The sequence below is a fragment of the Panthera tigris genome, chromosome B4 (genome assembly GCF_018350195.1).
Source record: "Panthera tigris isolate Pti1 chromosome B4, P.tigris_Pti1_mat1.1, whole genome shotgun sequence".
NCBI lineage: Eukaryota > Metazoa > Chordata > Mammalia > Carnivora > Felidae > Panthera > Panthera tigris.
Window position 1 is genome coordinate 21,665,655 of NC_056666.1, and position 72,089 is coordinate 21,737,743.

At 42.3% G+C, this 72,089-nt stretch overlaps 2 long non-coding RNA genes across 2 annotated transcripts; one reads left to right on the plus strand and one right to left on the minus strand.

Annotated features, from left to right (window-relative positions):
* Positions 1 to 2,285: 2,285 nt before the first annotated feature.
* Positions 2,286 to 5,982, minus strand: LOC122240573. The gene is made up of 4 exons (XR_006220355.1): positions 5,901 to 5,982; positions 3,794 to 3,840; positions 2,788 to 2,949; positions 2,286 to 2,490 (listed from the first exon to the last, which is right to left on the minus strand). It is a non-coding gene; the product is annotated as an uncharacterized LOC122240573 (long non-coding RNA).
* Positions 5,983 to 17,960: 11,978 nt separating this feature from the next.
* On the plus strand, positions 17,961 to 54,746 carry LOC107179557. The gene is made up of 4 exons (XR_006220356.1): positions 17,961 to 18,269; positions 18,618 to 18,713; positions 20,619 to 20,707; positions 53,850 to 54,746. It is a non-coding gene; the product is annotated as an uncharacterized LOC107179557 (long non-coding RNA).
* The last annotated feature ends 17,343 nt before the right edge of the window (positions 54,747 to 72,089 follow it).

Consider the following 72,089-nt stretch of genomic DNA (forward strand, 5'->3'; position numbering starts at 1 on the left):
TGTGCATTGGAAACATGACAATCAACGCAGCGCAGATCTTCTATGTGGAAAAGGTCTCAAAAAAAAAAAATTTAAAAAAAAAAAAAAAAAAAGGGGGCGCCTGGGTGGCGCAGTCGGTTAAGCGTCCGACTCCAGCCAGGTCACGATCTCCCGGTCCGTGAGTTCGAGCCCCGCGTCAGGCTCTGGGCTGATGGCTCGGAGCCTGGAGCCTGTTTCCGATTCTGTGTCTCCCTCTCTCTCTGCCCCTCCCCCGTTCATGCTCTGTCTCTCTCTGTCCCAAAAATAAATAAAAAACGTTGAAAAAAAAATTAAAAAAAAAAAAAGGTCTCCTTAGAACAAAACAGAAGCGAGATTAAGTGGTGCTGGAATTTTGACAATGTTGTCATGAACCGCTGCCAATTAAAAGCAATTAGCTCATTGTTCTTTATTAACTGGACATGCCGATTAATGGGGCTCCAAGGGTTCATGGTCTGAATCTGATTTGATCTCTTTTTACGAGTAATTATGACTCAAGGGAAGACTCAATAGATGTATCTACAAGTATATGTATGTGTATGTCCATATTTTTCCCTGAGAAACAGTATCCTGTAATTTGTACGAATTTTCTCAAAAATGAACTTTTCCAGTTGGGCAAGCTTGGTTTAGTTGGCAAGAGAATGCATAAAAGCGCCCACGTACCTCTACCGATTTGGTGGACACATAAAGAGTACGGTTATGCGGTTCATTTACGTATGCCTCTCCTGAAAGGTTGCTGCAGGGGATCTTGAAACAAAGTGTTCTTTTGAGAAGAAAAGAATCAAAATTAAAAACTAATTTTACTATTTTTATTACCTTATTAAGAAAAATTTTTAAATTATTATTTTATCTTACGGCTACTCCAGAAAGTTTCTCCACCTTGCCACGGCCGAGGGTATAAGGATCAAGTAACAATAACTACCTCTAGGGCAAAAGAGATCCTAGGAAGTCTGTTCCAAGGTCACTGTGACCTTAAAGCAAGCCGGAGCACAAGCAATCTCCACATTGCTCTTTCCATGACCCTAAGCTCAGAAACCACAAATGACATCCCTTGAGTACGAAGCCAGAAGGAAACAATATCCATTACTGCATCGTTATGACTTCTTTGACATTTCTCTCATCGATGCCTGAGAGGTCCACGGGATCCCAATCCACGGGATCCCAACAGCTAAGGGTGATAGAAAAGTCTGTGGGGCTACTTTGTTTCTCTCAGAGTTGATGTGACTAGCAGGACTCCAAAGCTGCCTAAAATTGAATTTGCGATTTCTTTGACTCCATAAATCATCAATGAATGAATGAGTGATTTAAAACACACTTAGTGAGAGTCTACCAAGTGTTTGGGTGGAAGCGACAGAGGCAGTTAAGAACGCGTTCTTGCCCGGAAGGAATTCACAGGGTGGTGCAGGAGGTCAATGCAATAGATGGCTGTCATGTGGATGAAGCAGGGGCACAGGTCCAGTTGTGGGAATGTGGAGGAGAGGCTCAGGGAGGACCTTGGGTGAGGGACCTCTGACTTGAATCAAAAGGAAATTGCAATGTGCAGCTAAGGCTACGATGGTAATGATGTTGCAATATTTAAGTGTATCACATCAACACATTATATACCTTAAACTGACACAACGTTACATGTCATTTTTCTCTCAATTAAAAAAAGAAGGGAATTGCCCATGTGTTAGTCAAGTGAAGTATTCTCAATCATCAGAGAAAAGCAAAACTTAGGAATACAGCAGGCATGGCTGTTTTTTGTAGTGAATTGTTCCATTTGATTATCCTAGCTTTTGTTTCATTTTTGTTAAGATTTCATTTTTCCAGTAGTGTCTACACTCAGTGTGGGGCACGAACCCACAACCCCAAGATCAAGAGTCTCACCCTCCATGGACTGAGCCAGCCAGGTGCCCCTGTTTAATTTTTCTTACCTTGACAACATAGCCTCTACTATTATGTACAGTGTTGTTTTTAGAAGCAAAAGCATCTCACCATGTGAATAGCTTAGATGTTGTAGGTCATAATGTACACCTAGTAAGTGCTTGCTCCGTCATCCACTCCTGGACTGGGCCTGACTTGCCAGGAAGAGATGCCATGGGGGGGGGGGGGGGTTATGAGAAATAAGCCCACTGACCCAATCAAAGGAAGAATGCAGAGACTTGGAGCACAGCGAGGCGAGGCTTTAATCAACGTTCTTGCAAGAGTGGGTGTCTGATGGACAGGCACACTGGGGGCAGTTACAGCAGACCATTTATCTCCTAGTGTGCAAGTCCCTCCCCTGGTCCCTCATTGGCTGGGCACTACAGAGGTAAGTCCCTCCCCTGGTCCCTCATTGGCTGAACGCTACAGAGGTTACATACAGCCTTACTTGGATGTCGCCTGCCCCCATGTAAGGCAAAAAGTAGTCTGATTGGAACAAGTGTACATTTCCGGAGGTGAGGCAGAGACTTGCAGTGTTCTGTGTTCTTTGGTGCCTGCTTATTGCAAAGCCTGCAAAAATAAGGCCACAAATCTGAGAGGGGAAGAAGAAATAGGAAGCGAAGTGTCTAAGGGTTTGGGACTTCATTGTGGTGGGGGGGGGGGAAGGGGGTTCTCACAGCTTTTATTCGGTATTTCTGAAAAAGAATCATCTCCCTTACTTCTCACAGGGTGACAATGGACACTTCCTGTGCTCAGGAAGCACATCAGCTGGGAGACTCGGAGTGGCCATAGCCCTGAATTTCAGCGTGGAGTCAGCATGAAACCAAATGTACATTACGGCTGCGGTGATGAGAGCGAAGCTTTTACCATTTGTTTTGGACTCCCGCGCTGGTAAGTAGTAGACGGCCGACAGTCGATTGACAGGAAGGAGGGTGGCTTTAGGATGAAGACATGGAAAATGGTGGCAAACTCTCAGAGATTCCCAGGACAAAGCATTCTCCCTCCCCATTCCAATGAACTGACAATTTCCTATAAAAAAAATTAGGAAATTTTTAAAATGTTTATTGATTTTTTATTTATTTGGAGAGAAAGAGAGAGCGTGCACGCACAGGTGAGCAGGGGAGGGGCAGAGAGGGAGGGAGAGAGAATCCCAAGCAGGCTCCGTGCTCTCATTGCAGAGCCCCACACGGGGCTCAATCGCACCAATGGTGAGATCACGACCTGAGCTGAAATCAAGAATCGGACGCTTTACTGACCGGGCCGTCCAGGTGCCCCGGAAATTCTTTATTATCGAAAGGAAATAATGTAATTCAACACAAATCCATTGAGTGCTAGCTTGTGGAAAGCTACTGCAATGAGTGGTGGGTTTACAATGGTGGAAAAAGACTTGTTTCTACCTCAGGTTGCTCACAATGTAGACAGACTCTTAGACAGTTGACCATGATGCGATGATGGCATGGATTTGGCTAACTTATGAGAAGATTATATGCCCATGATCTTATTCCCACTGATTCCCCGACCAGACTTATAAAGTGCAGGCTCTGATTTTCCATCCCAGATCTACCCGGAGCTATCTGTCATGCCATCATTTTCCTTGCATTTCCTACCCCCAGATCCCAGTCGTAATTAATATTTTATCAATTTACCTTGCCACGTTTGTGGAATTGCCCAGCTACATGCAACCCCAGTTCTTTAATTTGTAGAATCAGGCTCAGTCTCTAAACTACCTCCGTCCCTGAACCCTCACTTCTGCTCAGTATCTCTCCCCCTCCCCATGTTAACCTTGGCCCCTATTTATCCTCAGTCTTTGGTCTTGTCCTCATCCCCTACCACACCCTGCCCATCCAAAATCTCATTTACTCAAATGACTTACATATATCCTGCCATTTTTGAACCCCTGTGGACTTCAGCAAGATGGAGCTAAAATTAAAAAAAAATGGAAAATCACTCATAAGAGTTGCATCCTGGGGGGGGTGTAACCCATTAAATTCTTTTTTTTTTTTTTTGGATGTTTATTTATTTTTGAGAGAGACAGAGACAGAATGCGAGTGGGTTAGGGGCAGAGAGAGGGGGAGGCACAGAATCCAAAGCAGGCTCCAGGCTCCAAGCCGTCAGCACAGAGCCCGACGCGGGGCTGGAACTCACAAGCTGTGAGATCATGACCTGAGCCAAAGTCGGATGCTCAACCCACTGAGCCACCCAGGCGCCCCACGGCGTAACCCATTAGTGGCCAATTGCAAAAAATCAAGCGAGGACCCTGGAAGAACTGAAGGGGGCAGTAGAGGAACAAGCATGCTTTCTGGTTCTGGTGCTGGAAGAAAAACCAATACAGGAATCCCAGCTTCATCCAATTTTCTCTCACCTTTGTGCTATTTTTCTTCATGTTTTCATTTCTCCCCCTTTTATCCCTAATTCATCTGTTTCTCTCTCCTTCTCATTTCCTTTTTGAGCCTTCCCAATTGCTTCTGAAGGCTTTGTGCAAGCAGAGAGATAATTTCTAGTTGGGTTTTTTTTTCCCCTATCCATCCCGAAATATTACATTTGCCATCCTTTGCCTTTTTTTTTATCCATTTTAAATCTTACGAAATAAATGGGCTCTAGGGAGTGTTAAAAAGCATAAACAAAGGGCCCCAAATGGCATCACTCAGGTTAAGGCTTAAGTCAGTAACCCAGGGCTTAAGGCTTAACCTAATTGCAGTTTCAACCCATCCCAGAAATGTAAGTCTTAACAGGTCAGGCAGGAATTTTCTGATACTCACCAGAGAGGTTTCTGTCTGTAGGCCTTCTCTGTCCCCCAGAGGAAGAGGAGATTATTTGCATACTAAGACCCTCTGCCCTTCCTCCTAAGGGAAGTGATCTTGCCGGAAACAATTCTTTCTTGTCTTTAGCTAATAACTCTCTTGCCTGACCCTCTTTCCTATAAAAACCTTCCATTTTTTTAAAAGTTTATTTATTTAGTTTTGAGAGCAGAGAGAGAGAGAGCACAAGCATGTGTGTTTAAGGGGAAGAGAGAGAGGGAGAGAGAGAGAATCCCAAGCAGGCTCTGCACTGTCAGCATGGAACCCAATATGGGGCTTGAACTCACGAACTGTGAGATCATGACCTGAGCTGAAATCAAGAGTCGGTCACTTAACTGATGAGCCACCCAAACCTTCCATGTTGTACAGCTTCTCGGGGCTCCCCTCTGATTTGATATAAGGGATGCTGCCCTATTCATGAATTATTTAATGGAACCAATTAGGTCTTCAGATTTACGCAGTTGAATTTTGTTTTTCAACAGACCTATTGCAATAAAGTATGTTCTGTTTCGTCTTTAATACAAAACTTACAAAACTAATACTGGCTGTGTAAAATTAACAAATGTGATTTTAAGCAATTGCCTATAGAACTTCTAGCCATTGGTTAAATTACTTAAAGCGCGTTCTCAGGAGTATCCATCCACCTGTCCCTGAGGGTAAAACCTATTTTGCTACTTGTTTTTGTAAAGAAAGTTTTATTGGAACATTGCCATGCTCATTTGTTTACCTAGAATCTATGAACGCTTTTGCACGGCAACAGCAAAGTTTAGTGGCCCTGACAGACTGTAGGTCCTGCAGAACCTAAAATATGTACTTTCTGGTTTTTACAGTTTGTAGACTCCGCTCTAGGTGTCTGTATTAATTCACTGAGGCTAAATTATGCAGCAGTGGCAGATGGTTGGAAACCTCTATGGCTTACAGGGGCACCTGGGTGGTTCAGCTGGTTAAGCCTCCGATTTCGGCTCAGGTCACGATCTCGCAGTCTGTGAGTTCGAGTCCCACATCCGGCTCTGTGCTGACAGCTCAAAGCCTGGAGCCTGCTTCAGGTTCTGTGTCTCCCTCTCTGCCCCTCCCTCATTCTCTTTCTCTCTCTCTCTCTCAAGTAAAATAAACATTGAAAAAAACTTAAAAAAAAAAACACAAATTTCAGTGGTTTACAACAAAGGGCTAGTTTTTACTCACATGATGCAATCTTTGAAGGTGAGCTTTGATGTTTCACTCCAGGATTTGGGCTGAAGGAGCTCCCGTATGGAATAGTCTTGACTTAGGAAAAAGGGAACAGAAAGAAGGTGTGGAATCATGATAGCTCCTAAAACTGATGCCGTAGCCTGGGTCTGAGGACCCAGAGAGGATCCTATGGGACCCACCAAGAAGGTCCTTGGCTCTACACAGGATAGAGATCAAATGTGAGCCAGCGGGAGGTGAGAGCAGAGTTTATTGCGGATGTATAGAGAGTACAGATTCAGATGGACCATCCAGGAGACTCAGAAAGGAAAAGGAGCATGAATCTCATCTTTGCTTGGGGTCTCGGGTTTTTATTGGTGACTGTGGTCTGGTGCGCCTGTCCACTCAGGCATCCAAGAACTGATCCGAACATGGACAGGGGCCAGGTGTCCTTCAGAGCTCACTCAACACCTGAAGCCGGGGGGAGGTTTTGATGTCAAGGTGTTTGCGGTCAGTGGTCTTGGAGAACGTTTATGGAGACCCTGCATAATCACTACCTAGATGTTATCTATCCTGCTGGAAGACTCCAAAGAAATCATTAACTCCTTGGCCTTTTTTTTTTTTTACAAGGAGGACGTACATTAAGGCCCAAATGCACAAGCAGGGAAGGGACAGAGAGAGAGGGAGAGAGAGAATCCCAAACAGGCTCCATGCTGTCTGTGCAGAGCCAGACTCGGGGCTGGAACTCATGAACTCATGAGATCGTGACCTGAGCTGAAATCGAGAGTTGGAGGCTTAACCGACTGAGCCACCCAGGCGCTCCTACTTCAAGCACCCTCAAAAGGGACATGACTCAGGGTGTCCAGGCTTTCCTCGACCCCTGGGTTCTCTTCTCCATTCAGTTCTGAACATGCCCTCTTTTGTCCCAGCTCTAACGGAACTAAACATGAGTTCACTCCCTGGTGAGTTACGGACAGAGACTGCACCAGGTGGGGTTGTCACACAAAGGAAACTTTATCTATAGAAGATAAGGAGGTCACGGGGAATAACTTCCAAAGCCATGACTCCTAGAGTGGGTGTGACTGGGTTTCTTTCATTTTGGGTTAGGAGGAATAATCAGGAAGGGAAGTTTTGACATCACATATGAAGGTGGGCATAAGGTTGCACAGGTGTACTTAAAAAACATGCCTCTACTCATATCATATGTTATGTCAGAGAAGCTTGTGCTCCTGCGTGGGCGGAGATTGTAACACTATAATGAGGTAGAGGTCGCTGTCCGACAACCTGTGGTCCATGTGGCAGGTATGAGTCAGTGGTTGAGCTCAACCTGGTGTAGCAACTCCAGAGCTCTTCCTGTTCGCATCTAAAAGATAAGGTTCAGGGTACCCGGGTGGCTCAGTCGGTTAAGCGTCCAACTTGGGCTCAGGTCACGATCTTGTAGGTTGTGAGTTCAAGCCCCGCATGGGGCTCTCTACTGTCCTTGCAGGCCTGCTTGGAATTCTCCATCTCCCTCGCTCTCTGCCCCTCCCCCACTCGCTCGCTCACTCTCCCTCAAAAATAAGTAAACATAAAAAAATTTTTTTAAAAGTTAAGGTTAACATTCCCGTGAAGAAGGCAGGTCAGTGATGGTCTTGCTGGTGGACAGCTTTAACCTCATCAACCCTGTGGGGCACGATTTCACAATCACCTACCTCTCCCCAATCCCTGACACTCCAGCTGTGCTCTTCGAAACGCACTCTGTTCACTTCTCTATCTCTGCAAATTCTTCTCTAAACCATCCCGTTCATCTTCTTGCTCTGAATGAAACCTAGCTCTTCCCTGAGGCCACTGCTGTCTCAGCAGATCTTTCAAAGGACGTGCTTTTCTTGCCTACACCCTGGCTCCCCTTGGACACAGCGGGTGGAAGGATATCCTCCTTTTCCCCACACTGCTACTTCCAGGCCTTTCTCTTCCCCTCCGCCTTAATACTTTCAGCCCCGAATCTCCTATCAAGAGACATTGCCAGGGGGGTTGGGTGGGTCTGTTGGTTAACCATCTGACTTCGGCTCGGGTCATGATCTCGCGGTTGTTGAGTTTGAGCCCCACACAGGGCTCTGTACTGTCAGCACAGAGCCGGCTTCAGATCCTCTATCCCCCTCTCTCTGCCCTTCCCTCACTCTCTCTCTCTCTCTCTCTCTCTCAAAAATAAACAAACTTAAAAAAAATTATCAAAAAAAAAAAAAAGACAGACATTGCCACCTACTGCCACTCCTTGTTGCAGACCATGGGTCATTCCTGCTCATTCCTTGAGGACATTAGCTCCTGACACACTAACTCCTTTAAGGACAGTCCTGTCATCATTCTTGTGACATAAATATCTGTGCTTTTAACTCCTCGATCTCCCAGTTTGTTACCTCCCCTCATGGAATGGCCTTGGGTCCTACCCTTCCTCATCACGTTCCCCTTGTTCATTGTCTTGATCTTCTTGTTACCAGTGATAACATTCCAAAGTTCCCATTGTAAGAAGCCCCACTCTCTAACCATCATCTTGTATCTGTCTAACTCATTTCCTCTGGGATTCTTTTTTTTTTTTTTAATGTTTATTTTTGAGAGACAGAACGTGAGCAGGGGAGGGGCAGAGAGAGAGAGAGAGAATCCAAAATAGGGCTCCAGTCCTGAGCTGTCAGTCCAGAGCCTGACGTGGGACTCTTGAACCCACAAACCTCAAGGTGATGACCTGAGCTGAAGTCAGACGCTTAACTGAATGAGCCACCCAGGCGCCCCAAGATTTTGGGATTCTAACTCCAATAATGGTTGGACCCCGTTGGGACCTCCAATACCACTTTTGTTCTGTCCCACTCTGCCCGGCTGAGGATCCGTGGCCCATCATGCACACAACATCCATTGCATTGTTCCCCCTGGTGAAAAGTTCAACTCTTCACCCGTTGCAGCTGGACAGGGCTTGAGAAAAACATGCTTGTTAAATTCATGGACTGTTTTAGTCCATTCTAGCTGCTAAAACAAAATACCACAGATGGGGTGGCATATAAACAACAGAAATTTATTTTTTACAGTTCTAGAGGCTGGAGGGTCTGAGATCAAGGCACCGACATGGTCATTCTGGTAAGAGCCCTCTCCCTGGCTCTTACCTGGTACCTTCTGGCTGTATCCTCACATGGTAGAAGGAGACCAGGAGCTCTCTGGGGTCTCTTTTATAAGACTGCTAAGCCCGTGAGGGCTCCGCCCCCATTACCTAAGCACTTCTCCAAAGCCCCACATCCTAATACTATCACATCAGACACTGGGATTTCAACCTATGAATTTTGGGGACATTTATACATGGCATGAATCTTAAGTGAGGTCCTAGAGCTATAGGTCATGACTACCATAATTATGTAGTCTGTTTCCTTTCCAGCTGTTCTAGATAAATCTTCCACACTTCCTCCTTTCCCTTCAAACTCTCAACATCTTCTCCCTCTCAGCTGGATGACATAGCATTTTACTGAGGAAATGGAAGCAAAGAGAAGATTCTTTCCACACGTTCCCCCTTCCACCTGATCCCTTGTAGTCCTCTTGGTCCTGGGGAAGAACTGACGTTGTTTCTACCTCAAGTCATATCTCACGCCCCCCTCTGGTGTAGTAGATCCTTTCCTTCCTACCTAATCAAGGGCTCTCTTCCAATATCTGTCTGGATTCTTGTTTAATATATTAATACTATCAGCAAACAAACATGCTGTCGTTTTTTTCCATCTTAAAGTGCCTCTCTTGACCCCACGTATCCTTCCGGGTACTGCCACATTCCTCTGCACCTCTCAGAAGAGTTGTCTCTAGTCATTCCCTCCTTTTCCTGTCCTTCACCCCTCTGCAATTTGGCTTCCATGCCTCTCCCCCACCAACTCACTAACAAGGCTTTCACATTGTATTCCAATGGCCTGTTGTGTGTCTTCATCTGACTTTACCTCCCAGCAGCATTCGATAAGCCGATCTCTTTCTCCTTAAAGTATATTATTTCACCTTCCAAGACACTGCAGGTTCCTTGTTTTCTTTCTACCTTGCTGGCTGGTGCTTCTCAGTCTCCTTCGCTTGTCCCTCCCCTTCCTCCGGGTTGCTATTACAGTACTTCCGCGATTCTCCATCATTCGTTTTCTCTTCTCTAACTAACTATGCTTCTTCCTGAGGGAGACTATTCAGTCCCATGAGTTTAAATGCCCCAATTATGTCCACACCCTGGACCTCTGCCTTGTTTTCCAGAGTTATAATCCAGTTGTCCACTTGAGGTTTCCATTTGGATGTCTCACAGGCAGCTCAAACTTAGTACCTCCGACATCAGACTCTTGATAATAGCTGGCATGTGGCTGTTTTGAAAATCAAGTGAAACAATACATATGCTGCATTTGGATTTTTACCTATTATTATAATTACATGGAATAGGTATTCAGTAAATATTTGTTAAATAAATAAATATTACAGTAAATCACCAGGGTAATAATATGCTGTCTTAAGGAGTCAGCAATAATAAGTATATGTTGATGATAAAGAGAATGAGTAATACGGTTTATTTTAGTGTCTACTATGTACCAGGCACAGTTATAGGCACTGAGACTATAACAGGGAAAAATACAGACAAAATTCTTTTTCTTTTGAAGTTTACAATCTAGAGGGTGAAAGGGGAAGGAGACAAATAGACGAATAAACATACATACTATGTCAGACGGTGATAAATGCAATGGAAAAAAATAAGGTAGAGGAGAGAGATTAAGAGTGCTCGGGTTTGGTAGGGGAGGCTCTTTCAGACAGCACTGTGTATTAGTAAATTATTGCTATTTCCATGCAACAAACCTCTCCTAGACTTGAAACAGTAATATACTCTTTTCTCACACGGTTTCTGTGGGTAAGGAATTTCAGAGCACTGGTGGTTCTGAGCCTGGTGGTTCTGGCTCAGAGACTCTTATAAGTGGGCAGTCAAGATGTCGGCTGAGGCTTCAGCCATCTGAAGGTGTGAGTAGGTCCGGAGTTGGTTCCATCACAGGCTGGTAAGCTGGTTCTGGCCTTTGGCAGGAGGCCTCAGTTCCTCGCCGTGCGGACCTTTCCATTGGGGTGCTTCATGGCCTCAGTGCATGGCAGTTTGCTTCCCTTGGAGATGATCCCAAACACATCAAAGCATCAGCTCAATGTTTTTTATAAGCTGGTGTCCAAATCATGCACTGTAGTTTCCACAATATTCTGTTGGTCACACAGGTCAGTCAGGTTCAGTGTGGGAGGGGACCACACAAGGGTATTAGTACTAGGAGGCGAGGCTCATGGACAGCCATCACAGAGGCTGGCTACCACAGGGCTGCATGGTCTCTCACCCTCCTTCATGCTCATTTCATCTCCAGAATTATAAGGGATAATAGTAATGTGTGTAAATCACCAATTTGGGGACAGTTCCCATAGCAGATGATGGGAAGTCAGGGGCAGATACTCTGAAAAGATAACATTCCACCAGGGGGTTGGCCATGTGAGGGAAGGGGTGTCCAGGCAACAGAAAAGAAATAATTGAGAGGCCCCGAATTAGGAGCATGCTTGGCGAACTGGAAGTATAGCAAGGTGGGTGGTGATGAATCGAAGGAAGAGAGCCAGGGCAATGTCGGTGATGAAGGCAGAGAGGTGGGGCCAGATAATGTTGGGGTTTAGAAATAATCATAACAACTTCCAATTTGGGGCACCTGGGTGGCTTAGTCGGTCAGGCATCTGACTCTTGATCTCAACTCAGGTCTTGCTCTCAAGGTTGTGAGTTCAAGCCCCATGTTGGGCTCCATGCTGGGCATGAGGCCTACTTCAAACAAACAAACAAACAAACCCAAGAAAGTTTCCACTTTTCTTTGAGACTTACTTTGAGAAGTCATTGAAAGGACTTATCTAACCATTGGAATGACATAATTTATTAGACTTATATTTGAAATGTCTCAGTCTGGTTGTTCTGTGGAGAAAAAAAAAAAAAAAACAACCGTAGGGAGGCAAGAGTGGAAGAAAAAGAGCAGTGAAGAGATTGCTTTTATATAGTCCAGGGGATAAACTGGGGGTGATAGAGACTGATAGAATTCTAGAAATGGATTGAAACTACAGTCACCAAGATCTACTTATAGATTGGATGTGAGCTGCAATGACAGAAAAAAATACACTGAGAACGATTTGTAAGGCTTGGCCCAAACAACGAAATGAGCCAAGTTGGTATTTACTAAGATGGGGAGGAGAAGGAGGAGGATTCGTGGCTTGTTTGGGGGGGAGGGCTAATGTTCTGTTTGGAAAGCTTAAGTTAATTTCCAAAGGGAAATATAGGTTAGATAGTATGTCTGGGGTTCAGAGTTTGACTAGATGTATAAATCGATGAGCCATGAACATTTAGATGGTATTTAGAGCCAGCAGGCTGAGATCATCGCAGGAGTGATAGGTAGAGGGGTATCTGGGTGGGTCAGTCAGCTAAACGTGAGACTCTTAATTTCAGCTCAGGTCATGATCTCACCATTTGTGAGACGGAGCCCTGTGTTGGGCTCTGTGCTGACAGCATGAAGCCTGCTTGGGATTTTCTCTCTCCCTCTCTCTCTGCCCCTCCCCTGCCCATGCTCTCTTTCTCTCAAAATAAATAAATAAACATTAAAAAAAGAAAAAGGGGTGGGACACCTGGGTGGCTCAGTCATTTGGGCATCCAACTTCGGCTCAGGTCATGATCTCACGGCTCATGGGTTCGAGTCCCGCATCAGGCTCTGTGCTGATGGCTCAGAGCCTGAACCCTGCTTCAGATTATGTGTCTCCTCTCTCTGCCCCTCCCTTTCTCTCTCTTTGCTCTCTCTCTCTCTCTCTCTCAAGAATAAATAAACATTAAAAAAAAGTGGTAGGTAGAGAAGAGGTTCAAGAAGAAAGCCCTAGGACATTGTAGCATTTGTAAGTTGGCAAGAAGAAGATCCCTCAAAGAGGCTGAGACTAAGGGGCCGAGGATGAAGAAGGAGAGCAAGGGTGTGTTGTCCAGAAACCGAGAGAAGAAATATTTCAAGGAGGAAATGAGGTTATATGTGTCAAATCCTGCTGATAATGAAAAGAAAGAATAAAAACTGATGACTGGATTTGATCATTTAGAGGTCATGGGTGACTTTGATGAAAGCAGAGAAGTGGTATAGTACCTAGACAGAAATGTGGGGACCACAGAGACATTTTAAGATGGAAGCATGTGCAAATGCTGATGGAGAAGATTCTGTAGAGAAAGAAAAGTTGACAATGCTGGAGAAAGGAGATATTTGCAGAACTGAAATTGTTGAGTAGGAAAGAGGGGGTGAGATCTAATGCACAAGGACCAAGTTCATTGTTTCAAAAGCGAAGACAAGGAATATGGCTACAGCTACAAAAAGTTAGTAGATTTGTGGACAGGGATCGTATTTTGTCTCATTGAAATAAGAAGCACTCAGCTGATCTTGCAGAGGGTAAGGGGTTTGGGAGGTTTGAGAAGACAGAAGGTGTGGAATATTTGTTTAGGACAGCACGCTTGCTAAAGCGCACAACTGGCAGGCAGTGTTGAGGGTCAGCCTGTCGCTTGTGGTCGTGATTTTGCAGAAAGAGCAGTCGGCATGACTGTGTCTTCCTTAGTTGCACAGGTGCAGGTGAGGAGTGGAGAGAGAGAGAGTCAGATGTGGTCAAGGATGGAGTTTTTCAGGTAGTCATGAGTGAAGGAGTAATGAATATGGCGTTGGGGGTGTTTGGCAAGGGGCGCTTACCATGTCGATCACGGAATTTGAGCCGAGTGTGAAGAAAAGTGAGGCTGTGAGAGGGGGAACGAACAATGGAAATGATGTGCCAATATCGTCAAACACTGCTGGAGTTGGGGTGTGGGAGAGCGAGCCGGTGGGAGGTAGGTGGGGTGTCTGAAAGTGGGGTTTTAGATGAGATGCCCTTGTTGGTAGTGATTGGGACTAGGGGCCGAGCACGGAGAAGGTTGTGGCCGAGGTGAGCTGGAACCAGATCCTTGCTGGTGACGAGTCAAAGCTTGGTAGGCTGACGAGTTAAATGTAACTTCCATATGGAGTATCCCCAAGAATCCCCAAGAATCCCCAAGAATGCTCTTGTTGACGGCTCTAAAACCTTGAGTAAATGGAAGGCAGTGACTGTGAGTTCTGTGACAACAATAATGAAAGGTTGCCAGGTACCTTCTAATGCTAATTTTATGAGCTTGGCTATTTCATTCAATCAGTATAGGTCTCAGTATACTTGTGCAAAAATAGGAAAGTCGGTCTATGTCATCTCCAAATTCCCCCTGTTCTAGGATTCAACAACAGATTTTAAAAATGTATGTAACCATCTTGGAAGACTCTTCTGTTAACTGGAGAACAGCTGACCTGTATTGCCAGCTTTCCGACCATATAAGGAAATCTATTTACTTCAGGTTGTAATGTATGATCTTGCTAATTTGCAAGGGCATTTTCTTATAGCTAGCAAGTTAAACAAGGGTCTTGTTAGGTTGAAAGAGGTAGAAGGTCAGGGAGGGAGGGAGAGACAAAATTCAATTCTACGAGTGTTTATTAAGTACCAACCCGGCGAATTTGGAATTAACGTTGTTGGAGGTTTTACCATTAGAGAGAAAATTGCATGACTGTTAGTTTATGAAATGAGTCAACAGGGAGTCTTCGGCCCCAGAAATCTAATTGAGTGAACATCCCCACGTATTATCAGAGAGGATTCCCTCACTCCTCTGTCCTCCCTTGACCTTGCCATCATCCTGCTGTTAAAGCACTTTCTCATCGCAAAGTCATAATTTGGTTTCTTCTCTATCACCCTGTCTGGAATTGGAAGTCCGGGAGGGAAGGATTGTTTGTTATCTTAAAAGCTTAGAATCGCAGTGCCTGATACACTGACCACTTGATAAATGGCTCATCAATTCAGGATTGAATGATAGATTGAGTGTATGAATGGAAGCAGGAGCCATGCATTTATTTGCTTCAGTGTCTGTTAAAAAATGACCATCTGACAGGTTGTTGTTCATCGTACAGCTTAGGAGTTTGTTGTAGATATTTAACGTATACATCGGGGGGCACCTGGGTGGCTCAGTTGGTTGAGTGTCCAACTCTGGATTGTGGCTCAGGTCATGGTCTCACAGTTTGTGAGTTCAAGCCCCACGTCAGGCTCTGTGCTGACAGCATGGAGCCTGCTTGAGATTCTCTCTCTCTCTCTCTCTCTCTCTCTCTGCCCCTCCCCTGCTCCTATTCTCTCTCTCTCAATAAATAAATAAATAAGCATTTACAAAAAAGTATACATTGGAACGAGAATGTGAGGAATCACATGACGAGGCTGAGAGGGTGGTTGGCTTTTGCTAAATGGCATCCCTTTTTCACTCTGGGATTTTGATGAATCTCACTCTGGGATTTGATGAACCTGGCAATATCTTCCTTGCTCGTTCACACGCCTTCTGATTTCAACTTGCGTTACCCCATCAAAGCATTTCTAATAATCTAGGTCTTTTAGAAACTCTGGAGCCCAGAATCCTCAAAAGACCTAAAGGAAGAGTTTTGAGAAACTAGGCTCTCTCTTGGCCTTTTCTTTCTCTGTAGGGGGCTCTGGCCATGGTCTCCTGCAATGGACTTTGGTGAGTCAGGGCACAAGGGGAATGGGGGGAGACTCACTGTTTCCTTATTTCTAACGGATAAAGTGTTATTTTTTTTTTATTGTATCGTATTTCTTTTTTTTTTTTTAATGTTTATTTTTGAGAGACAGAGGGGGAGATTGAGAGTGCATGAGTGGGGGAAATGGAGAGAGAGAGTGGGACAGAGGATCCAAATCGGGGTGCATGCTGACAGCAGTGAGCCCGATTCGGGGCTGGAGCGCACGAGCCCTGAGATCACACCCTGAGCTGAATGCAGTTGGACGGTCAACCGACGGAGCCACCCAGGGGCCCCAATTTTGTTGCATTTCTAACTGGACGCTGAGCCATTTGCCCTAGCCCGGGAAATGGTCAGTGAAACTCCGACGCTGAGCTGGCGCTTGGTTTTTCAAGAAGCCTCTCTGCTGACAAGCCAGGCCTGTCCTCCATGCCCTGGATGGGTGAGGTGGCCTCTGTTACATGGAGTGGGAATTCACCCCGGGATGAAATCGTTCATGGTCTCGCCTTTGCCTGTAGTCAGCTAAGAGACTCTGGCAAGTGGCTTCCCTCTGGGGACCTCGTTCTCTCTTCTCACCTGTAAGATCAAGGGTTGACTCAAGAGGACCGGGATGGTCTTTTGCAGTTCTCACTTCTGGAATGCTGTGGACTTTTTCTTTTCCCCCCACACCGGTCGTGGTTGTTGGCTCTTGAGGGAGCTCTGCCTAGACACTCCCTTCTCGAGATAACGTTTCACTTGTAAATCTTCTCCAGGCTCCACTTCAGTCCTACCGTTTGTATCTCTCACGTCATTGTTTTCTCGGTCACATCTACTCTGGGTTGGTTTGCAAACCTTCTGGCAAAATTGAACTCCACTCGGCATACGCTTATTGAGGTATTAATCCGAGCCACGCACCGGGGACCCAGAACAGGAAAAGCTCTGTCCCCCCCGGGCTCTCACAGCTTGGCAGAAATAATGCCAGTTAGCTTCTGTGCTGTGGGTTCCATTTTAAAGATCTTAGGTGCTCACGAACATTACCTGTCTCCCCCGCCCTGCAACTTTTATTCATGAATTGCCAAAAGGCTATCAAGAAGTTACCGGAAGTATCAGTGAATGCAAATGGCGGTGAACGTTTTTCTCTGCTTTTTTGGAGCAAAGACAATATGCACCTTCCACCTGGTGTTAATTTAGCTGGACTATTCCGCTCCGCAGGACTGTCACCTTACTATGACTCTAGTTTTTAGCAAAGGGAAAACATTCAGGAGAGAGGACAGTGTTTACAATTCTGAGGACTTGGGGTCGAAAGGAAAGCAGTGGCTGCGAGCTGTGTGGAGCCCTGGGGCCCACCCGGTCGTGAGGGAGGGAGGTCACCCCCGCGAGCGAGAGGCGCAGTAGCTCCCCCTAAGAGTGATGTTACTGAGTTGCTTTGCTGACATACTGTTTGCCCATTAAGGGTGTTTAAAAAGCAAACTCTTAGCTCCAGTTTTGCTCCAAGAGAATAAACTCTTTAGGACCAAGGGAATCTGTCCATTCCCACCCTCGGCAAGAGCTGGGCCAGACTCGGGGCCCGGAAATGGCAACTTCCTAAGTTTCCACGGTGAGGGTCGTTTTGTGACGTCACAGTCACAGAGTCTCCAATTGTCACATACTTCCTGTAAGCACGATTATACTTCCAAGGAAAAAGTCCAGTGAGTTTTGAACGGTCCTCACCTCTGCTCCTCTCCATTTTCTTTAATATTAGGGAATGGAGAACATTACATTTTATACTTTTTATAGCTGAAATTTGGTTACTCCTTGTTGATTTTTCGTAGGTTTATTGTCTGATTATTAATTATTGTTGACATTTCTCATTAATGAATGGCTATCCAGAAAAAAATTATACCAGTTTCGTATAGGATTTGTAAAACACTAAAAAACATGCTTGTTCTTAAAGACTATTTAATTAGAAAAGACAATGCATTATGGGGTGCCTGGGTGGCTCAGTTGGTTAAGCCTCTGACTCTTGATTTCGGCTCAGGTCGTGATCTTAGGGATTTGTGGGTTCAAGCCCCGAATCTGGCTCTGTGCTGACAGTATGGAGCCTGCTTAGGATTCTCTCCTCTCTCTCTCTCTCTCTCTCTCTCTCTGTTCCTTTCCTGCTTGTGCTCTCTCTCTCTCAAAGCAAATAAATAAACTTTAAAAAAATTAAAAAAGAAGAGAAGAATGCATTTTAGGAAACACATCTTTTTAGTGTAATTTATCCCTTCTTTTACTACCATTTCTAACCTCTTATTTCCTCTCCTGAGTTGTTAGCTCTTTGAAGTAGAACATCATTTGGTTCACTTTTGTGAATGCCTATCTAAATGCCTATCACAAAGGAAGAATATGATGAATCTTGGTGAAATGTCATGGATTTTATTATTTATTTACTTCTTTTAAAGAGAGAGAGAGAGGGCACAAGTGAGTGAGGGGCAGACAGAGGGAGGGAGAGGGAGAGAGAAAAACAGAGAGAGAGAAGCGGGGCTCACCCAGGGCTCGTGTTTTTACCCAAAGCTGGGCTGGTGCTCACCCGATGTGGGACTTGAACTCACCACTGTGAGATCATAACTTGAGCCGAAGTCAGATGCTTATCGACTGAGCCACCCGGGCTCCCTAATGTCGTGGATTTTAGAAAAACGCCGATATGAGCAATGAATCACATCACTGACCCATTTGTTACCTGACAAGAGAGGACAAGTGACTTGCCCACGGTCATGAAGCTAACAAGCAGGAGGGCCTGGATTCAAACTTAAGCAATTTGGTTCCAGAGTTCCCCATATACAGTCAGGTATATGAAATAGTGTATATCCCTTCTGCCCTCCTGCTGCAGCTGATACTGTCTTCCTTTCCTTCAAGAGCCCTGGGTTTTACACGGGTGTCCATACCTCCTGCATGCAGCTCATTTACTAGGGGGCAGTTGATTTCACTTCCGGTTACTGAGATGGGGCATGTAGCTTGGGCCTAAAGTGACAATTGGGGTCCCCTTCTGTGGCCTGACTTACTGCATCAGGGGGTGGGCAGTAAGCCTGCAGACCATGTCTGCTGAGGCCTTTCTGGGAGGGAAGTGTCCTCTGTCTTCTGGAAGAATTTTGGATGGCCATTTTCTTTCTCTTTCCTTAGATATGAATGGGAGCAGGCAGCTGTGGATGGCCAAAGCAGGGCCACTGGAAGTAAAGCTGGCATTGACAAGGGCAGACAGGTGCAGAAGGAAACCTGGGTTTGGATGACATTGGTGAGTAACTGAGTCAAACCACCCTCGAAGCCAACCCTACCTCTAAGCAGTCAGTCATGTTAGCCATTCAGTCTCTTACTGTTTCAGCTACTTTGAGTTTTTTGTTTGTTTGTTCTGTTTTTTGTTTGCTTGTTTTTGTTTTTGTTTTTTTGACAGAGAGAGAAAGAGAGAGAGAGAGAGCAAGCATGGGGGGGTGGCAGAGAGAGAGGGAGAGAGAAAGAATCCCAAGCTGACAGCATGGAGCCAGATGTGGGGCTCGAACCCACGAACCGTGAGATCATGACCTGAGCCGAAGTCAAGGGTCCGATGCTCCACTGACTGAGCCACCCAGGCATCCAAACACAAATTTTTTTTTTAATCACTCAGTGGAAACTATTCATGGCCATAATTTGGGAAGGTAAGATTTTGTGCCTTTCTCGAGAAGCTAACTGGTTAGAACCTTGACCAAGTAGAGTTGTTAAACTTGGAAAGAAGTAATTAGATCTCAGTATTTAAGAGCTGTGTGATAACTAGTTCATGTTATATTTACAACTCTATATTCGAATAAAACCTAAATGTCAGGTGCCTGAGTACGAATATAAAAATATCAGAACCTGCTGTTACTGCAGCTGAACCTAAATTATCTCCCTTAGGGAAAATCAATACTTCTCTTTTAAGCCAAGCTCAGATTCCCACATGTACTTCCCAATGACAAGTAATAAATGGCCAAGGAAAATATTTTTTAAAAATACCTCTACAGGGGCGCCTGGGTGGCGCAGTCGGTTAAGCGTCCGACTTCAGCCAGGTCACGATCTCGCGGTCCGTGAGTTCGAGCCCCGCGTCAGGCTCTGGGCTGATGGCTCGGAGCCTGGAGCCTGTTTCCGATTCTGTGTCTCCCTCTCTCTCTGCCCCTCCCCCGTTCATGCTCTGTCTCTCTCTGTCCCAAAAATAAATAAAAAACGTTGAAAAAAAAATTAAAAAAAAATAAAAATAAAAATACCTCTACAGAGGTTAAAAATTATGAAAAAATGCTACTTGCCTCTTATGAGAATTAGGAAAATCCTCCCTCAACTCCTCTCATACAGAGGATTTTACTTCTCCCCTAAAGTAGAGTCCACTAAATAACTTCTGGAATGGAAGTTTTGGTTGTTGGTGAATATAAGGACGAGTAATTCAAGGAAAAAGACAAATAATCTAAAGATAAAACCAGTATCATGAAAGAACGTTTCTTTAACATTTCAGTGGTTCTAAATTTTAAAATATTTTTTAATGTTTATTTATTTGTGTGTGTGTGTGTATGTGTGAGAGAGAGAGAGAGAGAGAGAGAGAGAGAGAGAGAGGCAGACCATGAGTGGGGTAAGGGCAGAGAGAGAGGGAGACACAGAATCCGAAGCAGGCTCCAGGCTCTGAGCTGTCAGCACGGAGCCTGATGTGACGCTTGACCTCACGAACCGCGAGATCATGACCTGAGCTGAAGTCAGACACTTAACCGACTGAGCCACCCAGGCACCTCTCAGTGGTTCTAAATTTTAAAGTAGAAGGGAAGGGCTTCTGTTGGTACTAAGCTAGCCTGGAGAACTATCTTTAAGAATAAATACCGGTTCTTCTTGGTTAAGAAATTTATAAGGGCCTCCTATTCTAAGGTCCCTGTTCTGTTTTCCCTTCTTTGGCAGAATCTACAGGCTTACTACTTTCTTTTCCAGCTTGCTAGACCACCTCCTCTTTCTTGACCTCCTGGCACTGTATCTTGAACAAACAGAATTATAAGATGTTTATTAAAGTTGGGGAAAAAGTAACCGTTTTCTGCTCTTTTTTGTGTATCAGAAAGAGCAGGGGGTCCCAAGGTATCTGATTATAATGGATGCAGTATTTGGAGCCCTGCATTTTAATAACTAATTATTAAGGAAAAATGGTTTGATTTTCAAGGTCCCTGGACTGGAGAGAGCTCAAGCCCTGGCTGCAAATCGTTTGCCTTGAAGAGACATAAATGAGAACCACAACTGCCAGAAAATAAGGTAATCTCTAGAAATGCCTTGATAAATTAAAATGAAAGATAGCCCAAGACGTCAGCCCTTCATACCCATTGAATGCTGTGCTCTCAGTCAGCTGGTAAGATTTTAATTTATTTTATTATTACATTTTTTGTGACAAAATGTAGCATAACTCATTCATTTTGTCCGCTAATCCTCTCTCTCCTTCATAAAAATGGCATACATGATGATGACCTATGTTAAAGTTATTGCCCACTGTGTGCAGTGTTACAGAGATCATCTGCAAGTAGTATGAAAATTGGTAGAAAATTAAACTATAAAGCATATAACTGCAGAAAGAGATATAAATCTTTAAATATTTGGGTTTCTTTCCCCTGCACATCTGTTATTTTAGCCACTTGAGCCACCTAGTGGTAATATCTGTGAAATATGATTTCTTATACTGAAAAGGAATATAAAAGCTTTTAACTTGTTGGGATGAGCACTGGGTGTTATATGTAAGTAATGAATCACCAGATTCTACTCCTTTAACCAATACTACACTGTATGTTAACTAACTTGAATTTTAAAAAATTAATTAAAAAAAGAAATAAAAGTGGTCGTATGGACTGAAAAAAAAACCTTTTAGCTGTTTCCAACTTAACAGGACTGAAGTAAGGAAAATGAGTTGTAACCATTGTACACATTCAGATTTCCAAATTAGTGTTTATTAATAAATAAATTACAATTAATTAACAAAGTAAGCAAAGCATTATGTTTTTATAATTTGTTTTATAATATTCGATCTTCTACCAATTTAACATTAATATTTATTCATGAATTCATTTATTATTAATTTATAAATAAAAACAAAGTATAAAAACATAACTCTTTGCTTATCTTGTTTCCTCTCGTAAAGTCCACATAGCCAAGAAAATAAAAATTATAGGAAATAGTAATTGATGGAAGGGAAATTTTCAATATGTATAACAAAGAAATAGCTATCAAATATTTAGTGAACTAAAAATGACTAATACATTTTAGAACTTGTTGTATTCACATGGAACCTTTAATAAATGGTCCTGGGTAGAGCCATATTTTCCAAATCTGTCTTCCGACACATCATCAGTCTCATTTCTTCTTACATTCAAAGAACAAAAATTAATTACCAATCTGCTTAGCGGTCCATTAGAAATACTCCACACCCAGATTACAAGGTGACTAATTTGAGATTTCTTTCACTGGGAATTGTAGCTCAAACTAAGTTTCCATGTTGGCTCTGTTCTGGTGTAATAACCTCCAGCAGAGCCAAATCACAAAATACTTACTAACTTCACATGTTAGAATCCACATTCATCTTTGCCTTGTTAACTTTTAAGGAGCTTTTTATTTGTTGTTCCAAGAATGTCAGGTTCTTTGGTTTCCTGCTGTCTTAAATTGCCATATGTCTCTAAAGACATTTGTATGTGTTTATGTGTTTTTAAAAATCAGAATTAGCACCAAGGAGTGATAAATTTGTTTTCTTCGAATTCACCAAGCTTCCTGCTTGGTAGGATTGCAAAGCCATAGTGTGAAACCAGCAGGGCAAATGTTCTCTCTTTTGGCTGATCCAGTGTTACGTAAACTCTGACCTCCCCCCGTCTCATCTGGTTTGCATTAGGTGAGCAGAAGACAGGTTGATTTCACGAGGGGTCCTGGAAGCAAAGGTGTCTATGGAAGGGTAGAGGAGTGAAGAGTGTCAGCCTGAGAGCCGATAAGATCTTTAAGGGATGAGTGAGCAGAATGAACATGAAATAGGCTCTAAAAGAGGAGAAGCTTCCCTGATGTATAAGGCATCCAGGCAGATCTGGTGGGGGGAACGAGGTAACAAAGGGAGGATTGTGCTCTAAGCGAGGGGGTGAAGGTCTATTCTTTGCCTTCCCTTCAGGGGATACCATCTTTCTGGGCAGGATGTGTGCTTGGGGAGTAGATATGTTGCCTAGGCTGGGCCAGCCAGAGAATTTCCTCAGGCATTTTGAACTTAGGACCAGTGAGAATGAGTCTGACTTGTTCTCTGGGGTGAGACTCTGGAGTTGTGTGGTACTGCTTGCTGCTCTGTGGAGAAAATCAGCCTCAGAGAGGAGAGATAGAAGCCAAGATGCAGACATACAGGACAGGGAGAGAGTCTGAACCAAGCTTCTTGGAATGCACTTCTCCTTTTGCATCAATTAATTTGACCCCCACTCTTTCTTAGCTCCTTAGACCAATTCAGATTGGAAGATGTAGTGTTCGTGAAATAACACAAGTCCCAAAATGAACTTTAGAACAGTAAATAAAGCCATCCAGAGAATATGGAGGAATAAGACTTTCCTTTGTTCTGCATTTTTCATGTAGAAGGGTGGACATTAGCTAAAGCTACGGTCTGCTGGTGTTCAGTCTGGTCTTGATTCCCCGCCCTGTTCTCATTCTTCATAGGCTCCTTGAATGAACTTCTTTTCCCTCATGATTTTAGCTCTCACCAATGTGCTTGCTAATGGCTCCTGAATTTTTTTATATTAAATATAATTTATTGTCAAGTTGGTTTCCATACAACATCCAGTGCTCATCCCAACAGGCGCCCTCCTCAATGAATGGCTCCTGAATTTGTAACTCTATTCTTGAATTCGTTCTTGAACTCAAGAGCTGTCTATCTAATTGTGTATTGGACATTTCCTCTTAGTTCTATGGAAACCTCCAAGTCAGTGCATCTAACAAATAACCTCTTCCTGAATTCTTCGTATTCCTTGGGACAGAGAGTGGTATCACTATCTACCTGGGTGCTTAAGCTGGAAACATATGAATGAATCATTTTTGACCCCTACATCTTATCGGTCAGTATGATTTTTCCACAAATCTCATTATTATTCCTCAAATGCATCTCTTTCTCTCCACCTTCACCATTAGGTCCTTAGTCAAGAGCCTTGGTATTGCTTGTGTGGCTTATTTTAATAGCCTCTTCCCTTTTGTCCCAGCCTTGAGTTATTCACCACTTGATATCATTCTTCTTTCTGGAGTTAACTTTCTCAACTGAAGATCTCGTAGCGTCATTTAAAAAAATCTTTCATGACATCCCTCCCCCCCCACCGCTCCCCCCCACCCCATGCCAGCCAAAGATCTGTAAGTTCTTCCATATGGTTTTTCCTCTTCCTCCAACATGATCTTTAGCCAGTCCCTTCCTGCGATTGTACTTCCCAGCCATGTGCGTTTCTCCCCGAATGGGCTGTGCCCTTGCTTGTCTCAGTGAGTAGACTGCTCCTTCTGTAGAGACTGATTGCACAGCTTACTCCGCATGGCTTCCCTGTTCAGCCCAGCCACTCCCCTCTTCAGAAAGGCTTTCTTAACCTTTCTACTCTGTGGATAGTTCTGCTACAACACTTATCACAGCCTCTTGCTATCATCTGCTTACTCCCCTGTCTTCCCAAATGTGTTGTGAAACTCCTTGAAGCTAAAACAAGCACCTGGATATCTAATGAGTAAACAAATAGAGTCTTTTATCCAACCGATGAATTCAAAGGTGAACACAGCCATGAACCATTTACCAATTACTCTGCTCGGAGTTTACACTCTGGGCGGCATCACTTCTACAGCAATAAATAAGAAAAATGAAGGTGGCAGTGGTATGTTAGTATTGTTAAAAGCCTGCAAAGGAGGAGCCTCCTGCCATTATCTGCCCACTTCTAGCAGAACAGATTGGTGGGTGAGAATATGAAATATGGTAACTTGAACTGGCATAAGTGAGGGTGGGAGAAAGGCAGTCATTTCATTCTGATAGAGGAAAACCTACATAGAGACTCTGCTCCACTGTTAACTTTAAAAAAAAAATTTTTTTTAATGTTTATTTGTTTTTGGGAGAGACAGAGACAGAGGGTAAGTGGGGGAGGGGTAGAGAGAGAGAGAGAGAGAGAGAAGAATCTGAAGCAGGCTCCGGGCTCCATGCTGTCAGCACAGAGCCTGACACGGGGCTCAAACCCATGAACCATGAGATCATGACCTGGGCCACCCAGGTGCCCCTCCACTGTTAGCTTTTTAAACGGCTCTAATGAACATTGGCAGGTATCTGAATGAATAACCTTGAGAGCTTTTGATTGCCCAACAAGAGACTGGAAAAGGCCTTTCTAGAAGCAAGAGAGAAGAGGAGCTATGTGGGATCCTATGAAGGCTCAAACAGAAGCGTAGATACCAGCGTCCAACTCAAAGGAGTTGGCCAGGTAGTTGTTTTCAGTCTGTTTCCTCTTGTTGGCTCTGTTGAGGATTTTTCTGTCTTGGTAACATTTCGCAAAAGAGCATTTGCCTTTCTTTGTAGGTCAACTAAAGTGGTTGTGGGATTTTTGCTCCTTTTCTCCTGGGACCCCAAGCCAGCTGCACTACCTGTCGGAGATCCCATGGTCTTTACCCTCCACAAAGGGGAGCTAGAGACACGTTTGAGGGACATAAAACAAGGGATCTATCCTACCATCAAACAGAAAATTCCAGGAACATTTGTTTAATACCAACTCAGAAGTTGCTTCAGAATCTCCATAAGAAAGGGGATTGGGGGCACAATTTGTTAGTAAAGGGGAGTGGAAAGGGGTTGAAGGAGACATGGAGATTATGGATTGGTAGGGTCAAGCTAAATCCCTCCAGAGCCCCCTGTTTGTGTTACTATGGTAATGGTTCTCTCACTAAATCGTGCTGGACATTGTGGGAAATTAGAACAGCAAACAAAGCAAACCACTTGATTAAAATGAACCCTGCCCTGAAGGAAATTGGAGTCCAGCCGGGAGAGACAGAAAAACTAACAGGTTTAAGAGACTATTAAATCAGGAGTGCCTGGCTGGCTCAATCCGGAGAGCATGCGACTCTGATCTCCGAGTTGTGAGTTCAAGCTCCATGTTGGGTATGGAGCCTACTTAAAAAAAAAAAAAAAAAAAAACTAAGAAAAAAATTAAAAATAAAAAGACACTATTAATCAACCCAAAACAGTTTTCTGGAGACCAGTCTGTGCAACTGATTGACCAGGAGTTCTGGTTTTGCCGACACCGTTAATCCTTCCTGGTCCCAGGTGCCATTTGATATCACTTGGTGGTCATTGTGTCTGCTCTGTGGTTAAACATCAGTAGGGATGATTCTGGGTTGTGGGCATGGCTGGGCTTTCAGGGCAGCAGTGGGGATTCCAGAAATCTCTGGGTCACTGAATGCCCCTTTCTTCAGCCCAGTGTGGGGAAACTGGGCTGAGAGATTACTGGGGATATGGACACCCTCCCGTCACATCCCTATTTCCTGAAACAGGGTTTTACAGTCTCTCCAACCAGTCTTACCTCCTCATCTCATGTGTTTTCCTCTCAGAAAATGAGAGCTTTGCTTGTTTTGCTCTGTTTGAGACCTGAGATTGGGCACAGATGAAGACACTTGCCAATTTTCAATTGCATTATATCTGAATTTACATTATCCTGGGGCATGATTATCAAGGGAATTTTCTATAATAATGTTCTCTTTGAGTTGAAAGAAATCAGAGTACTGCCCTGAGGAGAAAGAATTAATATATAATTATTGTATAAGGTGGATGTATGAGGATAATAATACCCAAGGATCATTGATTCTTTACTATATGCCAGGCATCGTTTTCAATTATTTATTTGTGTTATCTCATTTATTCCTCACAGTGGCCCAGGGAAGACTGCCCTATTATTATCTCCACTTTAGGATGTGGAGATTTGGGTATAGAAAGGTAAAGGAATTTGCCCAAGAGCACGTAGCTACTCAGTGGCAAAGTTGGAGGCGGAAACTCAGCCAGTCTTACTCTGGATGCCATGTTTTTAACCACAATGTTATTTTGAAGTGAAGAAGTATAGGTTGTCTTTTGTTTGGTGATGGGGAGGGGGTTGCTGTAAAACTAGCTCAGATTCACAGCTTAACCCAACTTCAAAGCTGGATGGTAATAACTAAAATCTGAGTAGCTAGCTTTGTTATAAATGAGAAGAGTGCCATTGGGGTAGGAAAACCCTGCAGACACTTGGAAGTTTGATTTCTCATTTCCAAAAAAATTCCAATTTGATTTTTAAATATTTATTTTATTTTTGAGACAGAGAGAGACAGAGCATGAGCGGGGGAGGGGCAGAGAGCAAGAGACACACACACACACACACACACACAGACACACACACACACACACACACAGAATCCGAACCAGGCTCCAGGCTCCGAGCCATCAGCACAGAGCCCAATGCGGGGCTCGAACTCGTCAACCGCAAGATCATGATCTGAGGACTGAGCCACCCAGGTGTCCCCCGATTTGATTTTCCAACCTAGCCTCTTCTGTCTTCACAGAAGCATTTTGCAACTTTACTTGTTTTTTCTTTCCTTAAAAATTTCAGTTTTTCTCTCTTCATTTTTTCTTCTTTCCAAAATTTGGGTATGCCCATGACTACTGCATCATGGGGGAAAATCAGAGTGAACTACCTTTGGCTGCACCTGCTTCCTCAAGGTTTTTATTTTATTTAAAAAAAATTTTTTGTTTTTTATTTCCGAGAGAGAGAGAGAGAGAGGGAGAGACAGCATGTGAGTGGGGGAGAAGAGTAGAAGAAGGGAGAGAGAGAATCCCAAGCAGTCTCCATGCTCAGCATGGAGCAGACTAGGGGTTTGACCCCATAACCTTGGGATTATGACCTGAGCCCAAATCAAGAGTTGGTGGCTCAACCGACTGAGCCACCCAGGCCCCCCTCCAATAGCTTTTTAGAAAGACTTATTTCTTCCTTCAAATTCCACTGCCTCAAGATTTGTCTCCCCAAGCTCCAGGTAATCTCTTTTTGAAGTTCAAAGGCATCTGTCATTTTCATTGCTTCTGGCTCTTTTAGCTTCTGTGTTACCGCGAGATCCAGCTCTTCCGCTTCTCTTTTTCTTTTTTTCGCCTCTCATCTTCCTCCTACCCACTCACTGTGGGCTTGTCCAGGATGTATTTCTGAGAACATTGCTACTCTTTTGATGCATCCTTCCCTTTGAAAAGGTCATCCGTTTTCAAAGTTTCCCCTTTCCCTTTCACACAGGTTACTCTGTATCTATCTCTGTCTTAGTAATTTCCTCTTGCCCAAATGTACTTACTTCCAAGCGCTTCCGGGAAATTTCCACCTAAGCATCCTACCGCCACCATTTGGCTCAAAGTGAACAAGATTTGGTTCATAATCAATATTTCCCACGTGAGTTCTCCTGAGAACAGTAAATAGAACACACTTATGCAGCATGTACAGTAAGCCTGGAACCATTCCAATTATCCTCTTTATTTCACAAGATGAAGGAGCTCAGCCCAGGGATGCAAAGCATTGTGCCCCCAGTTGACATGGCGCAGCTACCAAGTGGAGAAGCCAAGGTTCACCCTAGGCAGTTCTGAGAATCTTTACTCCCAGCCAGCCCTTGATATTTCTATGCCATGTTTTCTGATTTCCCACAGTCAAAATTGTATTCATCAATGTTCCTTTTCTTCCAGTCCAATTCACAGCTTTTTACTTTTCTTTCAAGATGTTCTTGTGGTCTGTATAAGTCAGGCTCTGCAAAGGCACAAATGGCCCATTCAAAACCAAACAGACAAAACCCAGTGGTATGGTTAAGGAAGCCAGCAAGGGCTGGGGGACCTCCCTGGGGCTCACACATTGGTAAACAATGCTATGGGAGTCCAGAGAAAGCTGGGTCTATGGAAGTAGGACCACCTACCAGTAAGGTATGGGGAGATGGCAGGGAGGGGAGTGGAGAGAACAAATACCCCAACTCTCTCTCCTCATGGCTTCTACTTGTGCTTCATTACCTCACGCCTGGATCATTGTTGCTCCCTCCTCAGTGATCTAACTTCGTTTCTCTCCACTTTGTCGTGCTGCCCTACCACTAGACCCGTCTCTCTAAGGTGCCACATTCACTGTGTGATTTTTCTTCTCACAACCTTCAAAGGCTTGTCATTGCTTGCCAGTCTATTATGGACAGTGCTCCAAATCCTGAGTCTAATCCCTCTTTCAAATGTTGTGTTCTGTTACTCTCCTAGCACTTGGCTCCAATTGGCTTCCTCATTGCTGCCCCCCTTTCTATAAACACACCCCTCTTATACCTGCATCCCGTGCTGTGGCTCATATCCTTCCTTAGGCCTGAAATGCCTTCCTCGGTCTTCTATCCAAATGCTATATATCCTTCAAGACTCATCTCTCTGTAAACATTTCTCAGACCGCTCCTATATACATGGGTCCTTCTATCTTTCCAAGTTTCCGCTGAATTGTGGAAAACACCTTACCAGTTAAGTCTTTTCTAGATGTTTTGTAAACATGTGCCTCGTCTCTCCTAACTGATGGGTAAAGATCCCCAAATCAAGAATATGGCCAATGGTTCATCAGTGTGACTCTTATTTTCTACGCTATAATAGTTTGAAGGGGTACAGTTAAAACAGTGTGGGGATGGTTAACATGCCAACAAAAAGTAACTTATGCTCTAAGCCCCTTGCTGTACAATCAGGGTGACCCCGGCTTTTAAGTCCCTCCCTCTCCCGGCAGGGTCCCCAGTGATCCCCTTTGCTGCTAGAAGCACTTGAGATTAAGTGCCCGGGGGTATCTCTGCTGTGTCCACTCTTTGCTTTTGGAGGCTGCAGGCCTACAGACCAATAAAATCGATCCGTGCTCTGTATGCATCCTTCAGCTTTCCTTCTGGAGACCGTTCGTTTCACACGGTTGTCATTCTTCTTTATCCTTTTTGGTATAAACCATCCTGTTTGCCAGCAGTTGCCTGTTGGGATAGGATTATTTATTTGGTTCATACACTGAGAGAACTCCAATATACTGACCCCTAGCTAGTATTTCTGACCAAAATTGGTCCATATCAACTTTTCCATCATGTAGGTCAATGCCTGGAAGATGATCTTCACTTCTGTTCTTTGCTCAGGAAATCTCAGTGCTGGAGTTTTCTGTGAGCTCTTCTCAGACAAGAGCCCTCCTTGGAACACTGTGACATGCTAGGACATGAGTTCCCTTAATGACCATTAACAATTTATTCTCAAAGGACCCTAACATCCATCTGTCATCTACTGTGATATCTACAATATTGATTTTTTTCTCTTTGCTTTTCCAATCTCATACTGTAAGGCTCTAGGATTTCCTTTACCACTTCTAGGAAAGCTTAAAACTCGACCTTTTAATAGTTAAGTAGAAACAGCATAAGTTAGTGAATATAAATGGACTTCTTCCATTGGTCATTTGGATGGATTCTCTGACCTTATCTCTAGAAGGTTTTCTTATCTTAAATTTTTTTTCTATCCTCTTTCAATGAATGAATCCCCAAGATGATAGGTTCTTTGATAGCTTAATCAGAACTAGAGTAATTTAAAAAAACAATCCTAAGAAAAGCCAAAGTATTTCAGAGGGAGGAAGAATTTGTGTAGTGAAATATTTTCACAAGGGATATATTGGGTTCTTCCGAGTGACATATGTACAGTTAAAAAAAAAAAAATTCGGGGCGCCTGGGTGGCGCAGTCGGTTAAGCGTCCGACTTCAGCCAGGTCACGATCTCGCGGTCTGTGAGTTCGAGCCCCGCGTCAGGCTCTGGGCTGATGGCTCGGAGCCTGGAGCCTGTTTCAGATTCTGTGTCTCCCTCTCTCTCTGCCCCTCCCCCGTTCATGCTCTGTCTTTCTCTGTCCCAAAAATAAATAAAAAACGTTGAAAAAAAATTTAAAAAAAAAAAAAAAAGAAGAAAAAAAAAATTCGTTGCGCCCATTACTTTTGGAGCAAAGAAATGCAACTTTTCTAATCTACTGTGGTTTGTAATTAGGTGATGAAAAGCAGTCTTCTCCAGATTCAGCAGCTGTTAGCTATCTAGATGTTTCTTTCTATCAAGTAAAAGCTATATTGCTTTTTTAGAGATGATCACAGAAATGAAAAACATCACCAGACTAGCTAAATCAAGACAGAGGGAAGGGGTGGGGAGGAGAATCATTTAAAAAAGCAATTGTGTCCATACAGGACATTCCTTCTGAAGATTTTGACATCCTGAGGAACTTCTCTGTCTACCTCACCTCTTATAAAATCATGCGATGTGAAAGGGAAGCCAGAGCTAGATGGGAACAGAAGAGGAGGTCTGGGCCATTTCCTTTGGTAAACACAAAGACCTTCTTTTGCTAGAAAAAACCCAGAAGCTGAACTTGGTGGGTTTGAGGGCTCGCAAATGCAACCAGCTGAAACTTTGTAAACATTTAGCATAAAACTCATTTTTAATCTCATAAACTTAATTTTTTCCCCTAGCATATGGGATGCATAAAAAGGAAATAAAACTTTAGTAAATTGAGCCTTACTTGTGCTTTATAAAAAAGAAATTGAATTGCTCTAATGGCAGCTGCAGCTGGCATTCAGCTTCCAAAAACCAGTGTAAATCTAGTTTTTAGTGCTTGATTTAGTAAACACTCAGCTGCAAACAGGCTTCAAAAACAACTCTGAATGCAGGGTTTTCCGTAAAGGCAGTTATGTAACCTCTGTGTGTTATGCCTTTAAAATATGTGAAGTCTAGCAGAAACCCTGATTGAGATATCTTACAATTATCCTTTGCTCTATATTTAAATCTGCATAGAGTTTGCTACCCATTGCACACAGAGCTCGCACAAATGGATTCTAATAGGCTGCATGCAAATCTAAATGGATGTGTTGTGGTCATTCATGCTATAAAAAAAGTAGAGTCCACCTCGGATGCCAGAGTTGAGTTTGACCCGTTGTTTGGTTATCTTATCTCCAAGTGATAGTCGCAGCCTGTGTTTGATTCTGCCCTGCTCTGGGCCTTGTCAGACTCCCGCACATTGAGGACCCAGAAGAAACCCCGTTTCGCATTCTGTTTAGCAAAGGCTGCACGTGCCCAGCTTGCAATGTTTGCTAAAAATAGAGAGAAAATCTTGTCCCTGACAAACAAGATGAAACGTCCAACTGCTTTAGAATCGACGCACAAATAACTGTTAGGTTTCTAAATGCCAGTTTAGCTTAAATCTTTCTTAGTGAACTGGGTTTAGTGGAGATTTTTGTGTTTCGGTTGTTGGCTTTCCAATCACTATATATTCACCGGTAGACAAAAGGAGGGTGGGCACCTCATGGCGTTTCTGCTCAGGGAATCTTTTCTAATAATTCTGGCTCGGATGGGCAAGGTTAGTCCTGGGAACAATTTGGAATTAGGATAAATTGGTGCCTCTTTCTTCCTCCCTTAACTGCCTTACAGTATCTCAGGCTTATTTTTAGCTGGTTGCCAACCACCCCTGTCTGAGGATTGCTCTACTTCTCCGGGGCATTTCCAATTTTAAAAGAGACCCTCGAATGTGGAAGAATCCCAAGACCCCAAATTTGTGTTGTTTGCAAGCCAGGATCTGGGGTTAATCTTCTGGGCAGAGGGCAGATTGTTCTAAGGCTGGCTCTCGGCAGAGTGGCTGGGCTTTAGAGAAGGAAATTCACATACACCCTCTTTCTTTTTCCCACCATCTGGTCTTTTGGCTGCCAGCGACTGGAGCTATTAAACAAATGGAGACTTTATGAAATTTGAAAACAAGACTGCTGCACAGCGTGGTAGGTGGAGAGAGTCACGAGTTGATGGTTCTACTCATGGCTCTGCTGTTGCCAGCTGAGTGACCTTAGGGAAGTCACTCAAACTCTCTGAGCTTCTGTCCTTCCTACCTTTCAGGACTGTGGCAGGGCTGAATACAGACATGAGAAAGCGGTTTGAAAAGTCCAGAGTACTACACAATTCTGAGGGACTTTGATTATTCAAGGCAGTGAGGCTTACGTACACAGCGAGGAGTATCTTCTTATTCCCCAAGAAAGGGTAAGCATAGCCTGTACCATCGTGTTTTAGAGAAATTATGTGAGCATGTAGTAGATCCTGTTATGCCTGTGGCTGACCTTTCTGGAGAAGATCTGATCCCTGACTGCTGAAACAATTAAAAAGGATAAAAGTGCTTCTGAAGTCACATGAAAATATTAAGGTGAAAACAGATGAGCTATTCTGGATGTAATCTATATTATACCTCTCTCCAGCCAGGAGAGATATTCAAATAATATTATAATATTATAAAATATAATATAATATAATATAATATAATATAATATAATATAATATAATATATAATATTTCTTTCTTTTTCTTTCTTTTTTTTACATACATCTTTTAATGTTTTATTTATTTTTGAGGTGGGGAGAGGGACAGAGAAAAAGGGAGACAGAGGATCCGAAGTGGGCTCTGTGCTGACAGCAGAGAGACCTGACGTGGGGCTGGAACTCACGAACCGCTAGATCATGACCTGAGCTGAAGTCGGACACTCAACTGACTGAGCCACCCAGGCACCCCTTAGCTTCTTTTTAATATTCAAAATTAGTCGCCTGAAAGGCTACCTGTTTATGTTAGAAATCCAGAATTTATTTTTATTTTTATTTTTGAATTAAAAATCAGTAATTTATAGGCATATAGTTTAAACAGTTGAATAGTTTTATGGTTTGCTTCCCTCCCTCTCTGTTTGTAACTTTTTTTTTTTTTTTGAGACTCTTAAATACACAGAACAAACTGAGGGTTCATGACAGGGGCGGGGGAGAGGGGAAAATAGGTGATGGACGTTGAGGAAGGCACTTGTTAGGATGAGCACTGGGTGTTGCATGTAAACGATGAGTCACGGGAATCTACCCCCCAAACCAAGAGCACACTGTATACACTGTATGTTAGCCAAATTGACAACAAATTACATTAAAAATAAAATTAAGATTAAAATAAAATAAAATAAAATAAAAAACAAAAAAGCAACAAAACAAAACAAAACAAACCCCAAAGTTGAATAGTAATAAAAGAGCCATTACGAAATTTAGTTTCCTGACTTTCCCCTTCTCACTTCCCTTGTCCCCTTCCTCAAAGGCAACAGCTTTCAACCCTTTTAAAAGCTCCTCCTGACCTTTACAACTTTCCCAAGTTCTAAGAACGATGCATATATTGCTATCTCTTTAATTGTCAATTTTAGCATGGAAGATGGAGCTAACTCTTTATTTGGATGTCATTTTGCTTCCTTTCTCACCTTCGCAGTATAATCCTATTACAATTTGGGTTAAATTAGTATTAGGATTATCCTAATATTCTTTATAACTGAGCATTGTCACATACCATGATTATTCTTCCTTCCTTTGTTTATATTTTTCATAAGAGTTAGAAATGCTGGTCTTTTCATTCACTGAGTTTTCTTTGTATGTTTTAAATTATTTCCATTTCTTCTAATGGCCTTTTAGTAAAACTCTCCACTAAGGTCAATCACAACAGCTAACCTCTCAGTTCCTGTATGTATTTTCTGAGACACTGCTCCTTCGCTCCTGCAATCTGGCTGGACTGTGGTCACCTTTGGATTACTTTTACTCCCATTCCAGGCCTGGGTGGCCTTTCTGATCTCATATCTTGCTCTTCCTCCCCTCCCTTTCCTTTTTTATTAAAGAACATTCTCCAGGAGTTTCATCTAGTAGATGTTATAGTAGCAAAGGGAATCAGGATAGCAGTCTTGGCCATGCCAGTCTCTGCCTCTCTCTGCTTCATTCATACTTTACACTTGTGCCCAGTTATCATTAGAAATCTCTCTACCATCGGGGCACCTGGGCGGCTTATTTGGTTAAGCGTCCGACTCTTGGTTTCGGCTCAGGCCATGATCTCATGGTTCGGGAGTTCGAGCCCTGTGTCGAGCTCCATGCTGATGTTGAGGAACCTGCTTGGGATTCTGTCTCCCTGTCTCTATGGCCTTCTCAAAAGTAAAGAACCTTTAAAAAAAGAAAAGAAAAGAAAAGAAGAGAAAAGAAAAGAAAAGTAGAGAAAAGAAAAGAGAAAAGAGAAAAGAAATCTCTCTACCATCATCTTGAAATTTGTCCTTTTTCTTTCTCCTGTTTTGTTTTTGTTTTTGAGAGAGAGGGCACAAGTGAGTGAGAGGCAGAGAAAGGAAGAGAGAGAGAGAGAGAGAGAGAGAGAGAGAAGCAAGGCTCACCTGAAGTGGGGCTAGAGCTCACCTGATTTGGGACTTGGACTCATGAACTGTGAGATCATGACCTGAACCAAAGATAGATGCTTCACCGACTGAGCCACCCAGATGCGCTCTCCTGTTTTGAATTGACTCTTTCTCCTATCATATATATTCTTCCTCTGTGTACTCCTTCACACGGGTGAGGGCATCTTCAATTGTTTCCTGAGCAAGTGTGTATTTCAAATTTTTTGAAATCTTAGATTTCTAAAACTGTTCTAATTTTACCTCATCTATAATTTATGTCTGAGTATGGAATTCTAAGTTGGAAGTTATTTTCCTTCAGAAGTTTGAAGGCCTTGCTCCATGGTCTTCTGGAATTCGATGTTGGTATTGGGAAGAACAGAGTCATGCAGTGGCTTTTCTTAGTCCACAGTGTTCTGAACTGATATGCCTTGCAGTCTGTTTCTGCCCCTATGCTGGGTACTTAGTGGGCCCCTCAGTCTGGAAACTGATGTCTTTAGTTCTAGAAAATTTTGCTTCTAATGTCCTCTCCTCTGTTTTCTCTGTTCTTTTTGTTCATCTGATTGTTCTGATGTTGGAGTTCCTGGAATTGTTTTCTAATTGTCTTGTGTCTCTAGGTGTCCTCCTTTTTATCTTTCCCCTGTTTTCTAACTCGTTTAGCTTTTTTTTCTTTCTGTTTTTATGTTTTTAGTTCTCAAGAATGCTTGTTGTTCTCCCAATACCCCTTTCCACAGGATTCTGTTCTTGCTTCAGGAACTCATCATCTTTTCTTGTGCTTCTGAGGATACGAGTTGCACTTTTGGTTCTTGGATGGTTTCAGTTGCTCTTTTCTGTTTGCTCTGATCTTTATCTTCCACATTCGAGGGTTTTCTCATATGTCTGCCCTTGTTTATGTGCTTGTGATCAAGATGCGGGAACTAAAACTCTGATTGGAATCTCTGCAAATGTGTTTGGGGCTTGTCAACTTTGAGCACAACTGTGGGATCATCTTCTCTTGGGTCATTTGTAGGGGAGCTCTCATTTTAAAAGTTTTCTCCTTTTCTTATGTACTATGTTGCTAGTCATAATGATTTTTCTGCTGAAATTTCTAGCTCTACATAGCAGCTTGCACTGCAGTATCTTATTATAATGCTGTGCCTTTGAATAACTTTTGTTCTTAACTAAGACACTGTGAATCTTGGGGCACCTGGGTAGCTCAGTTGGTTAAGTGTTTGACTTCAGGTCAGGTCATGATCTCACAGTTCGTGGGTTCAAGCCCTGTGTCAGGTACTATGCTGACAGCTAGGGGCTATGAGTCTGCTTCAGATTCTGTATCTCCCTTTCTCTCTGTCCCCCCCAGCCTCACGAACTGTGAGATCATGACCTGAGCCAAAATTGAGAGTTGGACTCTTAATTGACTGAGCCACTCAGGTGCCCCTGTGTCCATTTTTAAAATTAAAAATTCTGGAATGGATATCCTCAGGAGGGTGCTATATATATATGTGTATATATATATATATATATATATATATATATATATATATTCATTTTTCTATACAAGGTAAAATGAAAAAGTGAGATGACCAGGATCCTTAAAACACTCTTATTTTAATTAAATTGGTCTACTTTGAAAAAATTGGTCATCTATACTCGAGACCAATACAAATTGTAGTTTTGACAATTGTCTCAAAATGTTTCTCCCTAACGTATCACACATTCTTGTTTTCATTTATTTTTAATTATATAAGTAATACATAGTTTTTTTGTAAAAATCTATACAGATACAGCAAAACTACTGACAACACCAGTCCCCTTAAAAACAAACAAGCTCCACTGGTTTTCACAACAGTAAATGAAACTACCGGATATAGACCTACCACAATTTAACCATCTTTCAAATTATGGACATACAAAACACTTTAAAATTTTTCACTTTGCAAGTAAGATGCCAGTTAAAATCCTTATACATGTTTGTTATGTACATGTATGACTTTGTCTCTAAAACAGGTAACAAGAGTGGAGTTGCAGGGCCAAATCGTATGCACAAGTAAAGCTGTAATAAAATGCTGCACAGTAACCTTCCAAGGAGTTTTACAAATCCCTACTCCTACAATAATATATGAAAATAGTCATCTCCTCACACCTTTGCTAATATTGGTATCAGCCTAAAATAATTTTTGCCAATTTGATGGGTGAAAAATGCCATTTTAAATCATATATATTTAAAACATTTTTTTAAGTTTATTTATTTTTGAGAGAGAAAGCATGAGTCAGGGAGGAGCAGAGAGAGAGAGAGAGGGAGACAGAGAATCCCAAGCAGGCTTTGCACGGCACAGAGCCCAACGCAGAGCTCAAACCCATGAACTGTGAGATCATGACCTGAGCTAAAGTCAGATGCTTAACAGACTGAGCCACCCAAGTGCCCCTAAATCATATTTTAAATTAATAATGAAATTGAATGATTTTCTAACTTCAACATCCCATCCATAGCTATTACTAATTTTCTATTGGGGTCCTTATAGACTGTAGCTTATTTTACACATATTTTTGTATGGGTATGAAGATGAGTGCATCCATATAAGCAATTCCTATTCTTTTCTATATGTTGCAATTTTTTTTTCCTAGTTTATTGTGTGATTTTTAACTTTGTTTATGTGGTCTCCTCTTGTGTGGTTTCAAAAGTTTTATGTAGTACAATTTAAAAATGTGTGAGTGAGTGTGTGTGTGTGTGTGTGTGTGTGTGTATGAATGCATTGTTTAGTGCAAGATAATAAGCACATTTTCCTTGAATTTTTTAGCTTTATTGAGATGTAAATCACATATCATGCAATTCTCCTATATACAGTATACCATTCACTGGTTCTCAGTATACTCGCAGAATGGTGTATCCATTACCATAACCAGTTTTAGAACATTTTCATCAGCCCAAAAAGAAACACTGTAGCCATTTGTAGTCACTCTTCATTTTCCTTCAACACGCCATTTTCCCCCCACCCTAAGTAAGCCCTAGTTTGTTTTTTGTTTCTGTAGCGTTACCTATTCTGAGCATATATAAATGCAGTCATGTTATATGTGGTCTTTCGTGACTTGCTTCTTTCATTTAACATAATGTTCTCAAGTTCTCTCCACGTTGTAACTTTATGTTTTTAGAAGTAGATCTTAAACCCATCTGGAATGTATTGATTTGTATAAATTGGGTAAATAATCATATATAAGTTATTAATCTTTTTAAAAATCATAGCCAGTTGTAATAATATTATTTAAGATTTGGTCCATCCTTTTCTTCTTCTTTTTAAAAAACTTTTTTAAGTATTCATTTAGTATTTTTGAGAGACAGAAAGAGACAGAGGGCAAGCAGGGGAGGAGCAGGGAAAGAGGGAAACACAGAGCACCTGAAGCAGGCTCCAGGCCATGAGGTGTCAGCAGAGAGCCCTATGCAGGGCTCGAACCCACAAACCGTGAGATCACGACCTGAGCTCAAGTCGGATGTTTAACCGACTGAGCCACGCAGGCACCTTCCATCCTTTTCTCACCAATTAGAGCGTCTTACTAATTAAAATGCCTTGGGATGCCTGGGTGGCTCAGCTGATCAAGTGTCTGACCCTTGATTTTGGCTCAGGTCATGATCCCAGGGTCATTGGATCAAGCCTTGTGTGGGGCTCTGTGCTGAGCACAGAACTGGCTTAAGGTTCTCTTTCTCTCTCTGCTCCTCCCCCACTCACACTTTCTCAAATAAAATAAAATAAAATAAGTCTCCCCATCCATAAGTATGGACCAATTTCTGAACTCTGTTTTAAGGACTTGAAGGCGTTAAGGACTGTAGCTTTACAGTATAGTTTTGCTACCTTGTAAGGAAGTCTTCCCTCATTTTCCTTTTCCTAAAATTTTCTTGGCTATTCTTCCGCACTTTCCCTTCCCTTGAAATTTTGGTATCAGCCTGTTGCATTTCATCAAAATACTGCTGAAACTGTGATTAGAATTTCATTGAGATAGTAGACCAATTTTTGAAGAAATTTCATCTTTATAAGACTGGGTTTTCCTATATTTTTATCCAGTTCACAGCCATATTTTTTTTATTCGCTAGATGGACTGTAGATGTTCCACCTGGAATCAGCATTTTAAACTGATGTATAGGAAGGTCACTTGCTGTGGTAGGAGCTGCAGAGGGAGGCATAGGGTTTGATGAAAAGGTAATGAGATCTGCTTCGATGCATTCTGCCTGGAAATGTTGGTGAGAAATGACACACATGCCGAATGTTGCGCCATTCGTTTTGGTGACTTTTTAAGAAAGGCAATAGGAAGGCAGGTGATACATGATGTCTTCTGAAGGAGAATATGGTGTTTGGACCAAAAATGTCTGAAACAATTAGACTTGAAAAGGGCAGAGCTTCAAACCTATAGTGGCAATTTGTTTTCAAAAAATTTTTAAATGTTTTTATTTATTTTTGAGACAGAGAGAGACAGAGCATGCACAGGGGAAGGGCAGAGAGAGAGGGAGACACAGAATCTGAAGCAGGCCCCAGGCTCCCAGCTGTCGCACAGAGCCCGACGCGGGGCTCGAACTCACGAACCCGTGAGATCATGACCTGAGCTAAAGTCGGATGCTTAACCGACTGAGCCACCCAGGTGCCCCACAAATTTCTTTTTTAATAAAGGGGAAACAAAGCACAATTAACTGTCTTTGCTCATGTTGAGAGGCTCCCGGGATAAATAATTCTTGAAGTCATGGCTGGCCATGCTCTCTAGAGCCTTCCTTTCTCCAAGGTCTGATTGCAATTGTATCCTTCCATTGTCTCAGGTTTCAGCACCGCCCGTGGTAACCTGAATTTCCTAGGCAGCCTAAGTGGTTAAAGTGAAGGGAGGATAACAGGGCCCACTCTCTCTGTACACACAAACTCTTATAAAACACCTACGTTCTCAGTATGAGGTCCCCCAATACTTCAGGAAACCCCCAGGGGGCATCGTGGTGTATTTCCAAGGACGGCATCGCAGAGCCTGACATCTCTCCCTCTCCTGCTGAGTCTCTGCCATGCTGATCTGATGCGGTGTTCTCCGATGCCCACTGGAGATCTTTGGTGACTCATGGCCACTTCCCATTTTGTGAGCAGGACAGGGTCACGCTGCCTTTCAGTTGAGCCACACTGACTTTCAACGTGCTGAGTCAAAGATGCTGCAGCATGGGGCACCTGGGTGGCTCAGTCGGTTGAGCGTCGACTGCACCTCAGGTCATGATCTCACGGGTTCATGGGTTCGAGCCCTGTGTGGGGCTCCGTGCTGACAGCTCAGAGCCTGGAGCCTGCTTCGGATCTGTGTCTCCCTCTCTTTCTCTCTGCCCTTCCCCTGATGGCCCCGTCTACCTCTTTCTCTCAAAAATAAACATTGAAAAAATTAAAAAAAAAAAAAAAAAAAGATGCTGCAGCAGGAGCACAGATGCCCTGCTGGATTCTCTACCAAAGTGGGGAGACTCTTCCTCTTTCTCTACCATCATGTAACGTCGATACCTCGTCAGAGGAGGGCCGTCCAGGGCTCTCAGCAAACACCTGTCTGTGTGGGGTTGGGTAGCTGGATGTCCCAAGTGACCGCACTGTGTCCAACATCTCCTTCCTCTCCAGTTGTCCAACCGTGCGTGGGGCCTTGACCTTGAACCAAGCTTGCTATCAGTGTCTTCAGCCTTGGTCCCACGCATACACAGAACTCTGGTGTCCCGCCACCGGGGCCTTCCAAATACCACCAGAAGGTCTGAATCCTAGGATGACTATGGTTTAGGTTCAAGCTGGAAGCCCTTCTGCTCAACTAAGGAAATGATTCAGAATCATGCATTAAGTTTGAATCATCCCAGTAGGCCTGTGGCCATCTGCTCATACTTGCAAGGAAAGAGACAAATTGTGGTTTTGGCATATGGCTTTTGCTACTAAACCTTATTGTCTTCTCTTAATGGTGAAAATGACACATTGTTTAAAACTAAGGAATCATTATCGCATGTGACTAAATGTACAATGAAACGTTATAGAAGGTATATTGATAATTTGATGTTCAAACTAATGGAATAAGTGTGAAGGCACAGGGGAAAATTGTGGCCATGGACCAGATTATTTCTTGGCTTTTTTTTTTTTTTTTTTTTTTTTTTTTCAGGAGTGGCAGGAAGTTGTTGGAGAGGATGCTTGGATGGTCATTCCTCCTCTCAGCCAGTAGTGAGCCTTTTGGTAACTACCTCCCCTGTATTTTTTAAAAAAAAGCTTACTTATTTATTTTGGGGGAGGGAGGAGCAGAGAGAGAGAGAGAGAGAGAGAGAGAGAGAGAGAATCCCAAGCAGGCTCTGTGCTGTCAGTGCAGAGCCCAGCATGGGGCTTGATCTCACGATCCGCAAGATCATGACCTGAGCCAAAACCAAGAGTCAGACGCTTAATCAACTGAGCCACCCAAGCACCCCAACCTCCCCTGTATTTGCCTTTCTCTTGACTTCAAAAAGATGAAGAGGTTTGTTGCCTTCAGTTGCCCAACCCCTTAGGACCTATGGTAGATGACACTCATTATGACTTCTCTGGTTTGGATTGATCTGAGCCACTGAGAACATAAGATGTAATTTTAGAGAGTACCACCTTAATGATTGGGAGTCGCACAGTATCGACTTCCGCTCGGGTCATGATCTCACGGTTTGTGGGTTCAAGCCCCACATCGGGCTCTGGCTGACAGCTCAGAGCCTGGAGCCTGCTTTGGTTTCTGTGTCTCCCTCTTTCTCTGCCCCTCCCCCGTTCTCTCTGTGTGTCTCTCTCTCAAAAATGAATAAACATTAACAACAATTTTAAAGTCACGCAATAGTAGAAGGAGCTGGAAAGATGAGTCTCAGACATAAGCTTGAGAAGCATGCTGCTCTAATTCAACCTCTGCTCTTTAGCTAGGTCTTCCAGTTGGCTGTTCATTCCAATCTCATGCATGTCTCAAAGAGGTCCTGTGGTCGCATATCCCCATGCCTCACAGGCATCTTACTTAGAAGAAGTTTTCCAACGTTTTAAACCTAAGTCATTTATTCCTGTTCCGTCTGTAGTAAAAATGACAAACAGTCGTTGAGTCCTCCCAGTCCCAAATTGCATGTGGAATGATGTGTAAAGGAAAGGGTATAAGCTCTGATGTCAGATAGACCTGAGTTTGAATCCTGGCTTCACCACTTACCAGCTGTGTGACCTAGGGCAAGTCATTTAACCTCTCTGGATCCCGCTCTTCGTAGCTCAAAGTGGAGATCGAATGCCGAGCGCAGCGGGTAGTTACATAAGTTAGATGAAAGGACAGATGTGACCGTGACTGGCGTGCGTTATGCGTTCAGCAAATGCCCTCGACCTGTGTGTTATTTTCAGATATGCCCTATGTCCAAGTAATTAATTTGCATTGATTCTGTTGCTTGTGTAGCAGGTGACGTCAGCAAGGAAAGAGTTCATTACAATTAAGGAAGTCTTTAGAAATCGAGTTACAGCCTGAAGATTGGACTCCAGGAGATGGAATTATTTTGCAACCTAAGATTAGTTCAGTGAAAAAGATTAATGAGTCACATTATAGAATCAGCTCAAGCTAATGACAAATGAAAATGTTCTGGTTTTTAGCTAGAGTTGATTTAATAATATTTGTGCAATAACAGCATTATATTCAAAGTCTGTTCTAGCAAATTGGCCTTTACCCAGAGCTTTCCTCTCAGAGGTGAGGTCATTCTTATCATCTGACTGGCCACTTTGGGGGCAGAGCCCTCGAGGGTGCAGTTTCAGGGCTGGTGAGAAGCCCTCCAATTCTCAAACACCCTGCTCTGTTTCTTTCCTCTTGGGATGCAACGAGGTGATTGAAGCTTTCACCTACCTATTTTCCATGACTTAAGTCATCTGCGAGAATCACAGATGAAGCCAGACTCAGGCATTAATACCTTAATCGGCAGTGATTCATCTGATTAACCCTGGCAGAAAGTACAGTCCTGGGGTAAGTAGTTTGGGGGAAGAACAAGTCAGAGTAGGAGAGGCAGAACCCTTGGGAAAAAGTGGGTGGGGTACAGGGGCTCAGCAAGTGCTGGTGAGGGGTTATTTATTACCCCAAGCTTCCAGAACACTGAGTTTCAGCTGGTATTTGGGTCAATTATGCCTCGTTCTGACATTACTGTTTTCATATTTCTGTCATCCCCACTAGGCTATAAAATCTTCAAGGGAGAGGAGCTTCCCTTTCATATCTCTCACTTTCCCTCCGAGTGCCTTCCTCGTGTCTAGGAGGCATTCAATAAATGCCTGTTGAATGAATAAGTAAGTCAGTGGAGGTAAAGGGGATATTCAAAGTGAAACGAGGAGGCATTGAACAGTATCTGGTGTTTTCCTGTTGTTGTTGTTGTTTTTAACCTACGTCTGGATTTCGTAATTCTGTGTTCATTTGTTGCTTCAGGTAAACTACCCTCCTGTGAAGTCTTTTCTGTTTTCTGCCCAGATTTGGGTCTCTCCACCCCTTCCTTTCCATCTTCCTGCACACCACCTCCAGTATGTCTGAGCAGGCTCACCTCGCATGTGAATTCTACGGCTGTCTCTGCTTCTCTGTTTTTATTGAAATCCTGGCATCCACTCTGACGGTGTTCAGAGTGACCAAGAAGAAATCTGCCATCTGACTAGTATCACCTGAGCAAGAAAGAATCGGGGATCCTCATGCTTACGAGGTGCTCTAGTCTTAAGTTCAAATTACAGCGGGAAAATCACGTCGCTAATAGAGGCAAACAAATGTTGAACACGCCCACTATATGGCAAGACTGGAAATGGAGTTATACAAGATATGTGCTGCAGGGGCCCACTGAAAGCTTTTGGGCGAATGAAAATTTTGTTGCCCTGAACAATTTCTAAAATTTGTCCCGGAATACTGGAATGGTTTTCTATTACAGAAAAATTCATTTCAGTGTTTCTTTTGTTGAGATGCATTGTGTGGGTTCTTTCCCCCTTTTCTTCCTATGGAGGACGCTGTATTCAGATATTTTTTGTAATTGAAACTTTTGTCTTGAGGTAATGGTATATTCGCATGCAGTTTTTAACAAATGATACAGAGAGACCCGTGTACTCTTTATGCAGTTTCCCCCAGTGGTAACATTTTTGTAAAACCACAATGCAGGGGCACCTGGGTGGCTCAGTCCACTGAGCATCTGACTTTGGCTCAGGTCATGATCCCACCGTTCACGGTTCGAGCCCCGTGTCAGGCTCTGGGCTGACAGCTCAGAGCCTGAAGCCTGCTTCGGAGTCTGTCTCTCTCTCTCTCTCTCTCTCTCTGCCCCATCCCCATTCTTAAAAAAAAATAAAAACATTAAAAAAATTAAAACTACACTACAGTATCACAACAGGGTATTGACATTGATACAGTCAAGATGCAGAACATTTCCATCCCCAACAAGGTCCTTCATATTGTTCTTTTATAGCCACCCCCAGTTTCTCCCCAGTTCACCCTCTTAAAAAAATTTTTTTTTTAATGTTTATTTATTTTTGAGAGACAGAGACAGAGCATGAGCAGTGGAGGGGCAGAGAGAGAGAGGGAGACACAGAATCAGAAGCAGGCTCCAGGCTCTGAGCTGTCAGGCAGAGCCCGAACGAAGGACTAGAAAGGCTAGAACTCACAAGCTGTGAGATCACGACCTGAGCCGAAATGGGTCGCTAAACTGACTGAGCCACCCAGGCGCCCCACCCCCCTTTTAATCCCTGGCAACAACTAATCTGCTCTCCGGTTCTGTAATTTTGTCCATTTCAAGATGGTTATATACATGGAATCATATAGTCTGTCACCTTTGGGGATTGGCTTTTTTCACTCAACATAAGTCTCCAGAGATTCATCCAGGTTGCTGTGTAGCTCATTCCTTTTTAGTGCTCTGGTGTGGACGTATTGCGATTTGTTTCACCATCCATCCATTTCTAATTTCGGGCTACTAGACATAAATCAACTGTAAATATTTCTGTGTAGGTTTTGCTGTGAACCTACGTCTTTATTTCTCTGGGACAAATAACCAGGAATATTGATTGCTGGCCGGTATGGTAGTTACACGTTTAGGATTGTTTTGTTTTGTTTTGTTTTGTTTTAAAGAAAGTACCAAACCATTGTCCAAAATGGCTGGGCCATATTACGTTCCCACTAACAATGTGTGAATGATCCAATTTCTTAGCTTTTGTGGCAACATTTGGTGTTGTCATTATTTTTTATTTTGGCCATTCTGATATGTGTGTAGGGCTATCTCATTATGGTTTTAATTTGCATTTCCCTAATGGCTAATGATGTTGAACATCTTTTCATATGCTTATTTGCCATTTTTATATCTTCTTTGGTGAAGTGTCTCTTTATGTCTTTCGCTCATGATTTAATTGGATTTTTAATTTTTTTTTTAACTGTTGAGTTTTGAGAGTACTTAATATAGTCTAGATATTAGTCCCTTGTCACATGTTATTCGCAAATATTTTTTTTTCCTGGTCTGTAGCTTGTCTTTTTATTTTCTTAGCAGAGTCTTTCATTGAGCAGAAGTTTTTAAATTTTATGAAGGCTCATTTATCAATTTTTACCTTATGGATTATGCTTTTGGTGTCACATCTAAGAAATCTTTGCCTAGATCCTGAAGATTTTTTCCTACTTTTTTCTCTAAAAATTTTACAGTAGTACATTTTACTTTTAATTTTGTGGTATGCTTTTAGTTAATTTTTCGGTAAAGTGTGAGACAGATTGAAGTTTATTTTTTTGCCTGTGGATGTCCAATTGCCCCAGCACCATTGGTTTAAAAGGCTATCTTTTCTCCATTGAATCGCTTTTGCACCTTTGTCAGAAATCAGTTGGGCATATTTGTGTGGGTCTATTTCTGGGTTCGCTACTCCGTTACATTGATCTATGTATATATTCCTTCACCAGCACCATCCTGTTTTGAATACAGTATCTGTACAGTATGTCCTGAAATCAGGTAGATGGATCCCTCTTACTTTCTTCTTCTTTTTCAAAATGATGTTAGCTATTCTAGTTCCTTTGCCTTTCCAGATAGCTTTTTGTATAATCTTGTGTAATGTTTGCAAAAAAATCTTGCTGGGATTTGGATAGAAATTATATTACATCAATTTGGGGAGAATTGACACCTTTACTCTGTTGAGCCTTTCAATTCATGAACACTGTATATCTCTTCCTTTATGTAGATCTTCTCTGATTTCTTTCATCAGGGTTATGCAGTTGTTATCATACAAGTCCCACACATGTTTCGTTCGGTTTACACTCAATGTTGAATTTTTTGAGAGGTTGTAAACGATATCGCATTTTTGTATTGGGTATCTATGTGTTCATTGCTGGTATGTACAAATACACCTGATGTTTTCCCACCTCTATTGAGAAATAATTGAGATACATCACTGTTTTAAGGTTAAGGTGTGTGGCATGATGGTTCAATTTACATACGTTGTGAAATGACTACATAATAGGCTCTGCTAATGTCCATCTTCTCCTATAGGTGCAATTAAAAAAAAGAAAGAAAGAAAAAAGGAAAACATTTCTTCTTGGGATGACAGCTCATATGATATACCTTCTTAATAACTTTCTTATATATCATACAGCAGTGTTAGCTGTAGTCTTCATGTTGTAATTACATACTTACTGCTTACTCATCTTATAACTGGCAGTTTGTACTTTTCATCACCTTCCTCTGATTTCCCCTCTTGCCACTTGCTGCCTCTGCTAAACCGTAAGTCTGATCTCTTTTTCTATAAATTAGATTTGTTGGTTTTTTAAAATGAATTTCTATGTGTTTATCTTGTATCCTGATTAGCTCTGAGAGTCTCTTGTAGATTTTTTTTGACATTTATATGTAAAAATCATGTCGTCTGCAAATATGGACAGTTTTGTTTCTTCCTTTCTTGTCTGTAATCTTTTTTTTTTTTCTTCATTTTTCTTGTCTGAATACCCTGGTTAGAACTTCTAGCACTATGTTGAGTAAGACTCGTGAGACTGAATATCCTTCCCTTTTTCCCAATTTTAGGAAAACAGTCAGTCTTTTACCATGAAGTACAGGCTGGCTCTGGATTATTTTTAGGTGCACTTTATCAAGTAGAAGAAGTTTCCCTCTATTCTTAGTTTTCTGAGGGCTTTTACTATGAACGTGTCTTAAATTTTATCAATGTCTTTTTCACCAGTTGATATAATCATGTAACTTTTTCTTTAGCCTGCTAATAGAAATGTTGAACCAGCCCTACCTTTCTAGAATAAGCCCCACTTGTTTCTGGTGTCTAATTCTTTTTATATATTACTATTTACTAATATTTTGCATCTATATTAATGTACTGTATTCTGTATCTTTATTCGTACTGTCTTTGTCTGATTATGGCAGTAAGGTACTACTACCTTCATAAATAAATTGGGAAGTGTTCTCCCCTTTTCTATTATCTGAAAGAGATTGTGTACAATTGGTGTTAATTCTTCTTTAAAACTTTGGTAGAATACTTCAGGGAGGTGCCTAGGCCTGGGAATTTCCTTTTTGGAGATTTAAAATTGCGAATTCAATTCCTTTCATTGTTAGAGGGCTGTCCAAATGATCTATATCTCGTTGGATGGGTTCTGATAGTTTGTGTTTTTCAAGGAAGGGATTCAGGTCATCTAAGCTGTCAGATGTATGTGTGTAGAGTTGATGGCATCCACCTGCTGCTACTTGGCTGTCCGCAGGCTCTCTAGTGATATTCCATGTTCCATTCCTACATATATTGGTAGTTAGTGTCTTTTTTTTTTTCAGTTTTGCTACAAGTTTGTCGATTTTTTTCAATGGGTTTTTGTTTTACTCCCCTCTCTCTTTCTCTCTCCGTTTTCAGTTCATTGATTTCTGCTATCCTTATATTCTTTTCCTTCTGCTTGTTTTGGATTTATTTTGCTTTTTATTTTATAAAATATATATAAATATATATATATAAATATATTTATTTTATAAATATATTTTATTTATTTTGCTTTTCTTTGTCTATGTTTTTGAGTTGGAAGCCTAGATCATTAATTTGAGACTTCTTTTTTTCTGATGTCTGTGTTTAGTACTATAGATTTCTTCCTTCACATTTTTAAAGTTTATTTATATTTTCAGAGAGAGAAAGAGAGAGAGAGAGAGAGAGAGAGAGAACAAGGGAGGGGCAGAGAGAGAATCCCAAGCAGGCTCTGCACTGTCAGTGCATAGCCCAACCTGGGGCTCGAACACACAAACCATGAGATGTTGACCTGAGCCGAAAACAAGAGCCGTCCACTTAACTGACTGAGCCACCCAGACACCCCTAAGTTTTCCCCTTCACATTGCTTTAGCTATGTCCTACAAATTTTGATACATTGCATTTTCATTTTTATTTAGTGCAATGTATTTTTAAATGTACCTTGAAACTTTCTTTTTGACCCATAGATTACTTACAAATGCATTGCTCAGTTTTGAAGTGTTAGAGATTTTCCTATTATCTTTCTGCTATTGATTTTCAGTTTAACTTCATTGTGGTTGGAGAAAACACTACAAAACTTCAATTCTTTTAAGTTTTTTTGAGGCTTGTTTTATGACCCAGAATTTGGTCTATTTTCATATCTTTCATAGGCGCTTGAAAAGAATGTACATTTGGCTGTGTTGAATGGAATGTTCTATAAATGTCTATTAGATCCTGTTGGTTGATGGTGTTAAGTTCTCCAATATCCTTGCTGATTTTCTGTGTAGTTGTTCTAATGATTGTTGAGAGTGAGGTGTTGACATTTCTGACTATAAATTGAATTTATCTTTCTCTTTTCAGATTTGTCCGTTTTTGCTTCACATTTTGCAGCTTTGTTGTTTGATGCATGCATATTTAGGATCACTGTGTCCTTTTGGTGGAACGACCCTTTTATCATCATATAATGTTCCTCTCTGTCTTTGGTAATTTTTTTTGTTGTTAAATCTACTTTGATATTAATGTGTATGTGACATATTTTTTCCATCCTTTTACTTTCAACTTACCTATACTGTTATATTTGAAGTGAGTTTCATATAGCCAGCAAATGTTAATTCACTCTGCCAATCTCTGTCTTTTAATTGCTTTTAAAAGATCATTTACATTTAATATAACTATTTCTATGTTGGGGATTATTACCACTATTTTATTTTTTTGTTTTTCATTTGCTCTCTGTTTTTGATTTCTCAATTTTTCCCTATGTGGGTTACTTGAAAATTTTTTCATTTTGATTTTTCTGTTTAGCGTTTTTGAGTATATCCTCTTAGGTCATTTGTTTGCTTGTTTCTTTAAGTATTGCATTTAATAATGAGGTGTCATTGTCTCACCAGTCCAAGTGAAGTACAGAAACTTCACCTCTCTTTACATTCCTTCACCTTCCCTTGCTTAAAATGTACGGTTCATTTTCATTATTCACGGTAGTTACATTCTATAAGGTCTCTGTGAACACTGAATTAGCAAATACTAAATCACTGCTCGCAAGGGAAATACAGAGTTAAATTCCTTTGAGCCTCAGGTTTCATTTTCATCAATACATAACCTGTTTTATGCATGTTTCTGTTTAAAGATACCTTATTTAATATACATTGTTGATTCAGCAACATTGAACTCATGGCCGACAGCACTATAATTTATGCCTAAATGAAGCTTATCCAACACATGTATTTTCTCCATAAAGCACATCACAACCTTCTTGCACTTTAGAACATGAGACAAAACTTCAGCATTATACTTGGAGGCCATTTTAAAGAGCAAATTGATAAATAAAAAGCACAAAAAAATATGTCACACTAGGTAGACAAAGAGCATTTGCTTACAGTATGAGAATTAAGAGGACAGAATGTCACCTTATTTGGCCTCATCTTAGAACATGTATGTCAGTGACTCAAATTTTTTGCCAGTCTGCACTTGTAAAAATGGCACGAGTATTAATTTGAGAGTTACAAATACATTTTAATGAGCTGATGAATTGGCAAATATAGATGATCTGTAAACAATGATGATAGACTATAAATGTCTTAAATGTTTTTCTACAAACATTTAGAACCATATCAGACAGTGTTATGATTTTTGCTAAAATCATAAAACAATTTGGAAACTCAAGGAGATAAGAAAAACATTGCATTACGTTATATGTTTGCTTACTTTGTTCCTTTTTTCTTTACTGATGTTCCAGATTTCCTTCTTTTATCATTTCTTTCTTATTTAGAGAATTTTTTTCTCTCCATCCTTTGAGGGTAGTTCAGCTAGTGACAAATTCTTTTTGTTTTCTTTAATCTGAGAATGTCTTGATTTCCTCTTCATGCTTCAGGGATATTTTTGCTGGGTGTTAGATTTGAGGTTGTCAATCTCTTCTCCCACTACTTGAAAATTGTGTCACTTCCTTCAGAGTTCCATGGGGTCTGATAAGAAACTTGCTGTCATTCAAATAGGTTTTTTTCTTTATAGGCAAAGAATATGCTATTTTTCTTTGGCTCTTTGCAAGATTTTTCTTTGCCTTAGTTTTTGGAAGTGTAATTATGAAATGTCTTGGCATGAATTTCTTTAAGTTTATCTCTTTTGAGGTTGACTCAGCTTCTTGAATTTGTAGCTTTATGTTTCCTGGCAGATTTGGGAAGTTTTCAGCCATTATTTCTGCAAGGACATTTTTAGCCCAAACTTTCTCATTTCCTTCTGAGATTCAATGATATGAATCTTGGATATTTCTTTAAATTTTTTTAAAATGTTTATTTAGTTTTGAGACAGAGAGAGAGACAGAGCATGAATGGGGGAGGGTCAGAGAGAGAGGGAAACACAGAATCCGAACCAGGCTCCAGGCTCTGAGCTGTCAACACAGAGCCCGATGTGGGGTTTGAACTCACGGACCGTGAGATCATGACCTGAGCCGAAGTCAGATGCTTAACCGACTGAGCCACCCAGGAGCCCCAAATCTTGGATATTTCTTATAGCCCTACAGGTCTGAGTCTCTCTTCATTTTTTTTCTCTGTTGTTCAGATTGGATAATTTCTACTGTTCCATCTTTCAGTTCACTAATTCTTTCCTCTGTCTTCTCTGTTCTGTTGTTGAGTCCATCTACTGGGCTTACTATTTAATTATTGTATAACTTTCAGTTCTAAAATTTCCATTTGGCTCTTCTTTATTATCTTCTAATTCTTTTCTGAGACTTTCTATTTTTCTCATTGGAGTTTTCTGTTTTTTCATTTCGGTGTTTTCATTGTTGCTTTTTGAAGCATTTTTATCATGGTTGCTTCAAAATATGTGTTAAGTAATTCCAACATCTCTGTCACTTGGTGGTGGCTATCTTTGATTGTCTCTTTGCACTTGGTTTGCGATCTTGGTTCTTGGTATGATGGGTGATTTTTTTTTTATTGAAATGTGGACACTTTCATTTGTGTAAAGAGTCTCTGGATCTTAAATCTGGTTTTAATTGGCAGTTCTGACCTTTCTCTGGAAGGAGAAAGGGAGCACTACCATATTACTACTAAGCTGGAGGTAACAGCTGGGATTCCTGTTGGGCCTCTCCAGAACAGGGAGGCTCCTTGTTATACCTGTACAGGGATGGGAGCTCTGGCTCCCCCGTGTGGACTGCACGGATACTGCAGTGAGGCTGGCTTCAGTACCCTCGGGCCACGGTGATATTTCTGACTGTCCACGAGGCTTCTGATGCCCACCCCAGTGGGGTATATTCGTATGTTTAAAAATATATATTCGTTATCTCTAGAAAAAAAATAAAAGTAAGTTTCCTTAATGAACTTCTAAGCTTTCCATTTCTGTCATCTCCGTGCTGATTAATTTTTTTTTTTTTTTTTTTTTTTTTCAGTAAGTCTCTTTACCTGTTCGGGTCTGGCAGCTGTCCAGATGCTTTCTTCACTCACGGTGAATTTTCATATATAGCTACTGTTTTCTCCTATCTTTATCCCAGCGTTTTCTGCTTCTCTTGCTCCTCCTTTGTGCCTTGCTTCTCAGTGTTTACTCCTTTTGAATGTCTGTATCATAGGTGCTCTTTTCGGAGCGTTTCACTTTTAAAATAAACAACCACCAAAGAGGGGGTTAAGTTCAAGTGCTGAGAAGTGCAAGTCAGTGCATCCTGCCTGGAGACACCTCCCTCTGGGGGCAGGGGGGCATCTCAAGTTGACTGTGGAAGGGTCAATAGGAAAGACTAGCCCAGGAGCTGATTTTGAAGACTGAAACCTATTTCCTCCGAGGAAAGGAAATAGTGCAAAACTATTTGAGGTCATATTTCCCTGTCTTAGCCACTTGAATGGGGGTAGTGGCAATCAGAAGCTATAAATAGATAAACTTTGCTAGAAACACCTTGAAGAACCATCAGGAAGTGGCCGGCCTTGTTCATGGTGTTTTAGAAACTAGCATGTTAGCGGCCGATGGCATTATCTTTAATTTCACTTTTGCAGATATCCATGGACGTTGTCATCCTTCTGTCACTCTTTGGGATTCTCAGAAGTACCCTTTTGTTTCATGTCCCATCCCCCACCCCCGCCTCTTCACACTCTTGGGTTTCTGGATGGCCAAATAGGATTTGAGTGATTGATTAGCAAGTTTTACTAATGATTTCGATGAGCTTTATTTGTTTGGCGTGTCATTAGCTTTTCCTGGTAATTAGAATTTAGTCGCAGTATTCATACTTGATGTAATTCTGGATAAAGAGTATCCTCGTTAAGCTCAACTCGATTTATAATTTCCAGGTCATTATAGAACAATGTATCCGAACCCGTAGTACCTCCCTCTTCTGATGGAAGAACTGTTTTATTTTGTTTTAAAATATCAAGTATTTTTTTTTGCTTATGAAATGACCTACAACACTGGCTGTGGTTTTATTTTTTTATTTTTATTTATTTATTTTTTAAATTTTTTTTTTAACGTTTATTTATTTTTGAGACAGAGAGAGACAGAGCATGAACAGGGGAGGGGCAGAGAGAGAGGGAGACACAGAATCTGAAACAGGCTCCAGGCTCTGAGCTGTCAGCACAGAGCCCGACGCGGGGCTCGAACTCACGGACCGCGAGATCATGACCTGAGCCGAAGTCAGACGCTTAACCGACTGAGCCACCCAGGCGCCCCTGGCTGTGGTTTTAAAAGTAATGTTGGGGCGCCTGGGTGGCTCAGTGGGTTGAGGGTCTGACGCTTGATTTGGGCTCAGGTCACGATCTCATGCTTCATGAAATCAGGCCTCTTCATAGGCCCTGCACTGGCAGTGAGGAGCCTGCTTAGAATTCTCTCTCTCCTCTCTCTGCCCCTCCCCCGCTCATGCTCTCTCTTTCTCACTTAAAAGAAACAGACATTTTTTTAAAGATCAAAAGTAATGTTTTGCCACAAAGTGTTTGCTGGATCAAACTTGTATCAGTCTAGGCTCTAGTAACCCTTTCTTTGGGGAGGCATGTGAGTGAGTCGGCCTTTGGGATCCATTTATTAGATTAATCTTTTTTTAGAATCCTAATTATGCCATATCTGGCGTCTGGAGAGAAAAAAAAGAGGATAGTGTCCCCGTCCACCTGTGTCGCAGACCCCAATAAAAGATGCATAGGGACCACGGCCTTCAGCTGGTGACTGAGCAGCCCCCCTTTATCCCCTTAGGGATGGCAGGGAAGATGAAATGGTTATCTGGCTTTATCCAGGTCAACAGAAGAGCGGGGCTGAGCAGGGCTTAAGCTGATCCTTCTTTGCGCGCGTGGGCAGCTGTGTGGCTCCCGGAGCCCTGGCTGAGAGGTGCAGAAGCATCAGGGCGTCTTGCTGGGGCCGAAGGGACGAAGAGAAGTCGCTGCCTTTCTGCCAGCCGGGTTCTTTTGCAAGTTTGCTCTTGGAGGCACTAATGATGAGTGGGAACCGCTTTCTCTGACTACTTTAAGGTCACCCTAATTGGCTCCATTGGCTGTGTTATAAGGCCTTTCAAAGAGACTAACGACGCATTCTTTGGCTCCCAGCTGCATGTTAATAACACCGTCTTTGGAGTCTGACTTTAAAGCAGCGTCACCTCTGATACTTGAATGATTTGATAGTGGCAACAGAATGATCTAAACTGAGGTCCTAAGCAGGACACAACTCCTCCGGCCACCCCTGGGGCAGGGGTGGGGGGTGGGGTGGGGGGACGTGGGCACAGAATAACTCCCAGGCATGGGCTTTATCGGCCACCTGGCTGTCGTGAATGGCAGCTCCTCAGCAGGTGAAGGAGCCATGCCCGGGGGACTCGTCACCGTCAGCAAAATGCTGCTGCCTAAACAGTTTCCCTCCCTTCGGCTTGGTTTTCCCACAGACGCTGCTGACTGCGACTGCTGATAAGCTGCGTAAGGCAGGAGGTCAACAATCCGGAGACTGCTCTTAATTATTAAAGGATCAACACGTCTTAATGCACGCATCCACCGGGGAGGCCAGAGAACCGGGGACTCCGGGAGAGAAGTCTTCTCCTCTTTAAATTGGCAAAAACAAACACACGAAGCAGTTGTCCGGGGTGGGGGTGGGGGAGCTAAAGGGTTGCCCCTCTCTCCTAACTCTAAATTTGGAACCGAGAATATTGGCACCTCTTCCTCTCCAGACTCAAGCTGCCGTGTCATCGAGGAGTGGGTTTGCAGACGTGATCTCCGTTTAACGAACTGAACCTTGACTCGGCCCCATGGGCAAGGAGCGCTGGGACCCAACAGCCCAGGGCCCCAGGGGAGCTTTGCGCGACTACTCTGCGTTAGTGCCTTCTCTTGTCCTAAATTAAGCTCCTCGACATATAATTATCCATCCCACACACTGAACCTATCTCCCAGGTAAATGTTTCTGCTCGGGGAACACTGGTTCACAGGATAAAAACAGTCCTCCTCTGTCTCCTCCCTGTCACCACCGCCAGCCCCACGGATGAGTCCTTGCTGGGTGCCCTGGGCTCAGGGCTGGGCTGCCTGCTGCGGCGATCACACGAAGCTACAGGTGAGCCCGAGGAAGTGGTGGTTGTGCCTTTTCTCCCTCCTTTTTTCTTTCTTTCCACAATTGGAGGGAAAGGCGTCGGGACCGGTCAAGAGCGATGCAGGTGGATTTAGTACGAAAAGAATCAGGACACCATTCCATTGCAATACCTGACAACGTTGCAAAGGAAAAGGGCTTCATAAAAGCAGCGGCCGGGTGGGTTGTCTCCAAACGCGTGTGGCTCCCGGGATGAGGAGACCATCCCGAAAATTTGGCCGCAATGCCTATAAGCTGAAGTACCTGTTCCAGATCTGTGCCAGATGAGGTTTCGGGGGATCTGCATGAGTACCAGTGAGTTCATGGCAGCTCCCAGGCTTAATAATCATGGTGTTGCTCTCAGTAGCAGAGCAAGCGAGGAACGGAGACGACAATTCACTCGGGAAGAACATGGCAATGTTAAGAAAATGGCCAAGAAACATGGAAAAATGGGCTCGAACGAATTCATAAGCCTGAAATTCAAATGACAGCCCTCTATGTTTATCTATCAGGTTTGCAAAGAGAAAACAAACAACAATACCCTGTGTTGGCAAAGGGTACCGGGGAGTTACTAGAATCAGACAGACTGGTTTATGCTTCTAGGCTCTTCCTCTTACTAGCAAAGGGAACTTGGGCATGTCATTTATGTTCTCTAAGACTCTTGTCCTCATCTGTAAGATGCAGATAATATTAGTAACCACCTCCAAGGGGGTTTGGGAGATTTATGTAAAATCACGCTTATAAAGTGCTTAGTGCGTCATCTGACACATAGTAAATGCTCAGTTAATATTCAAATTATAATCATTATTGGAAGCTAGAAACCCAACAGACTGATAGGGGAGTATAAACTGGTCAAGCCCTAAGTAATAAAAACTTGACATCTATGTTAAAACCTTAATGGGGTGTATACGCCTGACTTAAGCACTTCACTTCTAGAAATCTATTTTGAGGAAACAGGACACAATCCTATGTTTACGAGGATATCCTTCATGGTATTTATGACAAAAATGGAAGCAATTTAAATACCCAACGGTCGTTAAAAATGAGTAGTAGTTAGAAAGGAGTAACTAAGAAGTAGTTAAAAATTAAGTTTCAGTCGGTATCTCCAAGAGATACAGAGCAAATACTTGATGGTGGAGAGAAATGATACGCTGTGAAAATAATGGTTTCCAATTAATGGATTCCCTATTATTTGTATTTTTTATTAATACTTGCTTGTCATTTTAAATTTGTCTGTAATCAGTCAACAAATACTTTTTGGGCATCTGCAGCATATTGGGCACTATGGTGGGCACCATGGATTCGGCAGTGAATAAAGCAGACACGGTGCGCCCTCGCGGAACTTCTGGTCCACTGGATATGTGTCACTTTTATAACAAAGAGGACTAATGATAAGACAAAAGGGGAAACTATATTTGTTTGTTAGGGTTGCCATAGCTTAGGTGGCTTAGACACAGAAATTAATTTAAAAAGTTTTTTAATGTTTATTTATTTTTGAGAGAAATAGAATGAGCATGAGTGGGGGAGGGGCAAAGAGGGAGAGGGAGACACAGAGTCCAAAGTAGGCTCCAGACTCTGAGTTGTCAGCACGGAGCCCGACGTGGGGCTTGAACCTGTGAACCCTGAGATCATGACCTGAGCTAAAGTCAGACACTCAACTGACGAAGCCACCCAGGTGCCCCAGAAGTTACTTTTCTTGCAGTCCTGCAGTCTTAAAGTCTGAGATCAAGGTGTTAGCAGGGTGGGTTTTAACCTGAGATCTCTTTCCTGGGCTTGCGGGTGGCCATCTTCTCCCTGTGTCTTCACCTGGTCTATCCCTCTGTAATTGGATCCAAACTTCCTCTTCTTATAAGGACACCAGTCAGATTGGATTAGGATCTGCTCTAGTGACCTCATTTAACTTAATTACCCCTTTAAAGATCTTATCTCCAAAGACGGTCATATTCTGTGGTACTTGTGGTTAGCATTTCAACATATGAACCTGGTTGGGGGAGACAATTCAGCTCATAATAGAAACCATTTGATAATATTTCTTGTTTGACAGTTACTCTTTTGAGCTATATGATAAAGACACCATGTGTCTCTTCCTTTTCCTTCCAATGGGGCATTTTTTTTAAAGTTTTTCCCAGATCTTTAATTCTTTTTTTTTTTAATTTTATTGTTTTAAATTTACATCCAAATTAGTTAGCATATAGTGCAACTATGATTTCAGGAGTAGATTCCTTAATGCCCCTTACCCATTTAGCCCATCCCCCCTCCCACACCCCCTCCAGTAACCCTCTGTTTGTTCTCCATATTTAGGAGTCTCTTATGCTTTGTCCCCCTCCCTGTTTTTATATTATTTTTGTTTCCCTTCCTTTTTGTTCGTCTGTTTTGTCTCTTAAAGTCCTCAGGCGTGGTGTGTATATATATATATGTGTATATATATATATATATATACACATATATATACATATACATGTATATGTATGTATATGTATATATATACATATACACATATATATACATGTTTTGTATATGTATGTGTATATGTATATATATACATATATATGTATATACATGTATATATATATACATACACAATGGAGTATTACTCAGCAATCAAAAAGAATGAAATCTTGCCATTTGCAACTATGTGGATGGAACTGGAGGGTATTATGCTAAATGAAATTAGTCAGAGAAAGACAAAAATCATATGACTTCAATGGGGCATTTTTAGTCCTTTTGGAGACCCCATTCAGGAAGACTAAGAACATGTACTTCTCTTTGAAAAATTTTTTTAATGTTTATTTATTTTTGAGAGAGAGAGAGAGCATGCATTGGGGGAAGGGCAGAGAGAGAGAGAGAGAGAGACACTGAATACGAAGCAGGCTCCAAGCTCTGAGCTGTCAGCACAGAGCCCGACGTGGGCCTCAAACCCATGAACTGTGAGATCATGACCTGAGCTGAAGTTGGATGCTTAACTGACTGAGCCACCCAGGCGGCCCCATGTACCTTTCTTTGAAAGCTTGTTCACTGGCCACAGCACAGGCATGTGTGGAGATTTCAGTTTAGGGAAAGGTGACCTTAGATAAGAAGTCCTAAATCACCTGTAGAGAATGGTGACATTCAAGGGTTTCCCTGGCATTTCAAGTCTAAGTGAACTTCAAGTATGAATTTGAGGCTTGAGTCCAGGGTCCCTACCTCAGCCCAGAACTAAGCATTCTAAGTAGACCTCCTAGGGAGGACTTCCCGAGGGTGGTGTCCCAAGGTCTAATCAGATTCAGATGCATAGTCTGAAAATGAAATCTTCTTCAAGGTGTGGCAAGGGCCATCCAAAGAGAATGAGTCATTGATGAAGAACAATAAAACCATAAGCTTCTTTTATTATACATATCCAATTTTACTTTCATTAAAAGAAAGATAACCAAAAGAGGGAATAGATGATTGTTTTCAGCTGAAGAATTACTACAGGATAAGATTAATATAGACGTGGAAGTGAACCTAGAGACCTCACGTTCATCCCGTTTTGAAAGTTTGGAAATTGGCCCACCAAAGCCACCTAGATTTGCCTCAAATCACACATGTGGTGAACAGCAAAGGCCGATCTAAAATCCAGGGATCTTGACCTTGACCCAGTATCATTTCTGTGATCCATCATGAGGAATGGAGGAAACACTGGATCTGAAATTTCACCCCAGCTGGAGGCCAATGGGCACCCTCTGAGTGCTCTCTCTGGTCTCCTATTTTTTTTTTATAATATAGCCCCTTCTAACATTAACATCCTACAAGTCTTCCATGGGGGTCACTCATTCTACATTCAGGCCAACAAAGTTGGCAGGTGGGTGCAGATGTATTTGTCAGAGAACAGTTCCAGCCCGCTAACAAAAGGAGCTGTGGTCTCGGGTTTCACCTAAGGAAGCCCGAGAATCAGGAGGTTAAAAAAACACAACAACAACTTAATAAATGTGGAACACGAACGGTAAGAGTTGGCAATCTTGTGTTTTCCACCTCTTACATTAAAGAATGAGCTTCTACGTCACATAATGATTAACTGCTGATACATTTTATTTGCCTTTTCAGATTCCTGTAATGCAGGAATATGTTTTCATTAGCAAGTGAAATATCTTCATCCCATTTTCTCCTCCTCTTGAAATGCTAAGCTATAATTTTCAGGGTGCCAAATGTCAAGAGATTGATGAAAGTTAGTTTAGCTTTTCTTTTTGATTAGTTTTAATTTTTTTTCTTCTTTTTTTCTTTCTTCTCTCTCTCTTTCCTGTGTTCTCTTCGGTGTGTGATTAGGTTTGTTTTCAAAAGGTGTTGGAACCTTAGCAGAATTTTCATTAGCATTCCCTGTGCACGCTTTAATTAAAGGAAACTCATGTTTTTGCTCAAGTCATTGGAGAAATGAAAAGTATAGTCTGATGCTAAACATGCTTGTACTTTGCATTAATTTAACTGGACCCCCTTCTCTGATATAAGAACAGAAACAAGGCCATAGACCAACAGCCACTCACAGACAGATTCATAAGTAGCATGGTTCCAAGACGGTTTCCAATTATCTCATGTCCTTTTTGGTTTTAAAGGACAAAGATCTAAATGAGGAGTTGTACCTTTCTGGGTGAAACAGAGCATTAATTGCTGACATTTTTACATGCTGCTGAAGAGTGTACGTGAGGTGTAATGCATACATTTCTATGAGGTTTCTGTGTGAATTGTACACTTTTTACGTGGGTTACTTGCATTCGTCCTTTTACTAAACTGATGCTGCTAATTTCATTTATTTTACAAAAATTGAAATTTAAACCATTGGGCTTTCCCTCAAATATACAGAAACCTAATAAACTGTATTTTGCTTGTCAAACTATCTTTTATTATGCATAGTGATTATGGGAATCAGGGTTCGTAGAATTTTCTGCTTCCTTTTTTTATTTCAGCAACAAGGGAAGACCATCTATTTTATTTTGATATGAAGTCTCATTTTCTGTGATTTCAAATGAATCTAAAACATTGTTCTGGAGTATCGGATCCAAAAACCTATATTTCCAGTGACCTTCACATGGTCACTTTAAAAAAAATTGTTTTTAAAAAATCTTTCACTTTTGTGTTCTTTTGGTCTGTGCAACTTAGAAATCACTCAGGTTGGTGAGTAAATTTTATGACAGCTCTCTCCATGTGCCAGAAAACAAAATGTTACAAAAACTGCCTGTTGATTTGCCGTGGTTCCTTGACAAAGAAATCTTGAACTAGCCAGGAGTCCCCTGAGGGCTGGAAAGAATTGACAGTTACAGGGCATGACCCCTGCCCTGATCGTAACTACTTTCACTTCGTGTTGCTGGCCTCCAGGACCTCGTTTCTAGAAGTGTTGGCCCCCAAATCCTGAGAAGTGAAGAAAGGGGGGTTGAAATGTCCACTGAGAAAAGAGGGGATGGGGCCCCGTCTAACTCCGTTCACAATCAGATCACACCATGACCTGAAGGCAATTCATGAATTCACGATGAGAAATCACTGTCACGGAGATCTGAAATTCTCGGAAACGACATGTCCTTCTCCTAGTGGACAGACTGACGTGGGAAGTCAAATGATAATTACAAAATTGCTACATGAGTATGAAGCTAGAAAATGGGGAGTTAATAGCATCCGGCTAAAAGAGTTGAATGTATCCATTTCATAAAAGGGATGTTCTTACTAATGGGACCACAATATCTGAAGTCCATTAGCTTACTCCCCTCCATCTCTGGATATGCTTGGATAGGCATTCTAGCACTTACCTCAGTGACTCACCTTATTCTATGTTTCCTAACTGACCCGCTCCTTTAATGATTTATACATTCTTTATTTAGACATATCGATACATTTAATCATATCATGGTGAAATTAACCCTGCCTGGGAGCCATGCTGTCTTTTTTAAATGATGGTCATTCATCTCTCAATTATTTATGGAGTGTCTCCTATGTGCCAGGCCTTGTATTTTGCATTAGGCATACGGCAGTAAGCGAAGACAAACAAGTTATACAGTCTGGTGGGGGAAATAACTAAACAAGCAATTATAGTCATGTGTGACATGTGTTACAGAAGGAAAAGAGCAGGGAGTTATGGATCTCGTCGTCCCTAGTCTAGGGGACTCCAGAGGGTTTCTGGGAGAAAGGGATGCCAAATTTGAGAACTGAAGGATGGGGCTGGGAAGGGCAGAGACGAGAACGTACTCTTGGTAAAGGAAACTTCCTGTGTGAAGGCCCACAGGGTAGAGAATGCTAGAGACCTTCAAGTCACTGAAAGAATTTCATTAGGGCCATAATATCACATGAAGATGATAATGGCTGGTGAGCTCAGCAGGGACCAGATCAGGAAGGATCTTATTAGACCTACTGAGAAGACTGGACTCTATCCATGCTTGCTACGTTTCCTAGGAAGTCCACACAGACTTCCCAGGATGGGCTGTAGCAAAGCACTATGCCTTGGAGTATTCTGCGGGAAAAGTGGAGGAAAGTGGAGGAAATCATTTGCCTGCTTTCCCCCCATCACCTGTTTTCCATTACTGAGGGTTACCCCGGGTATATCAGTTACAGTTAACCAGAGAAGGCACAACCAATAGGAGACTTTACATATGGATTTGTCACAGGAATTGGCTTATGCCATTGTAGGGGCTGGTTCGACAGTCCCATAAAGCCATCTCCATATCTGATGCTGGAGCTTGAAGTCCATGGGGCAGGTGGTCTGGAAGAAACGATCGTGAGCAGGTTGAAAGCCCATGAGGATGGACGGAAGCCTCCATCTGTTCTTGTTTCCTTTGACCTTCGTGAAGCTCTTTGTCATCAAGCTCAACACATACGCACGGACCAGGATTCACAAAAACTGAAGGCGAATTGAGAAAGTAGGGACAATCGCAGGCCCGGATGCTGTGGTAAGTCACCCAACCAGCAACACGTGTCACCTACAAAATGACATCTTCCTTTCTTTCACTTGGTGGAACTCCCTAGAATCTCCCTGTGGCCCATCATGGGCCATAGCTTTCAGACCAGACTGTCACTGACTTCTCCTCCAAACCTCTTTCTGGGGCCAGTTCTTGAAAGCACAGGACGTGGTGGGAAATTAATTCTGGGGAGCATCCTCTGGCCTCTGCAGTGTGTGGAGCTTCGTCCAAGTGCAGAGGTTCTAGGAGGAGCCAGAAACTTGGAGCGGCCGTTGCCCGGACCTGGCATGTGTGGAATGAGGGTTGGTTGGTCATCGCAGTAGCAGAATGGGCTGGGAGGTGGTATATCCGGGGCAGTGGGAGATGCCTCGTAGACTGTAGCTATCTGTTGGGAAATTTCGATAAAATTACACATAATAGGACCTTTAAGTCTGAATGGAAAATGTTTTAACACGGAGTCAGAAGACTTTGAAAGTTTCTTTTTGTTGGGCAAAGAAGCATAACGTTTCAGAAGCCTGTCAACGGAAGCTTAGAGCTTTGACGTATTAACTCTGAAACCTTTTGCATGATAATATTCATGCAAAACCACGGCGGGTTTCGCGCATACACGGTGCTGCTTTCGGTAAGAATAATTGAATGTTAGGCAATTATAAAACTTGTTAGATTTTATTCATTCCATTTAAGAAATCTAACCGTCCCAGATAGAAAGATTTAGCTGTAGAGAAATTTCATGTATGGTTCAGTGACAATAACGATGCATGTGTGGCTCAGAAGTAATGAAAAATATGAGGATCATCAGATTATTGAAGAACACATTTTAAATCTTTCCCTCTGCTTCCACGCTTCGTGTGCTTGTCTCAAATCCCATCTTTGCAGAAACACAGTAAGAACAAATAGGAGATAGTTTCTGCCATTCTGGCATTTACAAAGAAGACTTCATGTCAAGACTATGAGTATATTCAGATTTGCTTTCCTTACATAACTGGTTCCTGATGGTTCTTGTTCTGAGTTACTACCTGTGACAGAAGATGTTTATATAAAGAAAATACCCCGTGGGCTGAGGCATTGGTTAAGACCGACTGTGGCTTGTACTGAATCCCAGCTCCCCGCCTGTGATAACATGCACTTCTCTCTCACTTGAGAAATCTGACCAGAATGCATGTGAGTCTGAGTGTGTTAGGATAAAGAAAATAGGAAATGGTAATAGTTTATTTAAAAATTAAATACTTTGTAATTTGAGTACTTTACCACTAAAGTTTTTTTTTTTTTTTAATTTTTTTTTTAAGTTTATTTATTTTTGAGACGGAGAGAGACAGAGCATGAACGGGGGAGGGGCAGAGAGAGAGGGAGACACAGAATCGGAAGCAGGCTCCAGGCTCCGAGCCATCAGCCCAGAGCGCGACGCAGGGCTCGAACTCACGGACGGCGAGATCGTGACCTGAGCCGAAGTCGGATGCTTAACCGACTGAGCCACCCAGGCGCCCCACCACTAAAGTTTTTAATATCCATATATATCCTCATGCATCACCCACATTTATAACACGGGGTGGTGCCTCACTAAGATTTAGAACTACAATTCTAAAAGCTGGTTCTGAATGAGAATAGCCTTTCATTCAGCTTCTTAAATGTTCTTATCAATAAAACTTAGTGATAGGATTATTCCTGTTGATTATAGTGAGTGGTTGTAGGGAGTGGGAAGGATTAAACTTGATCACACTATTCCTTTGTGGTTAGAGATAGTACTTTGTATTATTTTAAAAATAATTGAATTGTCCATCAGTCAATTGTCATAACTTTTTTGTGGGGTATAGATCAATTTGAATTCCTTGGTTAACTTCAAGTGAAAACAAGCCATGTGGTACTTGTAGAAAATTAGACAGTAAGAATGATCATGGGCTGCTTCACAAAAGAGATACAGGTGGTCTGTATCCATTCTTTGTCTCCATTTCAGCACTCACAAAAATCCTTCAGGAATTAGACAAGACTCTTTCGACTGTAAATGACAGAAACCTGACTTGAAGTAGCTTAAGCCAATACATACATACATATATACATACATAAATAAATAAAATAAAAAGAAGAAATCTATCAGCTCTTGTAACTGAAGTCTAGAAGATTTCCCATGTGGCGAAATTCAGAGACTCAAGTGATATTGTCAAGTCTCTGTCTGTCTGTCTCTACCTCTCATACACACATACGCAATTTCTAACAAATCCAGCCTGAGCTGTGCTCCACCCTGAACCAATCACTGAGTGTTTTCAGAGGATGGGATGTTCTAGTTGACCAATGTGAGTCAGGTGGTTGGCAATCCCACTGTAGAATAATGAGCTAATTTTACCCAAAGAGAGATCTGGCCTTTGTTGTGGCCCTTGCGATGTGATCTCTAAACCCTTAGAATTTCCAAAGTGATGGGAATGTCTTTGTTACCCATGGTGGACTCCTTGGACCACATCCGATGGTTTATAGTAATGAGGTGATTCAAGGCAAGGGCATGGCCAAGCCAGGAAGATCAACAATTTGATGAGAAAGTTGTGGCTTTAAATCATGAGATATCAGCTTAACATCAGGGGATGTGTGGGGGTTGGAAATCGAATTCAACCATGTGAGCAATGATTCAATCAGTCATGCCTAAGTAATGAAATCCCATTGTAAATCCTGGAGACCAAAGCAAGGGTGAGTTTCCCTGGTTGACAATATTCTTTATCCGCTGTAACATTTTGATGCTGGAGTGTAATGCATCCCTGAACATGATAGAAGTTTCATATTTAGAACCCTCCCACACTTCACCTTCTGCATCTCTGGTTCTAATTTGTATCATTTTGCTATAATAAAACCATACTGCTAGTAAACTGAAGGTGGTCATGAGAGACCCTACATTTGTAGCTAGCTGGTCTGAAGTGAGGGTGGTCTTCCCTTCTTTGTGGGAACTGTTCCCTCAGACTTTGAAGTTTGGCATCCTCATTGCAGTTGGTGTCAGAAGTTTTGAGTAGACTTGGCATTCTAGATGCCTGTGCCCTTAACCTTGAATTTGTCTACCTCTGGTACCCACAATGGAGAAATGAAAGGAAAAATGTTGGGTAAACAAAACAAAACCAAAGGGAATAAGACAAAAAACAAAACAAAACAAATGCCCAGCTAACTCCATTTTTAATGTGCCCCATCACTCTCAAAAATATGGTACGGGGGAGCCTTGGTGGCTTAGTTGGTTGAGTGTCCAACTCTTGATTTCAGCTCAGGTCATGATCCCAGAGTTGTGGGACAGAGCCCCGCGTCTGCTCTGTGATGAATGTGGAGCCTGTTTGAGGTATCCTCTCTCTCTCTCTCTCTCTCTCTCTCTCTCTCTGTCTCTCCCTCCCACTAGCACATGCACTCTTTCTCTCTCTAAAGTAATAACAACAAAATATGGTACCTATAACAATGTCCCATGGTTACTGAATGGACTGAATGCTTGTATTACCCCCAAATCCATATGTTGAAGCCCTAAACTTCAGTGTGATGGTATTTTGAGGCTGGCTTTTGGGAGCCAATTTGGTTTAGATAAGGGCATGAAGGTGGGACTCTCATGAAGGCAGTAATGTCCTTATAAGAAGAGATAGAGAGAGACCAGAGCTCTGTCTCCCTGTCATGTGAAGTCACATAAAGAAGGTGGCTATCTACAATCCAGGAAGCAGGTCCTTATCAGGAATTCAATCTGTTGGCACCTCGACCTTGGACTTCCAGCCTCCAGAGCTGTGAGAAATAAATGTCTGTTGTTTAAGCCACCCAGCCCATGGTATTTTGTTACAATGGACCAAAGCAACTAAGACAGCTATCAAGGTCATGCTTACCCAAACCTATAACCTTGGGCAGCATTTTATGTCTTGTACCTTCCCTAACAACTAGTCTTAAAGTAAAAATTTGAGTTAAGTTGCTAATTATTGAAAATGAATTAATGAGCTGCCTTTCTTCCAACATTTACCTTTGAAAGTCATTGAGTTTTTAAGTTTATTTGTTTGTTTGTTTGTTTATTTATTTATTTGCATAATCTCTACACCCACCGTGGGGCTCGAACCCACAACCCAGAGATCAAGGGTCACCTGCTCCTCTGACTGAGCCAGCCAGGCATCCCAAAAGCCATTGAGTTTTTAACCCAAATCAGAGAGTAATCTAGAATGTAAGCTTTATGAGTGCAAGGACTAGGTAGAAGGCTGCCCAGTGTCAAAATGGCCAATGAAGACAATAAGCCAAACGCTTAAGCCTTTAGTCACTCACTGCAATACCGTCAGGAAAACGCCACAAAGAGCAAACAGGTGCTGGCCTCCCCACTATTCCATTTATTCATAAATAGAGCTGGGTTAGATCAGGTGGATCAGCACACTGTTGAGGCAGCATGGAGCCATGGTCTCCCACCATTTTGTGGAAGGGGAAATGGGAGTAGGAGAAGGAGAAGCGCCGGGAGTGGAAAAGTACTGAGGACGAGTCAGAATGGAGGAAGAGCTCTTCCAGTACCCTCCCCGCCATAAGGGGGTCTCGGCAGAGGTGCCTGGACAGCGTCTCCAACTGGAGGCACGAGGCCCAGAACACAGAGGCATGTGTAAGAGCGTGACCAGCTGGGGAGGTGAGTCCTGGAGTGCAGCTTCCTCCAGAGAGCCTCGCATGGGCTGTGGACCAACGCTGGTGTGGGGAGGGCAGCTTTTCCCCTGGGAAGACTGCCGGGCTACTGTCTTATAATTAGCTATCGTCAGGCCTGAAAGATCACACGTAGGGTTTTGGCCCGGGGTGGGACTCGTCAGGACCCTTGTCTGTTCCCTAATCCATCGTAAGTGCCTAACGCAGTGCTAGGAAGAGCTGAAGGGGAAAAAAAGTGAAGAAATGAATGAGTGGTTTCTGGAGGTCTGGGGAAGTGCCCTTTCGTGCTCATCGCATGAAAAGGGAGCTTTAGAACTCTAAACTCTCACGTGTGGAAAGCAGAGCAGATCAGGTTGTAAAATTTATAGCAGCTCCCTGCCTTCTGCCATTTGGCCTTTGGGCTCCTTCACAACGTAATGGTCACGATGCGCTTGGTAACCATAGGTCAGCGGAAGAATGATCTTCCCATCTCTGATTCTAGCCTGGTCTCATTTAGGAGGGGGGTCTCCTGGTCTTTGCATGCTGCTCCCCCATCTGTCCTTCCAGTTTGTGCGTTTGCCTGCATCCAGAGCTGTAACCCGCAGAGCGCTCCGTAACACGGGATGTCTGCGGTGCTCAGCGTTGACGCCCTGAATTGGGAGGGTGAAAGAAAGTAAACTTTTCTAAGTAGGAAAAGCCTGCTCTGTTGAATGCTTCTTGGAAATTTGCATATTTTCATTTCACTGCCTTATAAATTATTACTGGGAAGTTAAAGCTCTGTAGTCTATAAACGATATGATGAAGTGCATTTTTTTCCCCCTCTAATGGGTTTGTTTTTAAAGACACAAAGCGTGGATTCAAATATTTCAAAGATGTTTTCTATGATCCCGTGTTATTTAAAACTTATTCATTAAACGTCTGATGAATAGGTCTGTTGTGTGTTTTTAAAGTTGATTGAATGCTCATTTTGGAAGGATGGAATGAATGATCACACAACGATTTCATTTCAATACATCTTTGTAGGTGTCCACTGTTATATGGAATTGAACCATGATTTGCTCTACAAATTGACAGGCTAGTAATCATTATTTTTCATGTAAAAGCAGGAATCTGTCTTTAATCTCATCATATTTTCAGTGGCACAGGAGATGGAGGTGGTGAAGCATTATTATTTTTCCCGCACAGAAAATTATGCCACAAAATAAATCGTGTGCAGGGCTGTCATAATGGCCGCAACGGTTATGACAAGAAAAAAGAATAGTGACAGCTACCCTTCAGTGCCCAGTGAAATAGTGAACAATTTGTTGGTATCCCTGGAGTCCATTAAGCTGCCGTATGATCAGTTTCGTGGCTGCCAGACCTCAGTGGGAACCAATTAGAACGCACCAACAATGAAAATGGATGTATGTGGAAAAACAGGGTTAGATTTATGGGGGAAAGCAAACAAGCCATTGAGCCAAGAATAGGGTTGGTGGGCATTCTCTAAAGGAGACTGGTAAGTTGTTCAGAACGTTTTGAGTGTTTTGACTGTGTCTCCTGCAATATTTTAAGCCGTTACTGCAAAGGAATTGAATTAGTTGGATTTAGCCTCCACAACATGAGCGATCCATTCTGCAAATTGCAGCCATTATTAATTTTGTTCCAGAAGCAGCCTTGCATGAAACATTAGAGTGGTTTTTCTTTTCTTTTTGCATTTAAACTACAGATAAACACTACAGATCGCTCCAGATGAATGCTATGGAGATGCCGAAGACTGTCCGACAATTTCTTTTAAAGTCGGATATTCAATTGCGAAAGATGTTCGAACAATCTAATGATGGATGTTCATTAGTTCACTGCTGTCAAGATGAGTTGCTACTCTGCATCTCTGATACTGATCGTGTTTCTGCAGTCATGATTGAGCTGTTGAAGAAAAAACACTCCAAAGAACTCTCTCGACTGTGTCCAAGCCAGCACCAACTTGAAATATCATTGGCTTACACAGCAGCATCAAAACCCACAAAGCGAATAGATTAGATCCATCCCAGAGACTTTTCTCCAGCTGTAAATGGATTTGCCCTCTTTAGAGCGGGGAACAGAGTTCCAACACAATTTTTCTTATTGGAACAGACTAAGGAATTTACTTCAAATGGGGCTGCTGGTTGTCCCGTGGAAGCTGTGTCAGAATAAATATTCAGCTACTCTTCAGAGGCATAATTTGTTCATTCTCCCATGAAACATTTGTGCCACATGAGCTGTGTATAGCCGACTTTGTTTAGCTGGCGGAAAAAGTCTTTCACTCTAGCAAAACTTGTATTTAGCTCAGGTAGGGTCTCATTTTAATGAAAACAGTTTAACATTCAGGGCTTCGCAAGGGGCCATTCCATATGCCAGATGTCCTGAAGCAATAACCCTTTGTTACTTGTGCACAATCAATTTTATTAAGGGAAAAATTCCAAGTGACAGATGTCACCAGTGACTGTCCACATCAGTTTAATGAAGACGTGGCTTTGGAATGTATCATTGTAGGGTGACTATTTAAATGCAAAGCCTATACTGTTACAATGTGATAAGATATGATGCTTTGCAGATTTATGGGGACAGGAACTGACGATTTCTCACGTGGCACAGCATTTACTGTATCCTTCTTCGAGTCCTAAGCCTCCCTAAACTGAAGATCGTGCTTGAATATAGTAAATACTCAGGAGATGCTTCATAACAAGAGATGATGACTGTGGCCCAGTGCTTTCTATGGGGTCGTTTGGCAACAGAAGGCAAAAACTGGGGTGACTGGCGTATGCCATAAGAAGTAAGGACAGGTTGCTATCAAGAGCAAGCAAGACTTTCTCTTTAAAATATTTTTTTTCTAATGTTTATTTTTGAGAGAGAGAAAGAGACAGGGCATGAGCAGGGGAGGGGCAGAGAGAGAGGGAGACACAGAATCTGAAACAGGCTCCAGGCTCCGAGCTGTCAGCACAGAGCCTGACACGGGGCTCGAACTCAAGAACAGTGGAGATCATGACCTTGGCTGAAGTCGGACGCTTAACTGACTGAGCCCCCCGGGCACCCCCTAACTTGGATTTCTTGATGTGGCTTGGGCTGTGGATGGTGGCTTCTCCTTTCTTCGTACTGAAATTTAAGGTCTACCAACTGTGAGCTTCCAGTTAATAGAAGGTCTTCATATGCCTTATGATAAGCCGGAAATGAGGTCATTAGTACCGTCCCTAAGTGGAGCCCTTTGGTAGGGCTTCTTCCACTGGACTGAGAGTCAGGCAACAGGAGACCTAAGGTTACTAAAAATGACCTTGGGAGCATTTACATTCATTGCTCCTAACAGCGACACCACTGTGTGTATTCACAGCAGCTAGAGGGCATGAATGCCTATTTCTTATCCCTTGTCCATTGACTCTGTTTGGAAATGTCAACGCCATCTTGCATTTGTCTGAGATAGCCTCCATTTGTATATGTCAAGCTGGGACGTGCTTTTTAGTTGACCTCATAAAGTGATGCTCCTTGTCAGAGACACGCCTCCTAACATCCTCTTAAAATCCTGGACTTGACTGCTTCATGTCCTCACTGTAAAGTGGTCATTTAGAAACATGTCTAATCTTTTTTTTCTCTTCCTGTGCCTTACCCAGTCGACCCAGGTATCCCTATCTTTTGGTAGAGACTGCTCGTTGTCCTTAGACTTCCTGATCCTTGAACCATTTAACATAGTAAGCTGAAGGCTACAGCTGAGCCTGAATTTTCATTGGTAGTCAGGGAAAATAGCGGGACAGAGAGTGTTGGAAATATCTCCTTTTCAAAGGTATAGTGCTTTTATTCCCCACCCCCCCCGCCCCATTCGGTATTTGATTAAATCAGTGCTTCCAATTTATCAGCATGTTGGTAACAAAACCCGTCAATTTTTGCCAGGGCCACTCCATCTTCTAGTAAAGTCTCTAGGACACAAAGAGTACATTTATCACGAGGAGATTATAAAGGTTCACTCTGACATTTCAAGGGAGACTGATTATGTGTATTCTTTTCATGAGATGCTGAAAATCTATTCGAATATCAGTTATGCCCAAGAAACTTACCAGATCTTGATGACTTTCCTAGCTCCAAAGTTAGACTATTGGATCCCACAATGAGGGGAAATTTCTACTCTTCAGCTTGCTCTGTACTGAATATTTGTCTACCCCCCTTCACTCATATGTTGAAACCTACCCCCAAGGTGATGATATTACGAGGCGGGGCCTGAGGGAGGTGCTTAGGTCATGAGGTAACTTATAAAGGTGGTCCAAGAGAGCCAGTTTATCCCTTCCACTGTGTGAGGTTACAGTGAAAAGGTGTCATCTGTGAACCAGGAAGCGGGCTCTCTCCAGATACTAAATCTGCCAACACTGTGATCTTGGACTTCCCACCCTCTAGAACTGTGAGAATTGAATGTTTGTTCCAAAGCCCCCCAGTTTATAGCGCCTTTATGAGAGCAGTGCAAACTGACTGAGACACTTGAATATGATTCCTAGTCTGTTGTAAATAAACAGAATTTTAAAAGCTGTAAGTACATTTATAATATGCAGATCATTGGGAAAGTAAACAGTTTTTACGGTTTTTATACAGAAATTTTCAGACAGTCAAAGGTGGAGAGTTTAATATAATAAACAAACCTGTACCTAACTTCGGCTACTATCAATATTTTGCTAATTAAGCTTCAATCCTTCCACCACCCCCCCCCCCGCTTTTTTTTGTTTTTGCTGCAGTAGGTTAAAGCAAACCCCAGATATTGTGTTATTGTATATCTAACGCTTTAGTATGTATTTCTAACTATCAATGTTTCCCCTTCCGTTTTTAAGAAAGAAAAATAACTACTTTGTCATTATCACGGATAATAACACTAACAATAATTTCCTTAACTGCATTTAAACCCAGACGGTATGTGAATTTCTGAATTCACTATTCGAACTCAAAAATGTCTTCTTACAGTCGGCTTATTCTTATTTTTTTAAATCGGGCTCTACACAAGGTCCACACACAGCATTTCATTAATATGTAGGTCTTTTCAGTCTTACAACCACCCCTCCCCTCCCTCCCCTTATTGATGCCATTTGTTTGTTAGAGAAGCTGTCATTTATTCTCAGAGCGTCATACATTCTGAACTTGGCCAGTTGCCTCCTCATCATGTCAACGAACTCGTTCTTCTCTCCTCTGCATTTCCTGCAGCCGAACTCTAGGTCTAGAAAATTGATCGGATTCCTCAGGTTGCGGTTTTGTGGACGGGATTCCTTCTCAGGTGGTGCAGAGTCCTTCCATCACATCGTATCAGGGGTGTCTAGTAACTGGATGTACGTGTTATTTTAGTGATGCTGAGACTGGGCAGTGTGTCCAGGTGGTATGAACTTAATATCTCCTTTATAAAGTTTGCCATCAACTTTCCTCCAGATGAGCGCCTTTTATTGCGTGTGTGCTGACAAGAGATTTCTTGCCAATGAGTGATGTACTCAAGACTCCTTGACCCATGCTCATTTGAAACGCTTCCCTGGTTCCCTCGCCACTCCTTGCGTCTAGTACCAATTTTATGCTTCAGAAAAAGGCACTTTCTTTCACAGCATTCTTAATTCTCCATTTCCCCCAATGCGCTTACACAACCCTTTTTGTTGTTGTTGTTGTTAATGACAGGTAGTTTTCTTCACTTTCCCTACCAAATGCAGATTTGTCAGTGTTTTGAAACAGGTCTCTTAGTAAGGCCCCGGGTGCTCTTGAACTTGCTCTCTGCTGCCAGCTGGCACAAATGGCAACCTCCCTTTGATTGGCCTGCTGGGCTTTCATCAGTAAGGTGCTGTGGATTCATACAGCCTACTTGGAGGAACTGAGGTGATTTGTCAGTGGCTTGGCAACACAGAACCACCTAGAACCTTCCAGGTGATGAGTGCTACTGAAGACATAATTGCTAATTAATTATGTGTGAATTTGCATACGCCTGCTGTTCGTATGGTAAACAGATAGTAAATAACATATATTCTTAAGAAAAGTGTTTTTTTTAATGTTTACTTATTTTTGTGAGAGTGAGAGAGACAGAGTGTGAGCGGGGGAGGGGCAGAGAGAGGGAGACACAGAATCCGAAGCAGGTG